Source organism: Danio rerio, chromosome 1, assembly GCF_052040795.2.
Source record: "Danio rerio strain M-AB ecotype USA chromosome 1, GRCz13ab, whole genome shotgun sequence".
NCBI classification, from domain to species: Eukaryota; Metazoa; Chordata; class Actinopteri; order Cypriniformes; family Danionidae; genus Danio; species Danio rerio.
In genome coordinates, this window is record NC_141021.1 from 24879332 (window position 1) to 24949758 (window position 70427).

General features: G+C 38.4%; 2 protein-coding genes across 6 annotated transcripts; one reads left to right on the top strand and one right to left on the bottom strand.

Annotated features, from left to right (window-relative positions):
• Positions 1–831: 831 nt before the first annotated feature.
• Positions 832–14278, top strand: ncapg (non-SMC condensin I complex, subunit G). 4 transcript variants are annotated; one of them, XM_087235612.1, is made up of 22 exons: positions 832–1004; positions 1804–1921; positions 2365–2580; positions 2671–2899; positions 3054–3199; positions 3355–3439; positions 3545–3740; positions 4008–4157; positions 4247–4387; positions 4684–4807; positions 5049–5138; positions 5220–5405; positions 5931–6041; positions 6182–6301; positions 6384–6608; positions 7965–8146; positions 10248–10410; positions 10519–10689; positions 13174–13300; positions 13408–13452; positions 13554–13623; positions 13744–14275. In XM_087235612.1, exons 2-22 carry the CDS (start codon positions 1814–1816, stop codon positions 13868–13870), a joined length of 3012 nt encoding a protein of 1003 aa, XP_087091738.1. In that variant the 5' UTR covers positions 832–1004; positions 1804–1813; the 3' UTR covers positions 13871–14275. The 4 variants fall into 4 exon arrangements, with proteins under 4 accessions (XP_087091738.1, NP_001243134.2, XP_087091741.1 ...); NM_001256205.2 differs by having other exon boundaries at positions 839–884; positions 13744–14278; XM_087235615.1 differs by lacking the exon at positions 832–1004 and adding an exon at positions 1041–1209.
• Positions 14265–36985, bottom strand: lcorl (ligand dependent nuclear receptor corepressor-like). 2 transcript variants are annotated; one of them, XM_087237180.1, is made up of 8 exons: positions 36858–36985; positions 35738–35803; positions 35557–35636; positions 34766–34889; positions 30058–30270; positions 28673–28745; positions 19143–23494; positions 14265–16051 (listed from the first exon to the last, which is right to left on the bottom strand). In XM_087237180.1, exons 1-8 carry the CDS (start codon positions 36955–36957, stop codon positions 16038–16040), a joined length of 5022 nt encoding a protein of 1673 aa, XP_087093306.1. In that variant the 5' UTR covers positions 36958–36985; the 3' UTR covers positions 14265–16037. The 2 variants fall into 2 exon arrangements, with proteins under 2 accessions (XP_087093306.1, XP_087093307.1); XM_087237181.1 differs by lacking the exon at positions 14265–16051 and having other exon boundaries at positions 22145–27970.
• Positions 36986–70427: the final 33442 nt, after the last annotated feature.

A 70427-nucleotide genomic window follows, 5' to 3' on the forward strand; every position in this document is an offset into this window, starting at 1 on the left:
AATGGACTTAAAAACAAGTCATTTTAATAAATAAACAAATTTTAGCATAAAAGAAACTAACAAATGAATGAAAGTAATCTTAATATAATAATTCTACAATAATAAATCAAATATTATTAAATATTCAAGTCAAATTAAATAATTAAATTATATTAAAAATAAATAATGAAATAAATACAAACTAAATTTAAACAAACAATTTATTTATTAATAATTAATTAAAAAATAATAAAACACAATTAAATCAATACTATTTTAGTCTAAGATATAGAAAAGTCTAATTACATAAGTTAAATGCACTATAATGGGTATAAAACTTATTAACATAGATTAATAGAATCAATATTTTCGAAATATCATTTTATACCCTTTTTAAATTTAAATTTTCTTGATATTTTTTGGTTTGTAAAAATTCAATACAAAAAAAAAACGAGATTTCTTTTACAACTTTGGGCGGTGGTCTCTCATACGAGTGTGATCATATTTGGTGGTCTGCATCTAAAAAAATCACAACGATGTGGTATTCTGGTTGTTATTAAAAAATAGTACACAAATACATCTATTGTGGGCGGTTCATTCCACTGTGGCGACCCCGGATTAATAAAGGGACTAATCCGACAAGAAAGGGAATCCATTGTGAAAAAAGTCCTGAGAATTGGACCTAGGAGGATTTCAACAGTGCCCTATAAACCTATAAACCCGTGTAGCAAGCCTATGAACGCCCTCTGGAGGAAACTCTGAGGTATTGTTTAGAAGGAGGAAACCTTCTGTTCATTGGATACAGCTTCCAGGCGGTTTTCCCCTAACGTCTCGCGAGAGCACGTTTTGAAAAGTGGCGCTTTCGTCGTTTTTCAACAGAGAAGTTTTCCAAGCCTTTTATGCAGGTATGACACGGTTTAAAGAGTTTTTCCTCCATTAAAACTTTTTGATAAGGATTTAATTGTTTCGCAGAGACACTGACGACGACGACGTTATTGACGGTTTTTCAATGTGTTAACATTTAGGTGATGATTTAGCTTTCTTGTTTTTATGTTGTTGCTAACGTTAACTGTCGGAGCTCGGGGTGGAGTCGCTCATTTTATGCGTACAAACTGATATAGTGTGGGTTCACATATATCGTGTTCTGTCATAAATGCTGCCCCGTTTAATGAACAATTCTTTATTTAGATCAATAAAACTTTCACACGGGTCAAGGAAATATCAGGTAACGTAAGTATGTTGTTCTGCCGAGCTAACGTTAACGGTATTTGACGTCTGCTGTGACCACAAAACTTTAACTTGTAAAGCGTGTTATTAACAGCCAACGCCAAAACAACTAACGTTAAACGTTAACGTTAAATAAATGTTTAAACAGATGCCGTTCTTTGTGTTCCAGTTAAGTGTCTGTCTGAAATTGATGGTTGTTTTGGATGTGTACGCATAAGTTACGAAATATCACTGAGTCACACTATAGTTGATAAAAATTGAGGTAAAGTTGGTTTTATATTGGGGCATTCGATTATTTCTGTACAGTGACATCTTTTGATACGGTCCCCATGTTGTTAACCACACTACTTTGGATATTCGCTCTGAAATCACATGTAAATATGACTTCAAAACAACATTAACACTATTTGATTGACTGAACAATGTTTTACTTAACGTTAGAGAGTCATTGGCTGCTTACCTGATTTACCTGTATTTATAATTTGCAAAGAATACTTTTCTGAAATGATATTATTAAGGAGAAAGTCTAAATGTGTGGATATAAAATCAATTGTACCCTATTGATATATTGCTGATGTATTTGTTTTTGTGTGTTAGTAATAACATCATGCCTGGAGACGCGGATCTGCAGATTGAAGAGGCTTTTCGGCGTGCACAGAAAGCTCATAACAATAAGGCCAAACTTGTTGCAAGTTTAAAGAACGGATATAATAAGGTACAGATTCATTTAGAAAAAAAAACGGGAACACTAAATTTATGTATGAATATGATAGAAACACATAAATTTAATTCAAAGACGATGCTGTAAGTTGACAGTGATTTAAAACTTTTAAAAATTACAATAAATTAGTATAAATAATTGTTCTATGTACCTGCAATGTTTTGTTTGAACACAAAATCAGTATATTATTTTTTAAGAGCAATAGAAAACTGAAGAGTGGAGTAATGAAACACAATCCATTATTTAAAAAAATAATTGATTTAATATTGTCCTGTTTTTATATCATTTAAGCTATAACTGTATAAAATAAATGCATCTTTAATGAGATTTTACCAAACCAAAATATTTGAATGGGCTCACAGAATATTTTTAAGCATGCTGTCTAGCACTTTAAGCAATCCTCTGAATGCTAAATTTGAATTCTGTCTTGTGTTTAGCTGGAAGACAAAACCCAATTCCATGAGGAGTTTATACGTTGCCTGAAGTATGCCATGATTATTTACACTCGAGAGCCAGCAGTAGAGAATGTCATTGATTTTGTTACTAAGTTTGCTGCGAGTTTTGAAATCCCCGTTAATGAGGAGGCTGAGGAAGAGGAGGAAGAAGAAGAGGACAATGAGTTTTTGAACTTTTTGTTCAATTTCCTTTTGGAGGTAATGTCACTAAACTGCATAATGTCATTAAAATGCAAAATGTTTGTCCACCTAACGTTTCCTTTTTATCTTCATATATTTCTCTCTCAGTCTCATGGTGCAAACAGCCATGCCGTGCGATTTCGAGTTTGTCAGCTGGTGAATAAATTGCTGGGCAGTCTGAGTGAAAACGCTCAGATCGACGATGATCTGTGTGATAGGATCCATGAGGCCATGCTGGTCAGGGTCACAGACAAATACCCTAATGTCAGAATTCAGGCAGCACTGGCCATGGCCAGACTCCAGGACCCCACTAATTCGGATTGCCCAACTATTAAAGGTACTCAGAAATGTCTTACTAGAGCTCTTTTTTTAAAAGGATATTGAGGTGCATCTTTCCCTGGCAAACATTTTAATACAATTGATTTAAGAATTTTGTAATATAAATAAATAAATAAATGTAAGTGAATGTGATTCATTCTGTTTGTGTATAGCTTATGTTCTGCTTTTGGAAAATGACTCAAACCCTGAGGTTCGTCGTGCTGTGCTGTCCTGCATTGCACCTTCCGCCGTCACACTTCCTAAAATTTATAAGCGCACAAGGGACGTCAAGGAGAAAGTCAGGAAACTTGCTTATGAGGTAATTTTATTTGACAGAGTAATAAGTAAGGAAAGTTACCAAATAATAATCATTCATAATCAAAAACGCACATTGTCTAAATTAGAATCTAACTGACCCTAAATGTTTAAACATTAGTATGCATTACATACAGTAAGTTTATATATTTCCCACAGGTACTTGCAGAGAAAGTGCATATTCGAGCTTTGAGCATTGCTCAGAGAGTAAGTCTGTTACATGAAGGCCTCAGTGACTCTTCAGGTAAGAAAATGGATTGTTAATTAAGCTGTCAATATATATACACAACTGTATGAAATTTCCATAACATGTTTGCAGACAAGTCAGTAAATCATGTTTTTCTCTCAGATTCAGTGAAGGAGGTTGTCAGGGCCCATTTGCTGCCTGCTTGGCTTCGCTTGCTCCAAGGAGATGTTTTGCAGTTGCTTCACAGACTAGATGTAGAGAACTGTGCAGACACTGCAGTGACTGCCTTGCATGCCATCTTTTCAATGGCAACAAGCCCTGATGACCTTATGCAAAATGGTGTCAGGTTGGATGAAAGGTCAGTTGCTTTAATCAAAACACTGAAACCAGGATATTTCAGTCACTGCAGCAGAATTCAGTCCACCAATATAAAAATATTTTTTTATTGTAGACAAAACCTATAAAAAATGCTTTTTAAAAACTGATTATTTACAAGTTTATTTTAAAATGTTAAACTAGCTACACATGCTGTTGTTACTATTATCATTATCATTCTTATTCTTTATAATGTTGAGTTGGTGCCAGTATATTTGTCTTATGCAGGTTTAATTCTGTCTCTGTACAGGAAACTGATTCCTGTCAACTCCCTCACATGTGAAAATGTGTTGTACTGGAGAGCACTGTGTGAATTTGTCAAGAGTAAGGGAAATGAGGGTGAAGAATTACTGGAGCAGTTACTCCCCGAGGCAGCAATCTATGCCGAATATCTATACAGGTGAATGTGCCCTACGCTTGTGTTTACTGTCTTGCTTTTAAATGGATAATAAACTGATATTCAGCTTAACAAGAGCCTTTTTGTTTCAGTTTTCTAAAGAGCATTACTCAGCTGTCTGAGGCGCAAAGAACTGATATGACACAGCTTGAGATGGTGATGACCCAAGAGTTTGTTGGGCAGCAGTTGATTCTGCTTGTTGGATGTCTGGACACTTCCGAGGAAGGCGGCAGGTCTGATTTATCAATATATCTGAGGCTGGTTGCATAAACTGTGGAGACATTTAGCTGTGATAATTCAGCAGAGGCTTTTTTTGAGCAGAGTTGCAGTTATCTAAATTTAGTTGCATGAATCTGTAATGTAGAGGTGCAAGTGGACGTAAATCTTTTGTTGCTCATTGTAGAAAAAATGTTTTTGTTCAACATTCAATTCTTTAGGGTTTGATCATTTTATTTTCTGAAGACAATATTGATATTTAATTAATTGCATCTAAAGGTAAAATGTTTTAACCTTCTCAACTACTGTTTAGGAAGCGCATGGTAGCAGTGCTGCAGGAGATACTTGTGATGCCCAACACACCTGTTTCTCTGATTGGTCTGCTAGTGGAGAAACTTGTCAACATTTTGCGAGATGATGCCCAGAAAATTCAGATGGTGAGTCCTTGTTGAACAACATATTACTTCTGAAAAATCTTCTGTTTGTGAAAGACTGAGGTTTAATCAGTATATTTCTTTGAGATTGACCATGTAGTTTTTCTTGAATGTGCCGTCATATTCAAAATTGACCCTAATTGGGTGCTAAAAAGCTGAATAAATAGTTTTTCATGCTTAAAATAAGTTTAATCATTGGCTGACAAATAAATGTAATTGGTTGACTGTGCTATGTTTTCTTCAGGTTGCTGAAATAATCTCTGATGTGAGGGAGCCTATTTTCCCTATCTCTGAGCCAGTGGATGAGAATGAGAAACGCAGAAAACAAGTCAGAGTGAGTTATATTTATAAATCACTGGTGCCTAATGTCATTAATCGATTGTATTCGTCTTGATTTAAAAATGTTTTTTGATAGCTGGCTGAGGTGCGAGTGCAGATAATGGAGGCCAAACAGACTCTAGAAGACTGCATCAGCTGTCAGGACTTTAGCCGTGCAGCTGAGCTGAAAGACTCCATCTCTCAACTGGAGGAGCTCAAGAACCAGCTTACCCTGGAGGTTTCACAGCCAGCTGAAAATGTCAAGGAACAGCGTATAGAGAAGGTACAAAATTTACAAGCACATATACGTGCATGTGTGTATATGTAGGTACATTAATTTCATCAACTACTTTTTTAATTGAGTAATATTTAAACTAATGGCAACAGATAATTACATTTCTGAATGGTCATGCAGTGCTGAAGGCTAGCTTTTACCTTTGTCACAATGGGAGTAAAGTACATAACAAAAAAATTGATGTTTTAATAAGTGTTTATAATTTTCATAACTGTTTTTGATCAAATAAATGTAGTTTAGGTAAGAAAAAGGGGCTTTCTAAACATTCAAAATGTATATAATCGGTCCCAAATACTTAAACATCAGTTTATAAACAGGGAACTTTCCTCCAGCAAATATCTGGTTAATTAACTGATTTGTTAATTGGTTGAATTATTTTGTTTTTATTTTTGTGGATGGGAGTGTTGAGTTAAATGATTTGCTTGTTTCTATGAGGATGAGGTAATTAACGTTTAAGCACTAACATTGCTTGTTTCATAAATCAACATTATAAGATGTGTGTCTTTTCCACAGAGTGATCCTGAGACCTTGTTGAAATGTCTGACAATGTGTGCCGAGTTGTTCAAGCAAATGAGCATAAAGAGAGGAGTCTGCCCTACCATGATTGCTCTGATAGAATCATTGGTACAATACTCATACATAAATACACTCACATAAACATAAAATCTGCTTTTCTCATTTGTGTAACTCTCAAAATAGTCTGTTCAGTGCTTAACTGCTTAAAGAGCTTCAAATATAGCTTCAAAGTGATCTCTTATTTTTAGATACTGCCAAGTGTTTCCAACCCTAATCCTGCTGTGCGCAACATGGCTGTCATATGTTTGGGAACTGCTGCTCTCCACAGTAAAGACCTTGCCAACACACACCTTGTGCTGCTCTTGCAGGTATTTTTATGCTTTAAAAACACTGAATTCGTTTTTTTGTTGATAAATAAGAGGTAAAATTTTATTGTTTTATTTATTTTAGATCACACAGCTGGATGAGCCTAAAATCAGAATCAGCGCCCTTCGATCTCTTATTGACCAGCTCCTGCTCAATGGTCTTGATATTCTACAAGACAAGCCTGTTCCCCCTACCTCCCAGACACCCGACTCTCCAGACATCAGTGACCGACAACCAGAAAAACAAGCAGAGGAGGAGAGCCCTGTGCAGAGCATTCTGAAGATGCTCTCAGAATTCCTTGATAGTGAGGTACTGCATACATTACATGACATTTTGTTAAAGGCACACTATAGGAACTAAGGACATAATCTGACATTTCCTGCCTAAACCCAACAAACAGCTCAAATGGAACTAATTACTGTAAATCTGTTGTAATAGATTGATGTAACAAGAATTTAAAAAAAAAAAAGTTTTGTAAGTCCTCAAAAATGGAATAATAAGAGAGCGTGAAATACCAGTGGCTGTTGTCTTGTCTTTACCATTGATGTAAAGACCAGAATGACTTTTTGAAGAAAAAAATGTAGGAAAGGACATGAAATTTGCCCATCAGAAGTTGACGGGCTTGTCTTCTTGTAAAAGTTGTTTGAATATAGCCAATAAACTGGTGTGTTTAAACAATACACATTTTATTATATTAATATAATAAATATAAGTTTACTATAGTTTGTGAGGTATTGCAAAAAACAATCCATTTTACAAATTACAAAATTAACAAAAATATTTTTTTCTTGGTTAAAAATTGTAAATATTATTTTTTTTTATATTAATTTGGGTGTACTATTTTAGGATCATTTCCATGATCTCTAGTTAGTTTTGTTACATTAGCTCTAGTTTTGGCTTTGGTACTGACTAATTTAATGTGTGTAGTCATTTATTCTGGCCACAGTTCATATAATACATACTTGTGATATTTATTTTTTTTTTATATTTCCCAAGCAATTTTTAACAAAGAAAAGTTGTACCCTATCCCCTTTTATGTTTTCTACTAAAGAAAGTCTTCCTTGTTTTATTTTGGCTGGATTAAAACAGTTTTTTTTAATTATTATTGGTTCCCTTCAGATATTAATTTATTCGATTGGCTAGTGTTTGAGCCATGTCTATCAACAGAACCGTGCAGATATATGAGCAATGTGCTGACTTATCAGTTCATTGATATGGCTTTCAAACAATCCTACAACCAATTGCATTTGACACTGCCCTGAATGCCATTCAATGTCAAATGCTCAAATATCAGAATGTTGAAAAATCATATCACTATTATTGAAATGTTCTATCGCGATTTATAAATTGATATTTACTGTTCAATGAATGTGTATCTATTTTTGGATGTATTGTTTAGCACTTGTATGCCCAGCTTTGCATAGGTGTATGCTTTATTGAGAAAGATGTCCTTGTGAGCATGTTAACTCTACACTACAAATCGCTGTGAAGATTATTAAAATAACTGTTATGGTTTTCTAATGTTACAACAATGAGTCAGTGTAGAGCTTTATTTCACAATTCATTAATGTGGAAAGTCCTGTAGCCGATTGGCTAGCATTTTGACAATTTGCCCTAAATGTTCTGCAAATGCTGCATTAAATGATATTAACTGATATTTTTCAGGTCTGCGAGCTTCGCACAGAGACAGCAGAGGGTCTGGCCAAGCTGATGTATTGTGGAAGAATCTTAAGCCCAAAGCTGTTGTCCCGCCTGGTGTTACTGTGGTACAATCCTGTAACTGAGGATGACCAAAGACTGCGCCATTGTCTGGGAGTTTTCTTACAACTGTATGCTCGAGCAAGCAGGTATGCATCTGGTCAGGTACTTTTGAACAGAAATATGATGGCAAATTCAAATGCCAAAATGAATTGAGTGCACTGGTAATGTTTACTTGCTAGGTCAAGTGAACTGCGAGAAGATAACAGACCTACACACGCGGAAACTGGCGGCCGTTCGTGTATTATATAAAAATGGACTTTTATTTAACATTCATTTAATCTATCTAAAAAATGTTATTTTGTAAGTGACGTTTAAAGTAGTGGTTCTAGATTTCATCAGTGTGTGTGTGTGTGTGTCCCACAAAAGATGAAATCTTAGAACCACCCCTGTAAACAGATTAAAATCAAAAATTGTTTACGTATTGTATTTTATATACTTTAAGTCTCATTGATTCAATGACTTTCTTCATAAAGACTTCATGTTTCAATAATTTTTAAAGAATATTATAGTGACAGACATTTAGATGGGTGTTTGTCGACACCTATTGGCACAAAAATGTAATTCCTACATCTTCATTTGAATAGCTACTCAGTATGTATGGCAATATACATTACATTTCCCTTCAGAGGCACAAAAATACCAATTCTCTAAGTACACCTCATGGCCACATCTTATAGGACACATATATAGTGGAGTAGCAGAATAATGGCAATATATTTATGTATTTTGTGCATTTAATGCATGTATAGCTTATTTTGAATAACAATATTTATTGAAAATATATAGAAAATTAATCAGAATTTTTTTTTTGATAAATTTGATCACATTTAGGTTGAGCACAGTTTAGGCGTAGCTGCTAAACTTAATCAAAACAAAAAAGTGATAGCTGGTGACATTATGATATTAGTATACAACACCTATTATTAGCTGTTTGTTTTCAACACAGACAATCAACGAAATACAACTGTCAAAGGCAGCGCATCTGTAAAAAGTAAATCTATTTGGACTATAGCTTGGCATTACTCACTGTCCCTTTAGTCAAAAATAATACATTTTGTGTGAGCAGAGAGATGGGGATCTCACCAGTGCGCTCGATTCTTTTTGCCATCATACAGAAATCCTGAAAGTAGTTTAAAGTTCAGCCACAAATAAAATTCTGCTATTTACTTTTCTTCAGGTTCCAAACCCACAGTAATTTTTATTTGAGTAAAGTATAGGTTTTGTTAATAATGAGACCTGAAACCCCATTTCCACTTGGTAATAACATGCATTTTCAGTCATCCAATTACAAGTCGTCATCCCAGATGCATTTTTTTAAAATCTAGTATTATTATGCATTCAAGTGAGGCACGACCACTTCTGTTTAGATTTCTGAGACTTTTATTGTTTTCGTGAGCAAAAAGGCAAGCAAATGCAATATATTATTACATTCTTGTGTTTTGGTACATAAGTGAAGTATAGATATTTTGTTTTGATGTGCTTTCTCCAAATATGTCCCATAACCATCACATGTTAGGTCAGTTGGCATAAAGTATGTTGTCTGTACAAATGCACATTATCAAGTAAAATTGTGTGTGACAATTTTTTTTTATACTTAATGTGAGCGCACTAAAGGAGACTTGGTTTGGCGATTCTGGATCCTACTGGAAAAATACAAATTCTTAATTTTTTTTTTCTTTCGTTTGCTCCAGCATGGCATTGACCACACTTAAACTGACAGACAACAATTAAAGTAGTATGCAGATAGTTTATTGCGGATGAGACAAGATTTTGTAAAACAAACGCAACTACATCATATTATTCATGTGAAACTATCAAACGCTATCAAAACTGCCATTTCGTCAAGTTTAGTAGTTTGCTAACCATTAACAAAGTGATAACATTCATGAAGTCTAAAATTCATAATCATTTATATAAAATATTTGAATTTCACTCGTACACAAATTTTTGTTAATGAACAATACAGCAACATTTTACTGCTTCTATATGTGTTATGGGGTTTGGTCTAGGAAAATGTTTCAATTGATTTCTTTTTGCTTTAACATCAATGTAAATGTATAGAGCATCTAAAAAAACGTAATATTTGAGTAAACTAACCCAATAATGTTACTGGCATTTAAATGAAATGCATTGTTGTAAGTGCACAGCAAGATATTTACAGTTTCTCCTGAAATTGTTGTACACTAGAGCAAATCAAGAGTGTGTGGAGGAGAGTTTCCTACCAACCATGAGAACACTGTTCAATGCTCCTGTGACCTCTCCGTTGTCTGAGGTAGACGCGTCCAATGTGGCTGAATTGTTTGTTGAACTAACACGACCCAGTGCTCTCGTGCAACCTGCGGTCGTACAGGTACAGTGAAACTTGCATGTACACTTACAAAAGTTTCAGTAGTGCCTCTGTTTGAAGCACTTGAATCTGTTAATATATCATCTAAGTGATCAAACATCTCTTTTGCAGGCTGTGTCAGTTCATGATTCGCTGGCGTTGCGTGTTTGTAATGAGATCTTGAGAGATGTTTCTGCTCCTGAAGTGCGCCTCTACTGCAAAACTCTCAGCTGGCTGGAGATTAACACTGAACCTGGACCTGCCAACAATGAACTGCAGCTCCTGTTAAAAGACATATTACAGGTACTGCCATGTCTTTTGTAAAAGTGCATAAAAGAAAAGATTGTCAGATTAAGGCAGAAACACTTGACAATGAAATGGGCTGTCAAATTTGATTGGCATTAAAGGGCACCTATTTTAACCCTTTTACAAGATGTAAGATGAGCCTTTGGTTTCTCCAGAATGTGTCTGTCAAGTTTCTCCTCAAAATACCCATCAGATCATTTATTATAGCATTCACAATACCCCCATTTTGGTGTCCGAGTACAGTGTAGTCTTTTTAAGGTGCATTTACACTAGGCTATCCGAACTCTGCCCGGGTGCATTTCCAGAGTTGTTTGACGTGTAAGTGCTCTGAATCAGGCCCAGGCGAGATTCAGTTGGCAGTTTCTGGTGTTTAAATAAACACTTATTGTCATAGTTTATTAAAGATACAAACCCCCCACTGCATGTCAGCTGCCACCTTCAGCAGACTTCCTAATACCTGCAGCACAAAGACATTTATGAACATTTATTAGCATCAAAAGTGGTGGATCTGTTCGGCAGATTATTTGACTGTGTGCCTCTGCATATCAAACGACTTAAAATAATGAAAAAACGCTATAACTAAAGCAATCTACTGTGAGCAACAGCACTTTACTTCCCGTTAAACTGAACAGTCGCATCATCGATGACGTATGTGTGCTTCGGCTCGCAAGGTAAAGATGCAGTATGGGTGCAGGCCTAGGGGGACAAGTGTGCTTCAACACGGTTGACGGGGGGTTTCTATAGGCAATAGGAACAATAAGAGGTTAAGGAGAGAAAAATAAAAACTATTTATTGCAATACTCATTTTGTTTTACTTAAAAGCCAAGAAAAGTACACTAGTTCCCAGTGTATTGTATAAAAACAATTTACACTGAAATCTCACAGCTGCTGGTAGCCCATGTACAAACTGGGGAACACATAAAATCCTACACTTTGAAAATAAACATTCATGTGAAGATAAATTGGCCATTTCAGATAAACATATTTGTACTTAAGTAAACATAAATAAACCATCTTAATTATCTCGGTGCTGAAAAAATGTGAGACTGTAGTCTGTAATGTGGATCTAGTGCTTTTATAAAATGACAAAAGCCCACCTCTCCAATCACAAAAAACGGCTGCAAATCTTTAGCAATAAACACCCTTTGTTATTTTTATGTGTCTCTCTGAACCAGTTGGGTATGTTTGCTTGAAAGATTCAGTAAGGTATTGTTTTTATTTGGAGGACTTTATTACCTTCTCTGCTATCCTGCCTTCAGACAGTGATATTGCTGGGTAATGGCGCTGCAGATGTGTAGTCATGGTTATACGTGTAAAACAATGCTTGCACAGTTATGTAGTGTTCACCGTTTTTCTTTTATTGGCATTTTACTTACCGGCAAAACCGAAATGTCCTCACACCGCAAATTTGAAAGAGGTCGGCGCTTTCTCATACTGTTGCCTCACTTCGCCAGCGTTTCCTTGTACTGTTGCTTCAGCCTCACTTCATCGCCGCTCGCAATGTTAAAGTGTGGAATGATGGTCAAGCGCCCCCTAACTTTAGAGCATAGTGATTTGATATTCCTCATCTTAGCTAATGGATTTAGAGGCGCACACAGTCAATTCAGGGAGATATGGAACGCACAAATTATTTAAATGCAAAACCGGAAAAACTGCAATTCACAAGCGCATATTGAACTGTGGAGGTCGTACCGTACAGTTTAATATTATATTGAGAACCGTGGCATCCCTACTGTGGTGATTATAGCAGTTAAGAGTTACATAGCGATTTTATTGTCTTTATTACAAACATGATCTGTTGTAAACTTTAGAAGCTTTAAAAACTTTAAAAAAAACAAATCAGAGTTGGAACAGATAATTTAATACCAGTGTCCTTGCAAAAAGAAAACACAATAAGTCACACAATGTCATTACGAAGTACACACACACACGCACGCACGCACGCGCGTATAGTTTTGCACCGCTTTTGCATGTCCGGGATTGAAGCGTCTTCTTTTATAATTGTACTGATGTGGCTGTGGTGCTGAAGTAAATCGCTGTAATTAATTAAACATGCACTGTTTTAAAACATTTTAAACTGGTAAAACTCACTCTTGATCACATTTGATGATCCTAGCAAACTGAACAGATCCTTTTTTCCTGGTTGCTTTGCACACGTCCTGTTTTGTTGATATGATTATATGGGTTACTACAGAGACATGTTAATACGCAGCTGTCAATCAATTTGGTTGGCGTAGAAACCGCACTCCTACATCAAGTTGCAGTTGGTCTGTAAACCGCTCCAATTGGTCCACCATTTTTGTTGTTAAATTGAAAAAACTGACTGGTTGTGTTTAAATCGCCCCAATATGATGGTATATACACTATATCTACACACGTCTGTCCAAACAGCTTGAACAGTAAATTTTTTTCAACATAGGTGCCCTTTAAAGCAAGTGATTGATTGTGTAGTGACTACCACATCTTTGTCTTGTGTTACAGGAAGTGAAAGATAAGTACTGCACAAGGGTTATTGAAAAGCTTTGCAACCAGCTAATCGGAGATCATGGTTCCAAATCAGCCAGTAACCAGGACACAGCTTTGCTTAACTTGGATGAAAACAATGGAGGTACTAGCAAGCATAATGTAGTTTTGCATCCAATTTTTGATGAGATTATTACGATTCAAATTAAGACTGGTTTAGAATTGCTTTAACTAGACTGAACATTCTTGCAGAGTTGATGAACAAGGATGAGACGAAACCTAAACGAGCAAAAAGAGGTCATTGGCTTTTTCTTTTTGTCTTATGTTTGTGTTGGGTTGACAGGTAAATGTTTGATAGCTTGTATTCAGCTTCCACTCTTTTTTTTGTCTTTTTACAGGCCAGAAAAAAGCTGCCACTGCAAAGAATGGAAAAAAATCTTATAAAGCAGACATGTCTTCTGATGAAAGGTTGGACTGCGCTACAATTTGACTTTTTTCTCAAGCTGAGATGCTAACTTTTTTGCAGGTGGTTTATTTTAATTGCGCTATTGCTAAAATATCTTTCTTTCTTTATATATATATATATAGTGATGAAGAGAATATTCCTGAAGAGGCTCCATCAGTGCGACCAAGCCGACGTGCAAAAATTGCTGCTCTGGATAAAACCAAGCAGGATCTGACTGCCCTCATAAACCAGGAGGCCAATGGTTCATAAGAGTGGATTATTTGAGAGGGGCGTCTTTCAACCAATGATGTCCTCAGTTTTACCTGAGAAACTACTGGTGGATTTGAATACTAGCGTTCTCTCTCTTTAGTTTAAATACTGGTAAATATTGATGTATTCTAAGATTGTTGGTTAAAATGTGCCATCTGCAGTCCTTTTCATGTGTGTAGGAGGCATGCCAATTCATTTGCTTGTTTGAACCTGTAAACAAATGCACAAGGAAGTGGACTGAACTCACCCCCTTTTATAATTGGCTATTTTAAGAATGTTGGTCTGATTATGTGAATGTTCATACCTTTATATAATTAATATGTGAGAGCTGATAAAGAAGCTAACTCCTGTTTCAATTGAACTTTTGTATGCTTTTAACTGAAATAAAACAAAATCTGTTCACAAGAGCTTTTATTGTTTTAATGATTGAGACAGCATCTTTGAAGGCAAGTATAAAAAACACAGAGAAAACACAATACATGTACATAAGTTATACGATTATGTACAACTTGTAGCACCAGGTAACAAATATACAGTGGCCAAAAAAAACAATATACAGAAGACCTAACAGGTCTTATAACAAGCTTCAACTCCAGCTGTCGGTTGGCATAGGTGTACAGGCAAAATGTACCTTTCCCTTTTTTTTTTTTTTTTTAGCCTTGTCTGTTTGACACTGTAGTACTTCGAATGGTTGTGACCCTAAAAGCACTAGTTGGGATTGCTGAGGTTTGTGCAGACATTCATGTTGGCACTGCCACTGGTTATGTAAAGGGTAACTGAAAAGCATTTAGCAGCCTGGCCTACCAGTTAGAGAGTTGGACTTGTGTTCCTAAAGGTCAGTGGTTCAGTTCCTGGCAAAGGTTTTAGGTGAGGGGGTAATGAATAACCGGCACTCTTTTCCTCCCACGATTGAAGTTGAGTCCCCACTAAACCCGCAGCTGCTCCAGGTGTAAGACACTCCACAGTGTTAGAGTGAGTGAATGTCTAAACATGCTAAATTGTTTAATTTCTGCCGTTTTAGAACAAACACTAGCTGACATTCCCCAGACACAAAGGTTTAAATCCAGTAGAACATATTAGATAATGTCAAAGACCAGTTTCTCAAAGCTTAGATTATCAATCTGACTACATTTTAAATGCACAGATGCAAGCCAGTCTTGTTAAAAGGAACCTAAATTAATTTTGGTGACCAACAGAAGCTAAAGTAGCAGTAGGACTAACAACAAATGTTAAATAAATAACTAAACATGGCCTAAATCAAGGACAAGGTCACAACAATACATAATCATTTCAGGCTGAACTACCATGACTTACCAGTACAGTTTAGGAGGTAGGTGTCATACTGCAAGATCACAATTTAAGATTTTCACAAGGTATGCTTTTCTTCCCCAAGAAACGATATGTGGAGCACATTTGCTTCAGGATAATCTTAAAAGCTTTTAATTTAAGAGAAAGTAAAATAGACTTTTACATCTTTCTAAAAGTAAAACATTGCACTAAAATACACTGTACGTTACAACTTTTGTTGTAGTTAGAAATAAAATGAAATGAGAAGCAGGAGGGGTTTGGTAGTGCAATAAGAACAAGGATGTAGATTAATGCTTAAATGATTTCCCACAAAACAGTCAAACAATCTAAATTCCAGTCAAATATTTCTGTAAAGTAATGATAATAATAAAGTGACTGAACTTAAAGTAAAAACACTACACTCACTTTCAAATTTAAAAGTTCTATTTGAATGGCCAGTTTTTGTCTTAGTGGCAACATTTATAGCACATAAGACTCCTATCAAACATTGGCAAATCTAAAAATAAGATCATTTGTATCCTTTAAAAATGTAAATGTGAAAAAAGTTGTCTTCAGAAAGTTTTAAAATCACAGGCTGACACCCAGACAACATACTGCTCATGTAACCTTTCATACTCCTTCATGCAAACAGATCTTCTGGTCTGCACCAAAAATAAAGCCAAGTAAAAAAATGAAACGTTTTACAAATAAAATATTTAAATAGTGCAACAAGTGTCAAATGAATTTTTACGTTGTTTTTGCTACACGACGCTTGCTGAGGTTGTGTGTCGTAATGCTTTTGATACTCAGCCAGACCACTGTTGAAAGGCACCTTGTGTTAAGAGTTCAAGAAAATGTCTTGCCCGAAACTGGTCCCAAGTTACTTTAATGATCCTGTAAAACACAAAACAGAGACACTTATATTTGATTGCAGCCTACAATATTTACAACACATCACAAACAAAGTTTAACAACACAAAGTTAAATCTATACAAAAGATAAAATAATCGTAACTGATATTATGAATCAAACATTCTTTATAGCAAGTGTCACCAATCTCATTCCTGGAGGTCCGGTGCCCGGCAGGGTTTAGCTCCAACTTGTCTCATCACACCTGCCTGGGTAATTCAAATGCACCTAGTAAGACCTTGATTAGCTTGTTCTGGTGTTTTTGATTAGGGATGGAGCTAAAATCTGCAGAACACCGGATCTCCAGGAAAACGTTTGGTGATCCCGGCTTTATAGAGACCAGAAACATACTTTAAGCCCATTTGCAGACGAGTTATTAAAACACATTCCGGTTGAACACACTTGAGTTATGTTACACTTTCTAGCAGACCTCAGAAGTTTAGGGGTAGTTGACCAAAAACAAATAAAAAAAGTTTGCTGTACTATTTAAAATAGTAAAAACAAAACAGCAAAAATAAATAAATGAAGCCATGCACACCAAGCGATTTATAATAAGACATCGAAGAGAAGTCAAACCAGGGGTTTTCAAACTGTGGGGCGCACCAGCATCTATTAAGGGGGCGTGCACTTGAGTAAATTATGACAGTTTTTGTGTGCTCACTAGAGTAATTCCGATTAACCTTAGCTCCACATATAACTATCAGGCACATATAAAGTTCATGCGTTCCAGTAAAATATATGCAAATAAAATGGAGCGGGTGCTTTTTAAAATGAATGACGGTGAATGAAAGTCAAACCGGTGAGCGTCTAACAAAAAAGTGCACTTCTGCATCAAATCAGCAGAATGCCCTTCTGGATCTTTCACTATCTTTGAAGACACACTGACTATGTTTACATAGATATCAGTAATGTAGTTATTTGCCTTAATAGACAATAATATAATTAAGGTGTTTACTTGAAGTGCTTTTATGTAAGAGTTTCCTGTAATTTTGGGGGACTTTAACTACAGTTGGGCACACTGCACAAAAAGATTTTCTTACTTAGATTTTTTTTTGTCTTGTTTCTAGTCCAAATATCTAAATGGTCTCAAATCAAGAAGCATTTTCTAGACAAGCAAAACATATTGTCTTGTTTTAAGAAATAATATGCCAAAATGAAGTGAGTTTTTTCTTAAGCAAAATAATCTGCCAATGGGGTAAGCAAAATAATCTTATCACAAATCGAACGACAAGATTATTTTGCTTGGGGGTGTCCTAAAAGTTTGAAAACCCCTGGTCTAAACATAGAGGGCTTGGCTTAACCAAATGTAATTTTGGGTTATCAGTGGAAAATCTAAGGATCCAGAGAGGATCAAATAAATAAATGAGTTTATCTAACTGACAGGGCATCAACAAACTGCCGCAAGAAAACCGTTCCAGATATGATTTTCTTCATTATTTGTAGTGCTGATGAGCTTTTATTTTGATGATAAGTGTATATATGTATATATATATATATATATATATATATATATATATATATATATATATATATATATATATATATATATATATAAGGGTGTAACAATACGCGTATTTGTATTGAAGCGTTTGGTACGAGACTTTCGGTTCGGTAAGCATTGCAAACCGAACGATTCAGACTAAAATAAAAAAAGACAAAAAAGAGAATAAATACAAAAAAGCCCGCAATGCTTGCCCCGCCTTCAAGCTCTTCTTATTGGCCCACTGCGATAGAACAGAACGCAAATGGATTGATTAATATCAGCTGTCAATCACTCAGTTCCAATGACAGGGTGCCACAGCCTATGAAAATGTAAAGATCTGGATCCGAGAAAATAAAAATAACACTGACAGATTTAGCTTTAGAAACCAGCTAGAGTTACAACTAATGGCACATCTGATTAGTGATCATGTGCTGAATGTCAATCCAGCATTCACACTTTTCAAAGAGTGCATAAAAGATTTCCATTGTTTAAAGTCTGCTATGACTAAAGCATTGACCGTAAAGCCGGTGGGACGGAGTTTTCAGGTAGTGTTTGTCTCATCTACACATTTTAAGCACGAGATGTTGTAACGTTATTTAATCCTTCATTTAATTGTCACGATGCATGATGCACGAGCATGCATTCACTGAGATGAAACTAATATTGCAGCTCATGCAAAGACAGTTGCTATTAAGTTGACTTATGCAAATAATATGTTATAATATCATCTGTGTAATATCAGACACCACCCGAAAAGTATAGGTCATGATTATTGTTAATTCGGTTAATTACATTCACGTCAAGAGGTGTGTGCAGGGCCGGTGAGAGCATGCAGATTTTTTATTTGATAGTTGTGATTAGAGTGTTAATATATAATAGAAATCTGTTAATGTAGAAACGGTGCTCATAATTCTTGGTGGGTGCGCCTAAATTTTTTAAGTTAGGAGAACCGGTGCTACCAAGAAAAAAAGGTTCATTTTGAGCCATTAATCGGTAGTGGAAATTTTGGGTTTTAAGAAAATGTTAATTGTAATAGAGCCCCGTTACATTATTGCTTCATAAGTTTCAGTCAGATAATTCTTGCTTTCAGATCCACTAAAATGGCAGGTGACATTCAAATAAAGCAGATCTGTGATGTCTGAAGAAAAGGTGGACACTCATATCTGAAAATAAAAAATTACTTAAAAATTTATTAAAACTAAGTTCCATATAAAATCTTAAATTATATAAAAAAAAGAACAATTTAATTACTACAATATTACATTTATTTTTATACACAAAAAGAGAGAGAGAGAGAGATCAATGGGAATCAGGCTCCCTTGTCCTAAATACCTAGAATGCATTGTGTTTGTTGCGACACATTCCCGTTCTCTATTTTGGATTGTGAAAGCAAAATTCTCCTACCAGAGTGATTATGTACTATAGTTGTGGCAGGTACTATTTGTCCAGTTAGTAAAAAAAACTGGTGTTGCATTTGGGATGACTTTGTCGTGATGCTTGAAATTGGGCTCGTGTAGCAAGCTCAAAACATCTGCATTTGCATAAAGTATGTTTCAGGCATAGTGAGAGGTATATTCTATAAAGATGACTTACCGAGCACAAAGTCACACCACCTTGCTCCCAGAACACCCCTGCAGCTTCTTGATTGTCTGAGCATTTTTGTTGAAGGAGAGGGATTTTTTAGTTTCCTTTTTTTTCTTCCTACTTTTCTCGGGCTTTTCGAGGACAAGGGTAGCTGTACTGGAGAGTTGTGTGTCCCTTTCACCGTAATATCCTCACTCTCCTCATGCTCTGAGACATCATAAAGCTTTACGGTGCAAACATTACATTCCTCTGTCGTTGACTTGGTGTTTGGAGAGTTGATCTTTTTCAGAAACACTCTGCACTCTTTTAGCGACTCGGGACTCCAAGCTTCGGAGCTGATTCTATTTTGCTTTGAAATGTTGGAAAGCCCAATCATTTTTGGAGGAGTTTTGACTAAAAGCTTTAATGCATTTTGAACTTTCATGATTGGTTTGGATGACTTGTCTACCAACTTAGGCATTTTTTTCGGTAACTTTAGAGTCTTAGCACCTGAAGTCCTCATTTGGTCACAAACTTCATCTCGTAATGCTATCTTATGCCTGGTTTTAAATTTTTGTCTTGCTCTAATCAGAGCTTTTCGGTAGTCAACCCATATGCCTCTAGACATTGAAATATTCTGTTTAAATGATGATGATGTGTCAAAGAGCTTTCTCTTTGCTATTGGCCTTGCGGACTTGGACAACATTTCTTGTGCTTTTTTGTGCATTGATGGACTCTTTGGAACGATTTTAGCAAATTTTTTTACATGTTTCCTGAGTCGCTCTGCTTGTGGACTTGGGCAAGCATTCACTTTGCAATTGGGTCTGCTGAGGCTGTAATGAAAGACATCCTTGGGATTCCTTGCAATGGCCTTCTTTACAATTGCTAGGGACTGAGTTTCCGTGGACTGCATAAACCAAGAGCAGAGCTTCTCCATATTATAATTTTTCTCAAAAAGCATTTTAATGGCAGAAGTAGACTTCTTGGGAGCATCAAGAAGCTCCTTACAAGTTTTTGGTTTAAGATCCGGTTTGATCTCTCCTGACTGGTTTGCCTCAAGGACATCTGATACCCAAGTATTGGACATCAGCTTGATCCTCCTAGCTAACTCTTCATTCAAGGTCTCAGGTGATGCTGATGTGGGCCACCACCTGAAACCCTCATGTGGTGAGAAAATTGAGTTGACTGAAATAGCAGAAAAACGAACAATGTCTTGTACACTACTGACATTCTTGGTCTTAATGGAAAGTGCATTGTTTGGGGGTTCCTCTTTTATGTTCTTTACATGCTGGCTTGCCTCGCAGCTAGCCTTATTCAGCAGTAGTTTTCTCGACCTGCGAACCAATGCGCAGGATCTGGCAGTAGCAACAGAGTGAAGCAAATGAATCGAGGGTTTCCGTTCTCTAATAGAATGTCTCACTGGTATGAGCTGCCTTCTAGTATTCGGATTATATTCTTTCTGCGCATCCACTCTATCTTTGTTAATGTCAGTAGGAATGCAGATCGTCTTCTGCTCTTTGGAAGGTTGAAGTTCAAGAGTCCTTCTGAGCAGATGTGAATCGTTTGTGTCTCTTTTTAAATGTATCTTTCTTTGTCTTGGTGACCCTGATGTGACTGTGACAGAAATGCCAGAAATCTTTTGGACTTTTGGAGGTCGCCCTGGTTTCCTTGACAATATAATGTTGCTCTGTCGTTGACATTTGATGTTACTGCTAGAGTGGATACATTTCCTGTCCTCTATAGGCATAACAAGATGTAGATCTTTAAACTGATCTTTGGTTGTTTGATCATTAGTACTTGTTTTACTGTACATGCAACCATTGTATTCTTCATAAGCAGGTTGCTGTGTTAAGAAACTACCCAGATCTTCAGAAACTACTCTCCTCACTCTTCTTGATCTTCCATACAATATAGTGATTTTCAATTTTTTGTTATCATCCTCTTTAGAAGATATTTCATGTGTTCCCTGATTGACTGCATTTGAACTGGGTGTACTTGAACTTAAGTCTGTTGTTTTAGGTTTTGGAGGTCTCCCAATGGGACGTTTCACAGACTTCACAATTTGTGGTCCAATTTTTTTGGGACGCCCAGGCCGCCTTTTTATTGGAGTTGTTTGATGTATAAATGGTAGTGGTTCTTGGCTTTCACTTGAAAAACTGGACAATGGAGAACCAGCTGAAACCATATTTGGCGAAGTGCACTTGTTCTCAACATGCTCAACAGTTTTGCTTGGATTAGATTCAAAGACTGAATCCTGGTTATTGTCGTCTATGGCACTGCCTGCCCATGATGATTCCACACATGGATCAAACATCTCACAATGTGATTCTGAGCCAGAGGCAGCTGCTTTGAGTGTGTATTTTATTCCATCGTCACCTTTCACAGAGGAAACAAACATGAGCTTTATTGGACTGTCATATTTCAGTCTAGACGGGCTTGCTTCAGCCTGTGATGTGCTCTCAGTGGTAGTAAAGTTAGATATAGTAGGACTGTGTGGTTCAGTGTTCAGACTGTTGGCTCTGCTACATTTAGATCTCTTTGATGGCAAGGTAGAATTTTGGAATGATTTCCTTTTTCTCTCCTTATGAGGACTTCTTTCATTATTCTTGCACTCACTAAGGGGCTCTTTTTTTGATAAATTGTCATGTTTCGGTAAACTATTGTTCTGTGGTACTCCACAGTCTTCTTGTTCATGCTCCATCTTGCCACATTTATCACTAGGCAAGAAAATTTCTTCTGTGGATCCTAGCGCTGTTAAGGTGCCATCTCTAGAGGAATGCTTTGTGAATATACTTTCTGAAAAACAGGCTGCAAAATACATCTTTCGTGGCTCAGTAACATAAGAAGAGAAACGCTGAGGTGGAACAATATTTCTTCTGGTTCTTTCAACTTGAACAGCCAGACATTTTTCTTTATGGATTTTTGCCTTCATCTTCTGGTCACTATCTGTGTTTTGTGGCTGTGCTCTTTCATTAGGAGGCAGTTGTTCTTTAACAACATGCTGGATGTGAGTTTCTTGGTTACATTCTATCTTTTCTTTTTCTGCATGTGTGGTCATATGTCCAGTGTTCAAGTTATCATTTACAGGTTCTGTGTACACTGTCCTGTTCAACTTTCTGCACTGAGGTTGTTCAATAAGCGAGTATGTTAGCTCCAAAGGTTTAACCTTTTTTGTGCCTCTATTCCAATCCAATCTTGTATTTCTCTTGGAAAATGCCGGACTAAGTCTAGCCAGGTCTCTTTTGATTTGTAAGCTCTGTCTTCGTGATGATGGAAGGTCAGATGATTTGCTCATGGCAACTAAAGTTTCAAATCTCTTACGGGAACGTGTTTGAGGTGATCGCTGTTCTGTGGCTACATGCTGTTGTAAAAGATCATTAAGGTTATAATCTTTATCACTACTGTTATGCAACACAGTTGTTATAATCTCGGTCAAATGTGTGTCGTCTCTTATCCTGGAGATTTGACTGGCATGTGCAGGAATGTTTTGTTCCTTCTCAGAGGGTTGGATACTCTTGAGCTGTTCAGTGACTCTGTCCATAAGATCTCCTATAAAAGATCCACATTGGTGGTCATCTTTCTCTGCTTGTGTTTGCAATGTTACAACCTTTTCACAACATCCATCAGAAGATCCCACATGAAGAGGAGTGCTGGAGCATAAAGTTGTTTCTTTATTCTCGCTTCTGTGAGGTAGGAGAGAGGGAGGTGCTATGTTCGGGGCCTTGAATTCCTGAATGGGAAAGATACTGGGCTTGACTGCTATTTTATAATCCAGGTCAACAGGTTTTGGCGAGAGTGGTGGTGGAGAGGGGCTACGGCTTCCTTTATGTCTGTTCTGAGAGTTACTATCACCTGGAGGAATGATTAGAGAACCCCTTGCATGAGAAATGTAGGTATGATCACCATTGTGTTGATGCTGGCATGAGAGTTGTTTTGAACTAGTACAACAATCACTGGGGTTACAACAGATGGCTTGACCAACACATGCAATTGCTGTATTTTGGCAGGAATGGCCATGAACATTCCTCAGAGAGACACATGGAGGAGAAAATGCACATGTTGGATGCTCACAAGCTGTTCTGCAACAAATGCCAGCAGTTACTGAGCAGTCACTTAATGCAAGTGTCGGGGCTTCATTAAGCAGTTTTTTATGAAGATGGCAACAAAGGGATCCAGCCTGTTTTCCATGAGCATCCCTTAGAGATAATGAGATGTTGTAATCTTCCTGCACATCCTTTAAAATATGAGTGAGTAGTAATCTATGACGGGAACAAAGTGAAGACAGGACCTTCTCCAACACAGTGATTTTCCCAACCTCAGGAACTATAGAACCATCTTCAGTCTCCAGACTGGACTTGTCTTCCACACTTGATCCTAAGGAACTACATAAATAAACTGGGTTAAGTCATTACATAAACAATCAGCTCTTCAAAATTGAGCTGAGCTACCACCTCACCATTTCTCCCTAAATGTAAGCAAAAAAACAAAATACAACAACTCCATACATGGAACTATTTTTTATTGGTAACTTGAAGGCAAAGGATGGCGATTGTAGTAACGCTTACACTCAGGAAAACTAAAGGTACAGAATTATTATTTTAATCAAACCTGAATAATTTTGTTTCCTGATTAATCAACATGTCTTGACAAAAACCAATCACAAATATTTCCAGGCAATATGCTGACTTAAAATTAAAAGAAATTCCCAAAGTCTCCCAAGTTCCATATTTTTAAATACCACATAGCTAAAAACACACTGGATTAATATGCCTTCAGTATTCCATCTTATTACAATTAATTTAATTCTTTCTTTTAACATTACCCTATTCCTTAAATGTAAAAAATAAAAAAAAGACCACACCAAATATAAATATTTCAGACACAAATAAATGTTTGAAAAAAGGGACTGATTAGCTTTCTTTAGTTGTTTTCTTGCATTTTAAGTTGATTAAAAAGTCATAAAGAATAACATATTAACTTGCCTGGGGTAAATTAATTACATGTGAAGGAACATTACAAGACAAGGAACTCACTTATGCATGCAAGTGCAGTAAAGCATTTCACATATCAATGTGCAAGAGCAACAAAGTGCTTAAACACAAAACCAACACAACATTTAAACTTCATTTTCTGATTACATTAAAGAAATAACAGAAATACAACTACATTACAGAACAAGGGAATAGTACATAAAAAATAAATCAACCTTAGTGCAACGAATATATGCATAAATAACTGATTGCAAAATGATTCATATCCTGCATCCGTCATGACAATGAAATTATACATACTTAGAAAGGCCTAAACTGGTGATATTTATCCATCTTAATGATCCATATATAAATCAAGCCAAACTGTAAAATGTTATGTTTTTCTTGTGAACCAGACCAGCCCTGAACACATGCTGGTCTCAAAATATGAAAGAAAACATGTTTGCTTTGAATCAACCATATTTGGCTCTAACTAAATTCTAAGGGCCTTATTTTGATATAAAAAAGTTCAAATCATGCTATTTGTATTTATAAGACTGCTATTAACCTGAGCATACTATGTTTTTACATGTAAAAAGTTTTTTGGACTGAAATTAAATAGGACACTAATATTATGATGCTAGAAGAGCATTGAAATAAAAGCGAATAACATTCTCCAAAGTGAGCCTATGAGTATCCCATGTAATATAAGTACAAGAGTGCAGCACTGACCATGTATATGATTTAAAAAGAAATGTGCATGGTATTAATGCTTACATGACCACCGTTTAAATTAAAAGTGAAACTGTGCCTGTGACAGCTATCCCCGAGATAAAAACTGAAAAAAAAGAGAAGTTGCATTGGAAATCAAATTAAAATTATACAGATTTTATACAAGATCCACACAAGTAGTACATAAATACCTGATTTTTTTTCTTCCAGAAGATTTCATTTGTAAAATTGCTACTGGCCTGCAGAACGACTTAGCAGTAGCTATAAGAGCAGGCACTGTGTTGTTAATTTTAAGAGCTATAAGCAACATTCAGGGTGATTTGATAAATGCTTCTAAGCAGTTAAATTTAGGAATAAATAAGTAAATCTGTTTGTTTTAGTGTGGAGAGAAATTTCACCTTTGAGAAACAACAAGAGGTAAGCCATTAAAGAACATTCACAACACAAATCAACATTAAAATTGCATATGGAAATGTTTACGTTTCCAAAGCTGTAAATCACAAAATTCACATATTGCTTCAGCTACACTTTGCAAAGCATTACAATTATACTTGTGAATGAGATAACAGAACTATTCTAAAGAGAGATGTCAGTCAAGGAAGAAAATGGCTATATCCTTCATCACCTGTATCACAAATATATGTGCATATTTTGTAAAGTGCAACTGAATCTTGCAAGCTTCTAAACTGAGAAATAGAAACGGGTACATGCTATAAAGGAGTTGAATTACAAGTGTCATAAAATAAAACAGGTCATTAAAAGCTATAGTAATTAGTATTCATTGACAAAAGAACAACAACAACAACAAAGCAAGAGCAGCAAAACCACAGAAACCTAAACAAAACGAGGCAGTTCAGAGCAGCACTTGAATCAGGCTTAATATCTGCCCCATGATAAGTGCATCATGGAATATGGACAAGAAACATTCTGATCCAAATCAGCTGCACCCTACTCTGAACTGCTTTGCTCATGGAGTGTGTCAATGGAGTGGCAAAATGACCCTCAACTGTTCAGTTACAGTGGAAAGATAATGCAAGGATGTCTTTAGTGTGAGGAACAACAAAACTGTACACAGAGTTCTAAATCAGCAAAGAAAATATGGAGATTTTTCAGTAGTTCAGATAATATTAACAATAATACAAAATAAATATTAATATAGTACTGAGTGTAAAACAAACATTTACTGAGACTGCTGTCGAGCATTTCCCCTGTGCATTATTACGACATGCATTACACTGCATTTCCAAGTTAGCCCATATGATCTGTTGAGATTAGCAGAGCTAAAATTTAAAAGGGGCCAGACAAAAACAAAACAGTGTGTACAGAATTAGGCATATATGAACAAAAATAAATTAAAAATTCCCAATCGGTGAAAATGTGGCAAGTATCATCCACAAAAAGCCTGAGCTGGTCCAAGCTTTCACTCCAAGGATCTGGCAACAGTCCTGATTTCATTAATACTTTATGAAACTGATATTATTAACCTTGTTATACAACAACAACAAAAATAGTCATAAGCATTAATAGTCCTTAAAAACATATTTACAGTGTTGTTCCTTTGCTGGAGTGGAAACTTGTACCTATATCTACTCACTGCATAAAGGATGAGCATTTCCCACTGGGGATTTAAACTAATTACAGTCATGCTGTCACCAGGTCGCCACACAGACACCATAAAATACTGTAGCTAGACTTGAAATGAAATGATCAGTCACTACACAGACTAATCACTGTGAAAGCTGCATACAACAATCATTAAGCTGAGTTTAGCTTATGTATGAACAAAACCTGAATATTTCTTAGTTTTAAACTGTAATTAACTTAAAAATCAACAGTGCTTCACAATATTTTAAATATATATATTCATATAGATATCCACAGTGAATAACCCCTGAATAGATTTTTAAAGGCATGTTTTGTGACTTGAAAAAAGGTACCATTTAATCTGTGGTTGAGGATTCAAGTGTATCTTTCAAGTCTAAATGAGGTCCTGACTGCAAGTTAGAAAAAAAAAAAAAGAGATAACTTCTGTTGGCTGTAGTATAGGCGATGTTTTCGTTAAAACCATCTCTAGAAAATAGCTGAAGTTTTGGTTTGAGTTAAGACTGTTTGTAGGCAGTAGATGAGGCATTGGTTGTTGTCCCTGACTTTCCGGAGCCTGAAGCTGCAGCTTCAGAAAGGCGGAGCTTCTTTTTTGGTGGGGTCTTGAGCATGCCGGTTCGCTCTTTGACCTTGTACTCAAGGGTGCTGTGTGGAACCCCATAGACGCCCTGAGCTTTCGACACACTCATCTTTCCACCAATCACCATGGCTATTGCCTCTTCTAGGATATCATGGTCATATTGGCGATAGCGCCCCCTCTTTTTCCTTGGCTGCTTGTCTCGACGATCATCATCTCCACAGTCAACCAGACTTCCGGTCACGCTCCCGCCAACACTCCCATTTTTTATGTTCAGACACAGTGGAGGCAAATCACCCTGCAGCAGACGTGACTCAAGGCCTGAGTGGCTTTCAACCAAGCCCTGTTTAGGGAGAATAGTCTTCAACTTGTGGAAAGCAGTGGGGCCTTCAGAGGCTTTGTTGGTCTGGTACACAGCATCCACTAGGCCAACTAGATCCAGCTGGGCTTTGGGTTGAGCACTGAAGCGTACCTGAGGGATTCGAATGTGTGCAACCGGCCCTGAAGCAGGACTGTGAGGAGATGTGGCTGGCTCTGCAGTGACAAGTGACCCGTCGCTCTGTTCCCGTAGCTGTGAGACCATCCTCTGCAAGGTTAAGTGGTGAAGGTATGACGAGGCAGTCACGGCTGCCGGGAACTTCAGCTCTGTGTGCTCTAGTGATGTAAATTTTAATTTTCTTACTTCAGATTGCTCAGACTGCGAGCGAGCCCATGCTGCTACCTTCTGTAGGACAAGTCGTGTGTCACTGGTGGGCCACACTGCCTCTGTGCTCCTGCCGTTCTCACGTGGTTCTCCTGCCCTTCTCTCTGGTAATAAGGCCTCTGTCTGAAGCTGTAAGGTTTTCTGAGGTATCCTGTAAAGTATGGCTGCTTTGTTTATGTCCAGTGATCCAGACCGAATATCTTTCAAGGCTTTCGAGAGTAAGCCCTCTGCAAACTCAGAGCTGCGATCCAAATAGTCCTCACTGATTGGTCTCCTAAGGGGAGGTGGGTGGGAGGATGAGAAACGAACGGGTGAGTGGACCAATGACAGGACGCCCTCAGGGTCCACTCCTTTACTGCCTTGTCTTTTGGTAACATCACTCGCTTCTCAATTGTCTGCATAACACAAAGCCTTTGAGTTGTTTGGGGGTAAACAGTGATTGTTTTTGGCCTTAGGTTGCAAACGATACTTCTTGGAAGGACAGTCTCTTGTCAATTGTGTGAAGAAAGACAAGCATCTATGGGAGTACTTCCAGTATCTTTGCAATGCAGATGCATTTTGTAAAACTCATGTATTTATGTCTCATGAAAATAATACTGCATAAATCAATTAATAGATAAATAAACAAATGAATAAATAACGGTAGCACAAAGGAACAAGTAAAGCCCCTGACTGCTGGCAAATGTGACGTTACCTTCCAACAAGTTAGAAAAGAGTCAACCCTTTGGCAGTGCAACAAAACAACCACTAATTCAAGTTTGAGGAGTACGTTTTGTTCACACAACATCATCAGATAATCAAATAACATAGAACTGAAACGAAGACAAAATTATTACATTTTACTGATTCAAAAAAGAGAGAAAAGAAATCACCTGTTAAAACACACGGAACTAACCTCTCCTTTGGTTTTATGACTAAATACAAACACAAAAACACTCAATTTAATAAACATGACAGATGAGGCAGAAGTACTTACCCTGAACTTATCTGTAGTGTCGTTTCATTCTCAGAAGGTGTGTTTTTCTTAGAGAGGTCAAGTACTCCATCAACTGTATAAAAAAAAAAAAAAAAAAAACAATATCAAGTTTAAATTAATGCTTATATATTATAACAACTAATGGAGTGTACATTATGTTTATTCAGAGTTGGCTGACTTTCAGAGTTAGATATAATAAATCAAAATGTAACATTTGTTTCTCTGAAAACTACAACAAAAAAGAATTTCTAGACCTTTTTCTTGGAACGCAAAACTACCCATTATGCTTTGCGTGTATGCGCAAGGAGAGTGCGAAGAACTTCCGGTCGGTAGCTGATGCGTGTAAACAGTCACATTTGGACAGCTTTGAAACGATAGTTTTAATCTATTTTACTTGCTTTTATCCTCTTTGAACAAATACTGTTGTCCATCAGGACCATCTCCTGGACTGATCATTTAAAGAAATGCGATCTAATAGGATGGAAAACAGCTGCTGTGAGGCATTTTCCCCTCGTTGTCAGACGGCATCTTCTGCAGTTTAAATGAAGCCTTGTCATCGCTAAAGTCAACATTTTCTCTTTATTTCAAATATATAACCAGCCCAAACAAATGTAATTCACCAAAATGTTTGACACACACACGTAGCCTGTACTGTGCCACTGACACACTGATTTAATAACTGTGACAAAGTGAAAATATAGGCTAGTGTCATTTCGAAATGACAGAAAAACACAAACCGTGGTAAAAACAACACACAAAATAAAACACAAACGGCTCGCGATTAGAATGAACAGTAAATCAGCCAGCAGAGTATAAATAACAGACTTTTATTGGTCATTTTTGTAAATTGCACGACTTTCATACCTGTTAATTTTCATGCCAGTACTCTGGTTAGCTCTCTCTCTCTATCTGTGGTGTGTGTGTGTGTGTGTGTGTGTGTGTGTGTGTGTGTGTGTGTGTGTTAGCCGCTGAGCTAACAGCTGACAGGCCGGGAACCCACACACACACTATTTCTGACGGCAGACACGTGACCTAGGAGAAACGTTTTTCTCGTATTTCTGATGCGCTTGAACCACGTGACAGATTATAACGGCTTTAACAGACACATTTCTAAGTTTTGTGTCACGAAAACACTCTGTTATCCATTAAAAACGTTATTGAAACCCATTTTCAGAGCGCAAATTACCAGTTGTACACGCTGTAAACTGAAGTTTTTAGCATTCTACCGGAAGACGCTGGTCGCTATGGTGCCCTCCATGCAGCAGCCATGAAAAAGGTCTATACAGAGCTACAAACTATTGAATCTTTATCCACAATGTAGTGTGCCGATCTTCTAAAATAATCTGGTTTCCTCTAAAGTAATGGTGATTTGTTGTGGTGCATACCTTGAAGGGCTGGAGAAGCTCTGCTGACAGTGAGGTCCAGAGGCCCATCAGGATCTGGTTGGCTAAGGAGACGTTCAGAATTGTCACTCAGGCCATTCAGGTCTCCATTAGTCTGACTTTTACATGCATACTCTAAGGCAAATCGCCGAATCATTCTGCGCATCAACTCCTGTGCAACCAGTGGTATACTTGAATCGCAGCTCTGAGGAAATTCTGAAAAATGAAACACCACAGAATCAGTTTAAGTTTTCATCCTGTGTACTTAGAGTAAAAATTCATAATTCATGGCTTTAACGTGAGTTTTAACAGATTTTCTGGATTTAGAGCTGATAAACATAATTACTTGCTATCAAACACAAGATTATGTACACATTTCTATACAATGTTTTATAAATATAACAAAATATGATTTAACAAAACCATTTTGCTCAAAATCAACCTTTAGAATGCATGTAAATGGGATTATAAAGCTAACTGTATTGTTAGGACTTATAAAATCAGTAGTCTGACATCCAGGAGTTCTTTAGTCCTCCAGTTGTGTTCACTTAACTCGAGTCCCAATATCTATGTAGAACAATCTTTCATGTGTACAAAAAGGTAATGGGCAGCATGATCATGCAAGTTGTACAACTGACCACATGAATTTATTCATGTAACTCTTTGACTATATTTTACATTAAAGATGAACAGGCTGCAATGTGAAGTTAGCATTGTTAAAAGTTGTATGTGCATGTTTACAAATTTTAAATAATGGTTCAGTTTCAAATCTGGATTATTTCAGATAATCTCAACTGTCAGGAGGGCAGTGGTACACTGGTCAACTTGCAAAGATCAAGTTACACAGATTAACAGTTCACTGCAGGAACAGCAATGTCAGCTAACAAAGTAAACGGTGTAATTTCACTACCCAAATCTAAACATTACTTGCAACTTGACAGTTAAATATTTCACTAGAGTAGAATTGTTCTGTAAAGCAGTGGCTCACAGTCACAATGTCCAGTACTGCACATTTTCTATGTCTCCTTTGCCTGAGGTCCCGTCCACACGAACATGGGTATTTTCAAACCTGCAGCTTTTTATACACCGTTTTTAAGTGCAGTATTGGGTCACTAAAACCAAAACTTTGAAAACTTTTATCAGGATGAAGATAGTTAAAGGGTCACAAAACCCTAAAACACATTTTTTTTAAATGATAACAGTCATCTATATGTGCCATACTGCTTAAAAAACACAATTAGTACACAGTTCACTAACAAGTGGAATTTGGTTGTTTTGGCATTGTTTAGAGGAAATTTGTTTATCCACTTTAAAAACAAATTTTAAATCAACATTATGATGATGAGGCCATTGTGTAAATTCCAGCATGGTGATTGGTCGGCAGCACCGGGAAGTGCATAGTGACCTTATTGAGTTTTTAGCATGTCTGTGCATTAATTCACCAGAAAGAGTTGGTTTGAACCAATTAGTGCACTCTTTCGTGAATGAGATGCAATTTCATTATTCACCTTTAAGTTGTGTTGCCAACTGCATTTAAACCCGATGGAAAATTTGTTTACAGATCCGTCATGCTACATTTTAAGCAGGCCTGGATTGGCTAATCGGGAGGACCGGGAGAATTCCCGGTGGGTCGGTCCGTTTTTTGGCCACGAGGGCCGGTGTCCCTAGCTCCAGAATCTGTTGCTCTCAGCAGTCACACTTTTTTTAATTAATTTATTTATTGACTTGACCAGAGCCTTTTTATTCATTATTTTACTGCAGCTCTACACTTTTTATATATTTTCTCGCCGCTCAGTGAGCAAGATGCAGCCTGCAGGTTAATGATGATATAACTTAGATGTAATGAATGGCTTTATGTAATGAATAGGTGTTGTGGTTCAGTGGATAGCACGTTAGTTTATGACGCCGCAGACCCGGGTTCGATTCTCGTCTGAGTAATGTTTTTTTTTAATTATATATACATATAATACTGTTTATATATACATATAATACTGTTAAGGTTGTTGAACATTTGAAGTTCTAAAGCAGCTGTTTTCTCAAAAAAAGACGTGATTTAGAGTGTCATTAGAAACTGATTTGGAAATGACCTTATTTTAAGATAGTCAGTCGTGAACTGAGGTGGGCCGGTCTGAGGCTTGAAACTCCAGTGCTGAAATGGAGTCCCACTCCGGCCCTGATTTTAAGTGTGCCAAAACAAAAGTGTTGTTTCTATTTCCCCACGATGGGAGCACCCCATGGGTAGGTGCAAGCAGTTGTCTTACTGATAACACACTCGGAAACTTTGTTCTTTAGAAACATTTTTTACCAGAGATTTCTGTCTCTGCAAATGTGGTGTGTGATTAATATTTTTGTTTATGTATATTCAAATGAAAAGTTAGTTAGTATCGTCAACAGTCCTCTTTCAGTTTTTGAAGACATACCTCGGCTCTTTCATGCATTACCTCTAAATACTCCAGCTGACTGACTGTGAGTTTTTTTTTTTTTTTTTTATAGTAACCATTATTTATAACACTTCTCTTACATTTCCTATACAATTCCTTTAAGATTGTTAGGCAACACAGCCCCAGTGACCCTCGCTTATATTGTTTTTTGTTTCTTTTTTACCCTGTTCTGCAAATATTGACAAATGTCAGAATTAGATTGTGAAATATTTAATATTACGATTTCCAAAAATGTGTAAGAACACGTATTTGGTCTTAAAAACATTTTTAAAAAGATCATATTTTTTGATACATGATGACTGATGGAACATGTTTAGCCTACACTGAATAGAAGATCAGACAGAGCTGCTGGATTTACATGTGTATTCATCATTTTCTTCCAAAGACATGAAAGTGACTACTTAAGCGGGAGAGGAGTAGCGTACATGTTACAGTAAAATATACTAGAAGTAATAGTTCTAGCAAAAATATACTATATACTATACTATATACTAAGAGTCATAGTGTGTAGCAAACTGTCCAGTTATATTTAAAAATAAATAATAATGCCATCTCTGACATCTGTGTGTATTTTACAAACCTTTAATGTTATATTTTGATAGTAGTTATGTCTTTGAATTATTGAAAACATTGATTAATTGTGATTTATGATAAGCAGCATAATCCTCTTTCTGTGCCTCAGCACGTGCCATCAGATTTGAATATGAGCAGTTAATGACGTGCTCTCTAATATTTTAATAACACTGGTGTGATCGAGTGAAAAGGTTAGTCAAAATTGATGAAGTTACAAAGTTTACAGTAGTATAACTACAATATTCAAATAGCAACATTATATAGTATCGTCAACAGTCACTTCCACACAGCCCTCAGATTCACTGTAAATGCTGCTCTACTGTACAACTCCCCAGCGCCTGTGTTGACAGTGTACAAATTATTATTATTTTTTTTATGCACATAATGAAAGTCTTTTTATGCAAACCCTTCCCTCTTTACCCACTCCACATTCCCACCTAAACAAAGGTGCATTCCCACCTAAACAAAAAACAGATTTCTATCTTTTCTGTTGGAGATACTGTTGCCCTAAAAAACAAACTAAAAAAATACAAATAAAAAAAATACAATTTTACATATGCCTTAGGAACGGTATCACAGAAAATTTTGGCAGTTTTAAAACCTTGACTTTTCCAAACCGTGGTATACTTTGAACACTGTTATCCTGTCATGCCTAGTCCACACTAGCGTTTCACCCAGTATTTCTGAACAACTCTCCGTCTACTTTACACCTCTTATGGCCCATTTCCACTGAGTGGTACGGTAGAGTATGGTTCGGTTTGGTACGGTTTTATAGCCATTTCCACTGTCAAAAGGCGTACCGAACCAAACCGTACCGTACCGTACCACTTTTTCGGCACCCTTTCGAAAGGGTTCCAAACACAAGAAAACGTACCAAAAGGCGGAGCTAGATGCGCAGCTGAATGCTATTGGTTTACAGAGATACGTCATTCGCTTACGCAACAAGCCAGAATGTAAACAAAGGACCTGCCATGTTTGAAATACACAGCGAGAGATTACTTGCGCTCGCCGCGCGTCTATATTTGAAATAACTAACTTTTTGAGCTGATGATAATAACGTGCACATGATTATTGACAAGCTTTGGAAACCGAATCCTGTGAGAAGCTGACAAACATGAGTGGTCACATGATGTGCGTTTTCAGCAGTATAGTGTAAATGGAGATCTTTTCTGAAACGCTAGGTGAAACACCAGTGTGGACATGGATCATTTTCATTCTAAAACGCAATTTTATGAATAAAATGTATTAGTGTAAACGGGGCCTAAAAGTGCTGGGGGTCTGTGTAGTTGGCAAAACCAGAGCGTTTGTTCCTGCCATAATTTGCTTTGTGTGATGACAGATTTTGTGCCACAATCTCAATTGTTTTCAAGATGCGCATCTGTGCAATGGCTTGGTGAAAATTTGAGAGGAAGAAAAATCATATTCTTTCAGGACCATGAGTCTCTGTTGATGGGCTGAATTATGCGTGTAAAATTAAACTGTGCAGTATAAAGGAGCTGCAGAAAAGTGGCTGTGAGTCACTGCTTTACAGAACAACTTTACTACATCCTTTTGAATGCCAATAAAGAAATTGTTTTGCAGCCCACAGCATGACCTTCCAGCTGAGAGTAAATGACAGATGTAGATCAGTAGAACTATAAGCAATAGCTGTCACAATGAACTCACTTCCTATGAACACAGAAAAAAACATGTCTCACCCTTTTTGCGAAATATAGCATAGAGGAATCGGTCTGCTTGGCACTGGACTTTATCAGAGGTGGACAGGCCCTGAGGTGGGGGGGTTTCAGCAGGGGGTGGCGACCCGGGCACAGCAGGATGCTCCTATGTGACAACAAGTGTGACAAACTGTTAAAACTAGGGGTTACTCAAGTTGTGATCTATTAAAATCATTTAAAAATTATTTGCTTTCAATTTGTTTACCCATATATTACAAATAAAAAGACATTCACAAAAATTGTAAAGAGTTCTATACTAATGTCAATGCAAGCCTTTTCAAGGAACAGTCCAGTATTTGCACAATTTCTTTGATGTTAAACTGTGCATTACGTATTAAACCAAGTATTCACACTAAAGGCGGCAAGAGTGTTAACTGGGAGCCAGTGGTGATAAGCTGCGCAGTTATATATTATATATATTATATATATATATTTTTTTTTTTAAAAGCTGAACTATAATGACAGTACAGAACAGTATTGCTGCTTCAGAATATTTCAGACATATGGACACTGAATTAGTGAAGCAAAGCCTCACCACACACAATAACCTAATCTTCCATTGTAAAATGAATTTGCTAAAAGGTGCACAACATTTTCACACTAGAAAGCACATTTTGTTAGGCTTCATTTAAGTGATTGGCTGACATGTTGCAACGGCCCCTTTAAATACGAGATCAATATAGCTGTGAGGACAGACAGCGTTCTCTGAGGTGGCTAGAGAAAACTTTGCGCTTTTGATGGTGGCAGTGTGAACGCACAGTAAAATTACTTACATTCAGTTTCTCTAACTGCAGATTGCAAAAGGAGCAGTTTGCATCAATGGACCAATCATCCAAATCCTCTGGTTCACACTCTGAGGGAGAAGCAGTGTCAATCAGCTATAATTCTCAACTATGCTATGAGAAACAAAAGGGGTACAAAAGAATAGATCCAACACATACAAGCACAACTCACCATCAAATATATTGAGGTCTTGCAGCAGTCTTGGTCCATATATTCCCTCCAGTATACTTTCAAATCCTGCAAACAAACAATTATCATTTCATCTGTACCAAATCTCAAAAAGAAAACAATGTCATAGAAATGATACATAATGGTAAAAACATTCACATTTTAGGCCTACCCATATATTACGAATAAAAGGCCTTTTCTTTCAACCTACAAAGACAAATTACAATATACTAAACTGACATTCTAACCATAAACATAATATTACTCTAGCAAACTGCTTCAAATTTATTTAACAGCTTGCTTTGAACCCTGTTACTGTATGATCAGACCATACAGACTAGCGTTTAATATTATGTTCCTAAAAGCCTGCACACAAGTAATTGCCATGTAGAATGTACTTTTTACTGAAATGTTTCAAGTGTATAGTGACAGTTTTACATAAACCCGAGTTATTTAATGTTCAGTTTATGCTATAAACACAAGTAGATTTATGCTGACCACTGTATATTCGACCAAACCACTGTTAACACCACTGTTTAACCGCATTCTCAAAGAGTAACAACTACCCGCTTTAAAACCACACGAAGAACGTCCATTATTTCAGTAAACAAGCATTCTCCAAAAACTGCCGTACTTTTACTTTTGATGCTCTCATCAAGAACCAGTGGGTAATATGGAAATCTACTGTATAATTCACACAACAGATTCAAAGCCGATGTTCTATTATTACAAAACAATCACACGGTCATCTGTACATCGGCATTCAATGCAGAAAGGGTCAGTGAGTGCAAAGCTAACCCGGTTATCGAGGAATCAAGAAGTAACTAGGGACAAAGAAAATGGAGCCGTCAGAGCCCGCTTGGTCTTTGGCCGTTTTTTATTAGCAACAAAAGCTAGACAGGACTCCCGCGGACGACGGCTTTACGCTTATGTTATTTTTGAACTTGACAGAAGCTCGCTTAGCCACTCCGCAGGCTAACAGCGGCTGGGGGAGGGAGCTCCGCGAGACCCAAGCAAGAAAGAAACCGTGCGCAACACGGAGTGCAATACACCGGAGTGCAATACATCCGTTAACGGAGCTATGCAACTTTGGCTTTCCCGAACACGGCAATTTTAATCTTACCGACACACTGAATGAGCTTGTGTCGCCATGAGTCGAGTTCCCGCCGGAATCCTTTTCTTTCGGCCGTGCATTTGGAGCTCCGGCACTGGGTCGCCGCCATTCTGTCCGTCCACCTTCCCCCCGGCTCTAACCGTGACGTCACTGTACGTCATCCAAATGACGGTTCCGATTGATTGACAAGTGTCAGAACGGGCATGGGGCGGGCCTTAGAAATGTAAACAACATTTCCCCCAATCCGGAAATCTCATTTATTCAGAATATCTGATGGATAAACGTATCGTATAGTGCCAAAAGTATGCTGTTGAAAGAATGCTCTTAATGCTGCTTTAGTCGAGCTAACAGAGCTCGGTAGCTACATGGTGAACTGAATGCACCTCGAATACTTCTTTCACCTGTGAAGGTTTAAGTTGATGTTTTTCAGCTGTCATCCAGGAAATCAAATTGTTCTTAACAATTCTTAATTGTTCTTAAATTACAGAATTCAGAAGGTCCGTGCTTTATTTTCACACCCTGTATGAATTTGTCATCATTGCTTGCAGTTTTTTCCAACTGCTTACACACTACCCAGCTAACATAAGACCAGCGGGCCACTGGCGGCCCGCCGGCAGCAAAGTCGGCGGTCCACTGGTGGGCGCCGCCCGCGGTCCACCGTCAATTTACTCATCGTTATTCCAGCGGCCCACCATCGGCTCCCGCCGCTTTTCCGACGGTGGTCCGCCATCGGACCGCTGGTTTTAAATAAGTGTCTGCTGGCGGCCCGCGGTCGGTCCACATGTCATTTTTAAATATTATATTAGCCTTTACAATTGTATTCAATATAAATATGTCCAATAATGAAATCGAGTACAAAATACTTAATCATTATAACATTTATTTATAATACTGCATAACGAACATACATTAAACACTTAATGAAATGTTTCAAAAACACATACGTTAACAAATATAACAAAATAAATATAAAATACATATAAAATACATACAAATATAATATAACAACATACATACAACAGTTACATTTTACAGTAGTTTTATAAGTAATGTTAATGGTTTAAATATGAACTAATATGAACAATACCTGTACAGCATAATTTATGTACAGCATTTACTAATGCATTAATAAAATCAGTCATGCTTGTTAACATTAGTAAATACATTGCGAGTTAACATGAATAAACAATTAACAACTTTTTACCATTTACCAACATTAGCAAAGATGAATAAATACTGTAATAAATGTATTGTTTATTATGTTAGTAAATACATTAACTAATACATACAACCTTATTGTAAAGTGGTAGCCATTCAACAATGAGTTTTCTATAATAAAGACAAACTTTGAGACTTCTCATTATAAAAATAAACTATTAAAAAAAATTGTATTATTTATATTTTAACATTATTATAATTATTTATTATAATATTATATTAAATTATAACATTCTTATGACATTTAACGTTATTATAAATAACATAAAAATAAATTACATTGCGAATAAATATTAACATATTACAGTAAATCTAAACGTGCATTATTTTTACAAAATTAAACTGTAAAACATCTGGAGGTTATTAATAACTACACTGGGGCAGCACAGTGGCTCAGACTGTCACCTCACAGCAAAAAGGTTGCTGGTATGAGTCCCGGCTGGGTCCGCTGGCATTTCTGTGTGTAGTTTGCATGTTCTCCCTGTTTTGGTGTGGGTTTCCACCACAGTCCAAACACTTGTGCTATAGGTGAATTTGAACATAGTGTAGAAGTGTCTGTGAATACGAGAGTGTATGGGTGTTTCACAGTGCTGGGTTGCAGCTGGAAGGCTGTGTAAAACATATGCCAAAGTAATATCCAGTTCCTTACGCTGTGGCGACCCCTGATATTAAGCTGAAGGAAAATGCAGGTTCTTTTGTCTGCCCCCTCATGATTAGCAGATCCTAATAAAAATGTCTTTGAGGCTCCCTTCCACTGTCTCTCTTGTAGCAGGCTTCTTTCTTATCCTGAAATAACTGAATCATCAGTCATTATTTTTGTCCATCATCAGTAACTAGATCATTATTGACATTAATGTTTGTATTTTTTATTGTCTTTTTATTGGACATCAAGACTGCATTGATTTGATCGATAACATTAATTTACAGTTTAAAAGTAACACTGAAATATTTTTACAGTTTAAAATAATGATTTTTAATTTCAATACATTGTAAATGGTCCATTTGAGTATTAATAGACTGTCTGCTTAATATCTGTTAATTCTGCTCCTTCAACAGACATTAACTGACCCTAACCCTAACCCTTAATTTACCAAGTACATGTCAAATTACACCAACCCTAACCGCAACCCTAACAGTCTACTTATAATCTAATGAGAATTAGATGGCATGTAGATGCAATGCAGCTTAAATTCAACAAACAGACCATCAAAATAAAATGTGACCATGTATTTTATTAATGTGAGGTCAAAGCTGATTTGTTAGCATCATTACTTTAGTGTCAGATGATCCTTCAGAAATCATTCTAATAGGCTAATTTGTTTGATGCAGTTGATATTAATATTAACATTAATAAAATTAATCACTGGGAACACTTTTAAGTGACACTATAATATTACTTACCTTGAATGAAGTCTGGCAAGGAAAAACAAAGTGGTAGAGTGAGTGGAGGACAATCCAAAATCTAGAAAGAAGTAATTAAAAAAAAAAAAAAAAAAAAAAAAAATATATATATATATATATATATATATATATATATATATATATATATATATATATATATATATATATATATATATATATATATATATTACTAACACATTTTAAGACATGGATACTTGTATTAAACAAGGGTGCATAAAACAGATCAGAAGAGAGTTAAGATTTCTGATTCAAATACTTTTCAATTTAAACTTTCTATTCAACAATGAATCCTGAAATAACAAAACATGATAAAAAATAAGAAATCTTGCTTGATCAGCAGCAAATTATGAATACAATATTACATTTTGGACTGGAGCACTGACGCTGTAAATTCAGCTTTGAGAAAAGCAATATAAAAAATTGTTTAAAACCACTCACTTATGTTTGGATGTCAAAACTAAAATAACTGCAATCAAGACATGTATCAGATGCATGATAATGTTGGGATTTCTTATAAAAATGCACATGAATCTATTTAACAGTTAATTATAGTCTTACCTGTGTTTCCTCCAGCTCTGTGATTAGCTCCCTTCATCTTGGCTCTTTTCTTCTGTTGAAGGGGTAATTTTGTGAAAACCTGAAACCACAGAGCACTTTTTAAAATTAATATTAGTTTACATTAACTGTGAAATATCAAAGTAACACATATGTACTAACTTTAACATTTTAATTTGCTCTTGTTGACAGTGCAGTGCTTATTTTAGGCTTAATAAAGTAGACTACCTCCAATAAAACATTGTCAAACCTCTCATCTACACATAAAATGTAATTAAAAGCCAACACTTTTATAAACAATAGCTAGCCTAATGCTAACGTTACCTCTGCTAAAACTCTAACAGACTTTTTCCAAAGACACAACAATCTCTATAAAAAACATGTTCAACAGAAATATGTCAATTACCAGTAAGAAAAGTGTCAGAAACAGTTATATGTAACATTTGCGTGATTTTAGCGACTAAACTTACCTGAAATTAGACTTTTAAACAGCTAAGGGACAGTCATTATGGCGACGGAGTATAGTGCTTCCGTTCCCCTCCTCGGGGAACGAAGGGTTACTTTAGTAACCTCGAACGTTCCCCTTCGGGGGGAACTCCAGCACTATAAGTGGATTGATGTACTAATCCACGTATGGGAGCCCATTGAAAGCGCCATAATGACCGCACCTTACCAACACCTATCATGAGAGAGCAGTCAGGCAAGCGTGACGCACCCAGATCATGAGAGGCGCGGTCCTCCAACGTGCCCTTGGCCCTAACTTATCCCACTTCAAAGAAGCGTTACGGAATAGGTATATTTTTTTGGGAGTCGCTAGCATCTAGATAATTCTAGGAATATACGACAGTACGTTGGGAAGCGTGCCATCCCAGTAGGGAGGACGCTGCGGAGACCATCCGCACCCAATAGGGGAAACAAATGGAATTACATATGGACTAACCCTGAGAAGGGGGAGTGCGCCTAAGAAGGTGGTTAGCGGATAGGGAAAGCATGGGTCCACCCAGGGGGGGGAACTTAACCGTGGCGGAAAAGCATATGGGGATCACCAGCGGGGATCGGCCATAGCAGGCACCTATACCCAAAACGCAGGCTGACCAGCGGGCAGATCTACAACGTAATGGGCCAGCAAGTGACTCCTCCGCTGAGTCAGTGCTTGGGGCCTCGGAGGAATATGCAGGGCTCACCGAATGGGGAACTTTACTGACAGACAGGAGGGTGCACATCTCTCCGTGTTAGGGAAAAAAGGCACCGCAAGCGTGTTACAACACCTACCGAGTTGTTTCCTCAATCACCAAAGGTCCTTAACACCCTTGAGGAAACCGGCTCCACTCGCAGATTATAAAACCTTGCAAATGTGTTGGGTGTCGCCCAGCCCGCAGCTCTACAAATGTCTGTTAAAGAAGCGCCGCGCGCACACGCCCAAGAGGATGCAACGCTCCGAGTGGAGTGCGCACGCACTCCCGGGGGGCGCGGCTGACCTCTGCTCAAATAAGCACATGAAATGGCCTCCACAATCCAGTGGGATAAATGTTGTTTAGACACGGCACTTCCCTGCTGCCGTCCGCCATAACAGACGAAGAGCTGCTCAGAAGATCTAAAGTTCTGAGTACGGTCCACATAAATGCGCAGGGCGCGAACTGGACAAAGTAAGGACAGGGCTGGGTCTGCCTCCTCCGGGGGCAGCGCTTGCAGGGTTACTACCTGATCTCTAAAGGGAGAGGTAGGAACTTTGGGCACATAACCCGGGCGGGGTCTCAGGATAACGTGAGAAAATCCGGCCCGAATTCCAGGCACGAGTCACTGACCGAAAATGCCTCCAGGTCCCCGACCCTCTTAATGGAGGCCAACGCGACCAGCAGAGCTGTCTTCAGGGACAGAAATCATAAAGATACTGTATCGAGTGGCTCGAAGGGATCAAATCGCAAGCTCGTGAGAACGAGGGCGAGATCCCAAGAGGGCGTGAGAGGGGGGCGAGTTGGATTAATTCGCCTAGCGCCTCTGAGGAACCGGATGATGAGGTTATGCTTTCCCACGGTGCCGCCAGTCACCGCGTCATGGTGAGCGGAGATGGCGGCAACGTACACCTTGAGAGTGGAGGGCGACAGCCTGCTGTCCACTTTCTCTTGAAGGAAAGAGAGCACAACACTGATCTGGCAAGATCGGGGGTCTTCTCTGCGAGAGACACACCATTCAGTGAATAGACTCCACTTCAGGGCGTATGCGCGCCTCGTGGAGGGGGCTCTAGCCTGAGTGATGGTATCAACTACCGCGGGCGGCAGGTTACCTAAGTCTTCCTCGCGTCTATGGACCACACGTGGAGGTTCCAGAGATCGGGGCGAGGGTGCCAGATGGTGCCTTGTCCCTGAGAAAGTAGGTCCTCTCTCAAAGGGATCTGCCATGGGAGGGCCGTTGCGAGGAGGGAGAGCTCTGATATCTAGGTTCGGTTGGGCCAGAGGGGCGCAACTAGCAGAACCTGCTCCTCGTCCTCCCTGACCTTGCACAGTAACTGCGCGATCAGGCTCACTGGGGGAAACGCATACTTGCGTATGCCCCGAGGCCAGCTGTGGGCCAGTGCATCCGTGCCGAGAGAGCCCTCGGTCAGGGAATAAAACAACTGGCAATGAGCGTACTCGGGGGAGCAACAGATCAATCTGGGTCTCCCCGAACCGCGCCCATATCAGCTGGACAGACTCGGGGTGGAGTCTCCATTCTCCAGAGTGAATCTGCTGCCGTGAGAGCACATCGGCTGCACGGTTGAGCATACCTGGGATGTGAATGGCGCGCAGCGACTACAGCCGCGGGTGACTCCAGAGGAGCAGACGGCAAGCGAGCTGATACATGCGGCGAGAGCGCATACCCCCCAAACGGTTTATTTACGCTGCTGCCGCCGTACTGTCCGTCCTGACCAGCACGTGTTGCTGCTCCAGCACCGGAGAAAAACGGCGGAGAGCAAGGAACTCCCAACAGCTCTAGGCGATTGATATGCCAACGCAGCTGGGCACCTACCCACAGGCCCGCAGCTGCATGCCCGCGACACACGGCTCCCCAGCCTGTGCTGGAAGCATCTGTTGAGACAACAATATGACTGGACGCCTGTACCAGAGGCACACCGGCTTGCAGGAACGAGGGGTCGTTCCAGGGGCTGAGGGTGCGGCGACACAGCGCAGTAACAGAGACTCGGTGTGTGCCCGCATGCCATGCGCGTCTTGGAACTCGATCTTGAGCCAGTGCTGAAGTGGTCTCATATGGAGCAATCCGAGCGGCGTGACAGCCGCAGCGGAAGCCATATGCCCCAGGAGCCTCTGAAAATATTTCAGTGGGACCACTAATTTGCTGTCGAGCTCCCTCAGACAGTTCAGCAGCAGGCGAGCGCGCTCTCCGAAGAGGCGCGCTACCATGGTGACCGAGTCCAGCTCCATTCCGAGAAAAGAGATCCTCTGCACTGGGGCGAGTTTGCTCTTTTCCCAGTTGACCTGCAACCCCAATAGGCGGAGATGCCGGAGCACCTCGTCTCTGTGCGCAGTCAATTGCTCCCGAGAGTGGGCTAAAATCAGCCAGTCGTCAAGATAATTGAGTACGCGGATGCCCGCGAGCCGCAGGGGCGCTAGGGCACCCTCCGCGAGTTTGGTGAAGACCCGCGAAGACAGAGAGAGCCCGAAGGGGAGGACCTTGTACTGCCATGCTCGACCTTTGAACGCAAACCGCAGAAACTGACGGTGGCATGGAAGAATGGAGACATGAAAATATGCGTCCTTCAGGTCTATGGCTGCAAACCAATCCTGAGGACGAACACATCGGAGGATGCGCCTCTGCGTAAGCATTCTGAACGACAGCTTGTGAAGGCAGCGATTCAAAACGCGCAGATCTAGGATTGGCCGTGACCCACCGCTCTTTTTGGGTACGATGAAGTACAGGCTGTAAAACCCGCTCTTCATCTCGGCTGGAGGTACCGGCTCGATTGCACCCTTCGCCAAGAGGGCAGCAATCTCCTCTCGCAAGACAGGTGCGGACAGGGACTACTGACCCTGGTGAAATACCCGCCCGTGAACTTGGGAGGCCATTTCGAGAACTGAAGTTCGTAGCCGAGTCTGATCGTGCGTATGAGCCACCGCAAGGGGCTGGGCCGCGCTAACCAGGCAGGCAGAGCCCTCGCTAATGACGTCATCGCAGCAATCGCTGACGTACCCGCGGAGGGGCAGCGCGGAGCGGGTGTGCTGATCCGGGGACCCACAGAAGAGCTGGAGGAGAGCGATTCGCTCTGGCTCCACACTTGGGGGCTGGGAGAAGGGAGACCGTCCCCTCAGCACCCGTGAGCCGCTGGCGGAGCATGTAGACCCTGCGAGCTGAGAGGCGGCGCGTCCCAGACTGGCAGGGCTTGCAGTGCTCGTGAGCCACTGGCGGAGCGCACCGAACCTGCGAGCTAGAGAGCACAGTGTCTCAGACTGGCAGATTTCGGGCTGTCACATCCGGGGAAGTGAAAAAGTGCCCTTTCATTTTATGGCAGTAAAAGGTGCCGTTGGAAATGGCGCCCCGCCCTCCAGCGAGGAAGAGCAAGTTCCCTCTTCTCCAGATGACCTGTCCCAGGGACACTTCGCGGTTCGTTGCCGGACTTAGTGGCGTTCTGGGCAGGGGGAGCTGCCTGCTTCCGAGGTGCTCGACGCGCTCGCTTCACCAGAGGCGTGTGCGGGGGCGGTGCAGCTCTCGTAGGCGGGCGCCTTCAGCGAGGAGCAGGTATGGATGGCACGGCGGGCGGAGCGGGCTACGGATCCGCCGATAAGACATCACCCATCAGACTGCTCTCTCACTGCCTCAAATTCCTGGGTGAATTCGCAGACAGTGTCGCCGACCAGCTTGGGATATGGGCGAGTCAAGAAAGCGGACTTTGTCGACTTCGCACATACCAGCCAAGTTCTAGTCAGGGGTGGCGCTCCTGGATCACTAGTGTGGACATCGTCCTCCCCAAAGCACACACAGCGGACTCAGTAGTCCGAAGAGCTTAGTCGGCTGCGGTGTGAAGTTCATAAGCCTGGGTTGGACCCACCCTCGTGCAGCTCGGCCAGCGCCTTCGCTTGGTAGCGCTGGTAGGTGGCTATCGCTTGCAAGGCGGAAGCAGCCTGGTCCGTAGCTTTGCAAGCTCTGACTCCGGGGAGCAGAAACTTACAGGCTTTGGATGGGAGACGAGGCGGACCCCACCAAGAAGAGGCGCCGCGCGGACTAACCGCCATCAACCTGAGGAATTGCCACATACCCCCTGGCCGCTCCACCACCAAGAGTGGTGAGGGTGGAGGGACACGCAGCACAAGCAGAAAAAGTGCTCTTTAAGACCGCGTGAGCCTACTGTGCGTCACCGGGAAGAAGCTTTTCTTACGAAAGCTAACCGCGATCTCAACTGCGCAACGGTCATGGCATCGCAGTGACGACATGAACCGCCCCCGAGCACCACATTAACATGCTGGACCCCCAAACATGTAATGCAGTGATCGTGCCCATCATCCGGAGCCAGGAAACCCCCGCAACCAGAAACGCACAGTCGGAGCGCCATCCTGAAAAGGACGTGCTGCACGACTGTGTTGCTCTTTTAGGATGCTTTGCAGCAATACGCACCGCTCTTGGAGGACCGGACCAAAAGGGACGCCAGGCAAGGGAGAAACCCAGCTCGACCGTCTGCCGCTGCGTGGACTCGCTCTGGACCGGGAGACACTCGTTCGCTCGAAGTGGCTGTAGATCAGCAGGAGGAACCCTCATGAACTCGATCAGAAAAGTCTCTGAAGCGAAAAGGATAGCGTCTGCTGGCGCCAGGTGTGCTTATATGCTCAGTTAATTGGCTATGCAGCACACCTGCGCAGGCTTGCGCTGCCAATTCGTTCTTAATTGGCCCGTTCAATACTCTTTCAGACGAGCGGCTTCTGAACCGAATCCTCCCATACGTGGATTAGTACATCAATCCACTTATAGTGCTGGAGTTCCCCCCGAAGGGGAACTGGGCTGTTCTAGCCCCCCCCCAAAAAAATAAATAAATGCCACCCATCCACAATTTGTAGTTTTGTACCTACCACATGTTTACTTTTTCTAAATGCCAGATTCTATATTGCTTTAGAAAAGAATAGAGGAATTCTTCTCAGCACGCTGGCATTCTTCTCATGAATTCCTCCCCACCACTTCAAGACCCCCACATACAATTGTGTTTTTTACTGTATTCTGGAGAATATGCTTTCGCTTTACATGTGTATTTTTTATTTATTTATTTATTTTTTTTTTTAACATTTGTCCATATAGTGTGTTTGGTTTTGTTGTGTGCTACTGTATAGACCAGTAATGTTTATTGGCCTAATACATATTTTCTGTTTCTTCATGTGATTGATGTTTACAGTGTACCTGTTCCCCCTCTCAGTAGAGTACTGTCACTGTAGAGCACTGTACTGAAATGTAAATATAAGCCTAAAGAGCAAAGAGCTTTAGATTTGTAACAACAGTGTTGACATGTACATTCAAATATTTATGAAAGAAGTGTTTGTCATTTGATGCAAATGCTTCATTCTGACATGTGTTTATGGCATTTTGAATGCAGTGTTACATTTTGAAAGAGCTGTGAGTCATTTTGCATTTTGTGTGTGCAGTTTTGAGAATTGTGTGTAGTTTTAGAAACAGTTGACACCGTTTTGAAAACGTGTAAGCAGTTTGAAAAAAAAACTGTAAATGCCCTAACAGGAAATAAGGCACACACTGCACTGTCTGCACATGACATTTGTTAAACAACATTCATTCATTCATTCATTCATTTTATTTTCGGCTTAGTCTCTATATTAATCTGGGGTGGCCACAGTGGAATGAACTGCCAACTTATCCAGCATATGTTTTACGCAGCAGATGCGCCCTTCCAGCTGCAACCCATCTTACACACTCATTGATGGAAACATCCATACACACTCATTCACACCCATACACTATGGACAATTTAGCCTACCCAATTCACCTATACCGCATGTCTTTGGACTGTGGGGGAAACCAGAGCACCCAGAGGAAAGTCACGCGAATGCAGTGAGAACATGCAAACTCCACAAAGAAACGCCAACTGACCCAGATAAGCTCAAACCAGCAACCTTCTTGCTGTGAGGTGACAGCACTACCTCTTGTGCCACAGCTTCACCTGTAATACATTTCTTTCATATTTTAAGGTACATTTACAAAGGTTATTGTCTGTGGAATTGATGTCCTTCAGCTGCAGCTACATTCACACCATGTCCTCAAAAACACAAAAGCATGCACATTCTGCAAATAGCCTACAAAATACATTGATGTTGCATGGCTTTCTTTTCAAAATAAATTAACTGCATATGTTGATTGGACTAATTATTCCTTTTAGTAATTAATAATCACAAAAAAATCATAAAAACAGTCATTTCGAAAACATTAAATGTCTGTATCTCACCTTAAACACTTTATCGAATTTCTAAATACACCATCGTTTTCCACTTACTCACCTTTATGTTTTCCCTTCTTTTGTCAGTGATCATCAAAGCTGAATAAACGGCCAATTACTCTGACCATTATGTTATACCAGCACTAACTCACGTAACCCCCAGTGCTGGGAAATGCCTAGACAGTTTTCCATTCCCTCTCTCTCACAGGCACACAGAGTGTAGAGGCTGTTCACCTGTACAGCTATTATCATTGGGACATCTCATAGCTGTAATGTTTGAAGTTTCTACTGTACTACGGACTGTGTTCTATCTCTATATGGTCAAACAAATATTACTTAGTAATTAAACCGTCCCATCAACCTCACCAATCATGTAATTGATATGGTGTACATAAACTATCAGCTCTTATGTAGAAGTTTGTACTGTTTAATCATCAACAAGAAAATTACGTTGTGTCTAAAATGACAGTCGTGTCAAAAATAACTGCCAAATTCAAACACCGATAGTCCCATAACTACACAGAATAGCAGTGTCACATGTTAACCAGATGGCCCATCACTTAAACATAAACTAAAACAATAAATAGTAAAAAATAGGTGTAGATAGATTTGGTCACTTAAATTTGTTTTATGTTTCTACTATGGCAAATTAGAATTTACAAATCACTGCACATGTCCATTTTTATGTACACACTCGCCCTCAATTTACTAAAGGGACTCTCTCTCTTTAAGTCCAACCGTCCAGAAAGAGAAAGCACTCAGAGAGAACAGATGGAGTTAATGCCCAGCTGAGCATCTGTCAGACACACACACACACACACACACACACACACACACACACACACACACACACACACACACACACACACACACACACACACACACACACACACACACAAAGAGAGAGAGAGAGAGAGCAAGCATGTCTGTTTTACAAATCATTATGCTGCTTCTATTTCAAAAAAGTTATTTTATAATTTGTATAGATTTTATATTTTGATATGTAGGTACAGTTGCAGTCTGAATTATTAGCCCCCCTGTTTATTTTCCCCCATTTCTGTTTAATGGAGAGAAGATTTTTTTCCAACACATTTCTAAACATTCATTCATTCATTTTCATTTTTCGGTTTAGTCCCTTTATTAATCTGGGGTCACCATAGGGGAATGAACCGCCGACTTATCCAGCATATGTTTTACGCAGCGGATGCCCTTCCAGCTGCAACCCACCTCTGGGAAACATCCATGCACACTTATTTACACAATCATTCACACACACACACACACACACACACACACACACACACACACTACAGATAATTTGGCCTTCCAAATTCACCTGTATTGCATGTCTTTGGAATTGTGGGGGAAAACGGAGCACCCAGAGGAAACCCACACGAACGCAGGGATAACATGCAAACTCCACACGGAAACGCCAACTGACCCAGCCAAGCTCGAACCAGCGACCTTCTTGCTGTGAGGCGACAACACTACCTACTGCACCACTGCGTCGCCCATTTCTAAACATGATAAACATGATAGTTAATAGTTAATAACTAATAACTGATTTATTTTTTATTTGCCATGATGACAGTAAATACAATTTTTCTAGATATTTTTCAAGGCACTTCTATACAGCCTAAAATGACATTTAAAGGCTTAACTGGATTAATTAGGTCAACTAGGCAGATTAGGGTAGTTCGGGAAGTAATTGTATAAAGATGGTTTATTCTTTAGACTATCGGGGAAAAAATAGCTTAAAGGGGCTAATAATTTTTAAAAAGTCTTTCTCAGAGATGTTTTGAATGTCAGAAAACCTTTTATGTTGCAGTTAAACAAACACTTAATTTAAAATCAGACAAACTTATTGTGCATTTTTTTTTTGTTGATGAGAACATTTACCTCTTCATGCGCAAAATGACGGGTAGGGGTAAGGGGAAGGGTAAAGGGGTAGAATAGGGATTGGGCCTTAGATGTGACTGCAATGTGTAACTTCTGCTGCTTTTGAAGACTGTATGAGGAGGTCCAATCTTAATTGCTCTTACTTTTAAGGAATGAGATAAAGTCAGCTGATTAATCTGAGCATAGTTACTATACACTCATTGTGCACGTCTGGATCATCTGTCATCTGGATCCCTATCCCTCCTCCACAGCTACAGTACTATAGCTGAAGGCTTACAAAATGAATGGACAACTTCATTGTTCCACTGTCAAGCACATTCAATTTTATAAACTGTTTGTGTAAACCTCTCTTGTTGGAAGATTTCAACAGTCCACCCCTTGCTTTAAAAAAAAATGCCATGGTGGCAAATTTGTCTTATTTGTTGGATGCACATGTTAATTAAACCCTCTGTGAGGCATGAAAAATTAATATAATGTTATGAACTCAATTTAAAAAAATTGCCACCAATTCACCAAAACGTACAATAATTATGATTTTCATACAGTTTTAACGGTTCTTCAATCTGACTGGCTGAGTTTTTTCCAGCCATGCAATATTTGAATGAAAACAGCACACCTCCATTGGCTTCACTTTTGTTACACTCCGGCCACATCACTTTCTAACTGCAAGTGTCCCAAAAACAAAACTTACTATATTTATGTCATAAAACTTTGATAACTTGCTGTTATTGTTATGGGTTACATGTTTTTTTTTTTTTTAGATAAAAATGTAGTTGTTTAGATTTTAAATACTGAATATCACCTAGGCTATTCGAAAATGTGTTTAGATGATTTTGGAGATGTGAGTTTCAGCCTATCAGCAGTTGATCATCACTCATGTCCTTCACAGACACTGTTCTTGTAGTTGTGATGTGACTCTATTGTAGTTAAGCACCAATATTTGGCCTCAGTCATCTGTTATTTGTTCTTGGATAAAATTATTTGACCGAGGACAATGTCAATTTAATATTTACTTTTTAATTCTACATCAAAATGTGGAATTAATTGAAATCATTTTATATTGCAAAATGGTATGTTTGGGAACTGACAGTTCACATTGTATTGTACTTCAGTAAGATAAGGAGTTGGGATGATTTTGCCTTGTAGACTATAGAAAGGGAGAAAAATCAATAATTGCAAAAGAAGAAATAGCTTTCTTTACTGATGCTTCTTAAACCAATGCTTTATTAAGATGGAATTAATCCGAAGATTAACTTGTTTGACTTTAATTCTTCAAGTTTGACTTCAAGAAAGAATACAAAAATAAAGCAAAATCATGGCCCCTTAGTCAATATCTTACCATTTCTTGCATTGTAATATAGCGTTTGCTTCGCTTTGGCATTTGTGGGGTAAATGTTGGTGAATTTCTGGATGCAGTAAAGTAATACAGACAGATGTTGAATCACCTGATTTGGTTTTGTGTCATTTAGTGTTATATCTCAGACTAAACACACCCATGAGCAAGGTCTTCCGTTTTGTCATCACTAATATAGTCCAATATATAATGCAATAAAAAATATTTGTTACTTACTAGTTCTACAGTGACATTTTTGAATTAGCAAAGGAGGTTATTGCTCAGCTGTTAAAAACACATTTTGTTATTAAATGTGGCTGAGATGGTTTCTGTGGGCAAACTTGCTTGAATTTGGTGTGAAAAAAAAAGGTTGGGCAACGCGGTGGTGCATTGGTTAGTGCTGTTGTCTCACAGCAAGAAGGTCAATGGTTCGAGCCTCGGCTGGGTTAGTTGGCATTTCTGTGTGGAGTTTGCATGTTCTCCCTGTGTTGGCGTGGGTTTCTCTGGGTGCTCCGGTTTCCCCCACAGTCCAAAGACATGTGATAAGGTGAATTGGGTGTGCTAAAATTGATCCTAGTTAATGAATATTTCCCAGTGCTGGGTTGCAGCTGGAAGGGGTATGCGCTGCATAAAACATATGCTAGTTGGTGGTTCATTCCACTGTGGAGACCCCAAAAGAAATTGAATGAATGTAAAGGGTGTTGTTTTTGCATGTGGGTGATGGAAAAGGTCTGAGGAAAGTGAAGGATTGAGAGTTCATAAGAACTTTGAACATAACAGTCTTTAAAAGAAATAAAGAAGACATGCACAGAATTGCATGTTAACGGTTGCCAGTAGTCTCCACCTTATCAGTGGAAAAACTGGCAAGGTCATCAACAGTGAAAGAGATGGGGTGGGGGAGGGGATGAAGGAGGAGTATGTTGTGAATAGCTGGCAAGTGTTGCCAATGATGTTGTAATAGAAAGTAACCTTGGCAGAGAAAAAATGATAAGAGAGACAGACATCTATACAGCTCAGATCTTTTTGTTTTTTAGATATCAGGAATTCCTTCCAATGGTCCATGGTTACAAAGTTCATCCAAATGTAGAACTGCTGACTTCAAGGGAGGTCTTAATAGGATTGTCACAATACAAGAATAATACAAAAATAATTAATAGATTTATTCATTCATCATTCATTCATTTTCTTTTCGGCTTAGTCCCTTTATTAATCAGGGGTCGCCACAGCGGAATAAACTGCCAACTTATCCAGCATACTGTCTGTTTTACACAGCGGATGCCCTTCCAGCTGCAACCCATCACTAGGAAACATCCATACACACTTCACACACATACACTACAGACAATTTAGCCTACACCACATGTTTTTTGGACTTGTGGGGGAAACCGGAGCACTACCCACTGCGCCACCGCTCTGCTGCCCTGGATATAATTCAAGACAATTGTGACTTCAGGAATTTTCTGACTTGTGTATTAAAACTTAAAGAGCAAACATTTATCCAAATGATAAGGGTAATTTGCCTATAAATTGCAGTTATATTAAACAAAGTAGGCTCACCTTCATGATGGCATTATGACATCCTATAGCTAGTAAAGTAGCAGATAAAATAACTCTTTAAGGATTATTGTTGTGATTGTGCTTTTTCAAATTAAGAACACCTGTAATCACAATAAATATGTAATCTGCTATGGGCTTCTGCTGTGCTCAGCAAAGATACAAACTAGAACACAGTCCAAAAGCCATTTGTCATCATGACACCTTTTTCCTCATATCGTGACTTACACCCTATCGAACTGGTCCTTTGAGAAGAAAATGAAGGGCTTATGTCCTTTGAGAACTGATCAGATTATTGGAAGATGGGAGTTGCTAACTAAATGAAGGAAGATTGACCAATGAGTGAAGGCATACGACACACGCCCTGATTGCCTGAATGTATACAAAAGGATGAAGTGCTCAGAAACACCATTTACAACAAGCATTCATTAATTTTCTTGTCGGCTAAGTCCCTTTATTAATCTGGGGTCGCCACAGCAGAATGAACCGGCAACTTATCCAGCAAGTTTTTACACAGCAGATGCCCTTCCAGCTGCAACCCATCTCTGGGAAACATCCACACACATGCACTACGGACAATTTAGCCTACCCAATTCACCTGTACCGCATGTCTTTGGACTGTGGGGGAAACCAGAGCACCCGGAGGAAACCCACGCAAAGGCAGGGAGAACATGCAAACTCCACACAGAAACGCCAACTGAGCCGAGGTTCGAACCAGCGACCCAGTGAGCTCTTTGCTGTGAGGCGACAGCACTACCCACTGCGCCACTGCCTCACCTTACTACAAGCACTACTATCTAAATTTAAGGAAGCAAATTTAAATTTCATAGTGACTTCTTGTTAAACTGTACACTAAGCTCACTGTATTGTCTCTGTAGACCTGAAAAAAAGATTATTCTGCTTACATTTTAATTTTCTCTTCAGACAAGTAATGTTTTCTACGTTTTCATATTAATCCAAAAAACAATGGGTCACATTCATTAACCATGCATATACACAAGATTGTGTAAATTGTGTGTATAGATGTTTTCATGAAAAAAAATAATGATTCATCAAAACTTACATAAAATATTCTAGAACAACTTATACTACATACAATTCTCATGTTGGCCCAAGGCCATATAAAGAACCCAACATATAATTAGATATGATAAAAAGTAGCTAGACATTAAAATGTATATATAGACCTATATATGATTAGAGGTCCAAACAACAATCTCCTGCTCTATCAAAGGATGAGTATTAAATATTATCTCACCTTGTGTTTGGCCTGGCAACTGTGACTGCTTCCTTAGACAGTGGACTGATATGCTTCCTAAGAGTGATGAATGGCTGTTCAGGACCAATCACACTGAATTAGTTATTTTGCGGTGAGAGGTGCCTTTTTAAATGGTTCTCTATTGGCATCAAGTGTTTCGCAAAATGTTTATGTAGCATGCTCACATCTCGTGTTTGCCTGTTCGCTGTTTTGACAGAGCACTTTCTGCACCTGGAGTAATAAAAAATCAACTCCGCAGAAAAAGTGCCTGAGCATCAAGACTGTTGATACAGTGTGGTTGCCTAGGTTAGCATATTAAAAACGTGCAGCACTCTGCTCTTGAAAACAGTCTTTTCTAAAGTCAACAAAAATGCAGTGTATTTTATCTCATGTTTTTAGAACTGAAAGCATGCTTCACATACAAAATTAATAAATTTTTTTTCTGCTTAGTCTCTATTTCAGATGTCAAACCCATGTGAACATGGGTAGAACAAGGAAAATCCACACAAAAATGTCCAGACTCACACCACTGACCTTCTTGCTGTGAGGTGCTGAATTTTCTTTTCTCAATTTATAATTTGACCTCTTATCATTTTCACAGGAATATTGCCCCTTTGCGGAAAGACCTTAGATGGAGTTGGTGTATTATGCAAATTACTAATCACATACAGTAGGATGCTTCCTGAGAACTATTCAAATTCTTTACCAGGAGAAAAAGTTAATGAACAAACTCATGTGCATAAGCACATTTTGTGAATTAGAATAAAAGTTTTCGTGAGAATTTTAAATGTGCATGCAAAAAACGTAAGCAATTGTTACTGAATAAGACCCAGTGATTTTTTTTTTTTATTATCAGGAATTGATCTTTAAAAAGTCTTACTATTATTTTTTTCTTTAAAAATAATGGGATATTCAAGTTCATTGACTCTGAGCTTGAACAGAAACACTAGGACAGAAAATGGTTGTATTCATTTATAATTTAATGCAGTGGTCACCAAACTTGTTCCGGGAGGGCCGGTGTCGTGCAGATTTTAGCTCCAACCCTAATCAAACACACCTGAACAAGCTAATCAAGGTCTTGCTAGGTGTACTTGAAACATCCAGGCAGGTGTGTTGAGGCAAGTTGGAGCTAAAACCTGCAGGGACACCGGCCCTCTAGGATCGAGATTGGTGACCCCTGATCTAATGCATATTCAATGAATGATATGGATGCGATATTCCATTGTGTGTGCAAAGCATGGACATACTCCTGATTATTATTCAAGAAAAATTGTACTTTTAAAAATAATAAATACAAAGTTCTGTCATATGACTATGTGTGCACAGGCTGACAGGTCCTATAATATCCAATCTGCTTTCTACCACGTAGAGCAGGTGAGTGTTGGCTGTCACCTCAGCAGCCAATGAGTTTGCTTCTGAACATTTAAATAACAATGCTGTTTGTGCTAATCTGCAGAGCATTTTCAGAAATTCTGCTCCATGTGTATGATCCAATATGCTATGTTTGCAGCAGCAGTGTGTAATTGTCAGACAGCATATGGTATTTGTCTGTAAACAGCTAGTCTTCATACTTACTCTGCTCCAATAACAAAAAGTAGGAGCGTAGCAGGTCTATACCACAAAGACTAATCACATCAACATTGCCAGATAGATATTCATTACATACTAGAGGGTTGTCATGATTAAAATAAAAGTTTTTTTTCATTCCCTTTAGAATGCTTCATTTATGCAGTAACTTACACATCAGCAAAAACATTAGCCCTTCTAAAAAAGGCACCGGTGGACAAAAAGAAAACCAAAACCAAGGTTGGGTGTTCATGCCACAGTTCAAGTACAGGGTACCAAAATAAATTATTAAATAGAATAAAAGTAAATAAATGTAGAAATATCAGTGAAATAACATTGAATGCATTATTTTAGTGTCTTTTCTCTGCTTACTATCACTAACATATACAGAGAAATATGGTTTGTGTATATCTTATACAGACAACAACAGTTCCTCCCTCTGGACGAGTTCTTTTGATCTCCAGTGCTTCATCTCCTTGGAAACCACATCTGCAGCAATTAAGAGGTCTCTTTAGAGCTGCCCTAGTGTGTGTTTACTTTAGATTACTGGGTTAAGCAAAAAATGGGAATATATATTGCAACTGATTATTCAACCACCTACTTATATGGTACATTCAAGAAGATTTGGGTGATGTAAAGAAAGAAAAAAGAAAGAGAATAAAGTGACACTGTGGATAAAATCTTTCATTTACATATTTATTAAAATATTAGAGAAAAAATGAAACCAGTGTGAAAGACTGACTGAATTTTTTAAATTACGTACACATCCATCATTTGGTATAATTTGTGTTTAAAATAAATTATATGCATCCATAACTGTGATGACCTTTTAAGCGTATGCTGAATGAAACAGACAGAATTTTGTCTAATCAACACTTCACTTGAGTCGACACAAAGTGCATAAATGTACGACTCTGTCACTGAGTTTGTCAGCGACACCTCATCCAACCAACTATAATTTTAACAATACCTTAACCAGATACTGTTTAAAATGATTGACAATCATTCATCGTTGATGTAAGTACAGTTAATATTAAGTTAAGAAAAAGTAGATGGACATTTTCTGAATGTTAAAAACAAGTTATGTGCCATTAAATGATGCATTACATGAAAATGCATTTACATTAGCATACCTGCTACAATAGCTAGCTTATATGGCCCTCCAAGGTGAATTTCAACAATCCTTTAACAAAATACAAAATCATTTTGCTATATTATTTTTTGAGGTAAGAACAGATTTGAAGCCAAGAGTCAACGTACTCTGAAATCTTCTGAATGTTAAAAATTAAAATGAAATATAAACAATATCTGCATATGGAGAGAGTTAGAATTAGCATGCTGTTCATGTTCACAAACTGTAAAATTAAAGCAAGGACACTCTCATTTATTTAGTAAAAAAAAAAAAGATGTTTATCATATGCTGGTATATCTGAATGTTTCTGTGTGGAGTATCGGAGTGTTAACCATGCACAAATGTGAGGCCTTTTTTCTTTGTGATGCGGTGCATTATGACAGGTCTTACTGCTGCGCCATCTGCTGACCTGACCAAGGACGTGCAGAATCTACGATCTAAGATTTTATCATTTTATTTGAGATAAATTGTATGTGTTTGTTGATAAAAACAGTAATTACCACCTAGTATAACATTAATTTCATAACAGTTAGTCATATTTGGCCTATGAAAGGTTTATATGTGGGTCACTTCAGCTAAAGGCTTTTTCCAAACTGAAACCATTTGCATGTTGGTTCTGGGCAGCTCCATTAGGATATATGTAAACATGAATGAGGAGTATGGAATCAGATTAGTCTCAAAAGAAATTCACGCAAAAGACATGATGTACACATGCGTAGCCAAATTCACGTGTATAAAACCAAATTCACGTGCGTAAAATATTTATTTATATTCACAAAAAACTTTCACGTGCACAAAATAAAAATACATTTTCATAAAATACGTTTCACAAATGCAAAACACGATTTGCAAATGTATAAGAGTGTACAAAAAGTTTTGAATGTTTAAAACTTGCGAGTTCATCCTGAATGAGAATGTGCAAATCCTCTTTCACGTACGACTCCCCCCGGATACGTGTGTGTGTATTTTTGAGACTTTCCTGCTAGAGGCAGGGTAACTCGTACCTTTCAGCCAATCAGATGAGAGCTGTAGTCAATGACACCAACTCTACGCTTCATTTGCGCAGACTGTTTCTCTCCAGCATAGTGAACGGAGAAAGCAGCAGTCGCAGTCACACTTTTTTTTTCATTTATTTAATTATTTGACCATAGCCTCACTCTTTTTATCTATTATTTTGCCGCAGCTCCGCTCTTCTTATTTATTGTCTTGCGGCCTCATGAGCAGAATGTAGCCTGCAGAATGATGAAATATCATTCCGGCAACTCAAGCATAGCAGTACCATTGTGGTCTAGCAGTCAGCACGTTGCATTATCAAACTGCCGACCCGTGTTCGATCCTCACCAGTGATTAACTTTTTTTTTTTTTCATTTTTATTGTTAAGACATATAAAACTGTAAAGTTGTTGAACATTTGAAGTTCTAAAGCAGCTGTTTTCTTTAAAAAGATTTAATTAGTCTAATTAGAAACTGAATTGGAAATAATCTTATTTTAATATAGTCAGTCGTGAACAGGTGGGCCGGTCGAAGGCTTGAAACTCCAGGGCTGAAAAGGAGTCCCACTCTGGCCCTGATTATATGAATGTAAACAAGCTGCTTACAATTTCCTTGATTGGCGGTTCATTGCAATATGATGATCCCTGATGAAGCAGTGAATAAATTGAAGGAAAGTGAATGAACTTTCATCATTCAGTCATTTTTCTGTGGCTTAGTCTTTATTTCAGAGGTCACCACAGTAGAATGAACCGCCAACTATTCCAGCATATATTTTAAGCAGTGGATGCCCTTCCAACCACAACCCAGTATTGGGAAACATCCATACACAGTCATTCACACACACCACAGCCAATTTAGTTTATTCAATTCACCTATGGTGCATGTCTTTGGACTGAGAGGGAATCCGGAGCACAAGGAGGAAACCCACCCAAACACGAGGAAAACATGCAAACTCCACACAAAAATGCCAATGGACCCAGCTGGTTCTCAAATAAGCGACCTTCTTGCTGTGAGGTGACAGTGCTAACCACTGAGCCAACTTAAACCCTGTGAGTGAACTTAAAAAAAAAATGAAAAGTATAATAAAAGTATACATTTTAACATTGACATTTTGTTTGCAAAAGCTTTTTGGAAATATAAAGTAGAAACTTTACTTGCAAGTATACATATAACAAAATCAACTCTGTAAAGTTCTTTTAAGACAGACTGCAAGAAAGGTCTGCTACAGGGGAGTTCTTTTTCATTGAAAATAACTTTACAAAAATGCTTCAGTGGACCCTCAGCCCATTCTTATGTTCTGGTAATTGCAATGATGTTACTATTTCCTCAAGCATATTCAGCATGTACTGTACCGGATTGGAGTAGTGGGGATTTTTTGTGAGGTTGGATGGTCAGACTGCGCACTGCCTGTTGTTGTTTGGGCTGCCTTCTTTAGCGCAGTGTCAGATAACATTACATATCACATATTTTATTAAATGTTAAGTTCACTCACTTTCCTTCAGCTTATTCTTTGCTTTATACCCGGAGACTCTTCTGACAGCTAATAATTCAGGAGTATGCGGGATAGGAGTTTATTGTGAAATGTCTATAAAAGCAATATGGTCAGTCATCTGTTATTTACTCCTGAGCAAATAGATTTGACGGCAATGTTATGTTTACAGGTTAATATCTATTATGCTAAATGAAAACTCGGTCCCTATTGTTTTATTAAATCCATTTCATCTTTTTTTCTATTGCACTTTTTAAGATTGTGTAAAAGTGTCAAATGGGTCTTAATATTTTCAAATTGTGGAACATTCCTGTAAGTCAGGCAGAATGAGAGAACTGTAGAATGCTGGTGTCATTCTAGTTATATTAAAACTAATTCAGTTAAGCTCAGTATAAATTTCACTGTTCAGTTTATTCAGATCAGTGTAATTCAAATGTTATTGTTGAACAACATTTTTATATTGTTTTTGACAATAGTTGTAGTAACTAAAGCTACTTTGAAGCAATAATTATTGTGAAAAGCACTATACAGATAACCTTGAACTGAAACTGGAATTTATTTGTTTGTGAAAACACAAATATAATCCTCAATTTCACAATTTCGCTTCAATATAGTTTAATATGCAGTGATGTGACAAAAACAGCACATTGCATATCGAAAATGTAAAAACAGAAAATCTCTCGAGACTTGAGTATTCAACATAGTGGATGGATAAATGATTGTGTCACAAATCAACAATCTGATCTCCGTGCTGTGCACTGTCTGTGTTTGCTTCTGTCAGCCTGCATTCTGATAGAATATTGTTCTGTTTCACATGTAAATCTCCGTCTTGTATGCACATCTGTTCTCGGGGTTCTCTCCATCGGAATTGCTGATTATAAATTTTCAAAATACACATTCATTCAATCATTTCCCTTTGGCTTAGTCTCTATTTCAGAGGTCACCACAGCGGACTGAACCGACAACTTATCCAGCATATGTTTTACGCAGCAGATGCCCTTCCAGCTGCAACCCAGCACTGGGAAACACCCATACACACTCATTTACACACAATCATACACTAAGGCCAATTTAGTGTATTTAATTCACCTATAGCGCATGTCTTTAGACTGTGGGGGGAACCAGAGTGTCTGGAGGAAACCAATGCATACACGGGGAGAACATGCAAACTCCACAAAGAAATAACAACTGACCCAGCCAGGCTTGAACCAATGACCTTCTTTCTGTGAAGAGACAGTGCTTACCACTGAGTCACTGTGCCGCCCTAATAAACAACATGTTAGGGCTAAATATAGGTGAATATTCATTCGTGTTAGTTCATGTCACAATACGATCTGCAGTTGGAACACCTCTGAGATTCTTCCTAGCAGATCACATCTCACATCGCTGGAAAAGCTGATTAGATAAACTGTAGACCCACCAAGGTAATCAGGACATTCTCTAGGATCGTGGAAAGAGGAGAATCAGCTAAATTAACTTGTATTGTGTGCCTATAACAGCAAATTATAATTATTGGGTGAATTAAAATGCTATTGTCCTTTGTGTATTGTCTTCCTAATTGTATGTGCCAAAACTTTCTTCAGTTAAACAAAGAGAAAACTGAAGTGATTGCATTTGGGAACAGAGATAAGGTTCTCAAGGTGAATGCTTATCTTGGCACTAAGGGTCAAACTACAAAAAATAAGGTCAAGAATCTTATGACTCTGGAATCAGATCTGAGTTTTAATAGTCATGTCAAAGCAGTTAGTAAATCAGCATACTATCATCTCAAAAACATTGCAAGAATTAGATGCTTAGTTTCCAGTGAAGACTTAGAGAAACTTGTTCATGCTTTTATCAGCTGCAGGGTGGGTTACTGTAACGACCTTCTCACAGGCCTTCCCAAAATGACAGTCAAACAGTTACAACTCATCCAGAATGCTGCGGCTAGGATTCTGACCTGTACCAGAAAATCAAAGCACTTCACACCTGTCCTCAGGTCTTTATACCGGCTCCCAGTTACATTCAGAATAGATTTTAAAGCATCATTACTGGTCTATAAATCACTAAATGGCTCAGGACTTCAATGCATTACAGATATGCTGACTGAATACAAACCTAACAGATCACTCAGATCTTTAGGATCATATAAACTAGACATTCCAAGAGTTCAGTCAAAGCAGGGTGAATCAGCTTTCAGCAACCATGCCCCTCACTGCTGGAATCAGCTTCCAGAAATGATCAGATGTGCTCCAACATTAGGCACGTTCAAGTCAAGACTGAAAACCTGAAAACACATCTGTTTAGCTGTGCCTTTACTGAATGAGCACTGTGCTACGTCCGACAGATCACACTATTATGTTTTCTCTTCTTTTGAATTCTTTTATAACCTGTTTTAACACATTTTATCTGTTTTTATTAGTTTTTATTTTCATTTTTATTATTTTTTTTTTTTTCTTATACTTGTCTCTTTTATTCCTGTTTATGTAAAGCACATTGAATTGCCACAGTGTATGAAATGTGCTATATAAATAAACTTGCCTTGCCTTGCCTATAGCCACCATGTTGTGATCGCAGCTTACAGACTTATAGCTTATATATTTTAAAATGCTTATTTGTATGCTGAAAGACAAGAGAAGTGTGTATTTAGCATAACACCACACAATGTAATCCAATGCAAATGCTTTTCTTTCTTTCATTTTTCCTTTTTTTACAAATCTGATTGACACATTATTGCATGTATTTGAAGGCAACACAAAGTACAGTAAGTTTGAATGCTGACCTACAATACAAATAACAACAACATAGCGACAAAAGTCAGCTTGCTGTTTTCTCATCTTTTAACCTTGGTTGCTAATGTATGTTAAAATATAACCACAATCTTGGACTCTTGCTAGCAGGTTTTAACCATTAACTCTGGCAGTTAATCCATTAACACTTTCTTTTTTTACAAAGCTAAGTGGTTTTTAAAAGTGTCTGGCAAACACACAAGGACTCTTGAGCTCTCTGCACAACAGGCTCATTTCCATGAAGGAACTGAACGCTTTCCAAAAGCATTGTGATAATTTTCACAAAAAAAACAAAAAACAAAAACAAAAAACAAAAAACACTTAAAACAGAAGACATTTGTACTATATAATTTCTGTTGTTGAATTTTATAATAGTAATAATTTGCTGTGGTTGTATTTGGCATGATGGTGAGGTGGTTTTGGTACATTGCTATAAATCAGTCAATGGCTCTCCTGTTGATAGATAAAATGTTTGGCAGTGAAGAAGATCTTTGTGGTGTGTGAAGGAACGTGCAAACTGCTGCTGGAATAAACCTTTTAATCTCTTCTGTTCCATTTCCTGTAGAAGATCAATGTTTTCTCATTTGGTCCCCCAGGTGCTGGCATTCAATTTTCCAGAAATTTCAGAAAAATGGGGAACGTTGGCTCAATTACGAAAGTTAGAGTCTAAAAGATCAGATTAAAAAGTGATAATTCAAAGTGCAAGGTTATTTTTAAGGCTGTTAATTTTTTTCACTTGATTTTCTGCTCTCTCTCTTTTTTAGCTTATATCTGACTGCAGTTTAAGTCTTATATGAGACAGCAAACAGATGTTTTGGATTAAAGGCACCAATAAAGGAGAGAGAATGTGAGACACAGGCACCTGGTTTTTGTTATGTTGTTTGGTGAGTCAATCAAAACCAGTAGCCTTGTGAATGTCTTTATTATTTTTCTGGTCTGGTTTGAATCCCAAATAAACATGTATACATGGGTCAAAGAAGAAACTTCCTGTTTTGGTGTCTGCTTCAAAAGTACTTTACAGAATTGATTTTGCTTTTAAATTTCAAATCACTTTTGTGGACAAAATATCAGGATTTGAATTTTATTTTGCTTTTTAAATTAAAAGTTAATTTATAAAAAAAAAACTGCTGAAAAATCAGTGTCTTGAGAGATAGAGGCAAAGTGTAAAGATTTAAATTACAATCAGTTAGTCTTAAGGGCTGCATGGTGATATGTTTATAGAATGATTTAATGTGTCATCAGATATATATTCATTAACCTATTGTGTATAATACATTGCAATTCATGTGCTCTACTATGACCCTACACATGCTCAATATATGTCATGTGACAGTAATCTGTCACTTTCTCTGCAATTCAAAATATCCTATAGAGCAGGGACTCAAGACACAGCTGTTATGAGAAAAGTAACTGTTATAACAGAACTGTAATTTTTGTAAGAAGCATTGCTTAAACACAACATAAACTTTTTCAGCAGATATCTAAAAAATAATGTTCATTAAACTGCATGCTCTGCTTTAAAATTCACACATTTTATCACAAGATCAGGCTAAGATGTATATTTTTTTCTTTGTTACTAGTTTCAAAACGTGATTTATTTAGAATATTTCATCTCAATTCAATAAACTCTATTGTCTATCTCACAGGGGTTAGAAAATTGTCTTTAGACATAGCCTCACACACAACAACAATTATTAAATCAAAACCTATTTAAAAACCAATGACAGTGAGAATAAATGTCTTTTTGTGCCTAGTCTTTTTTTTGGTAAAGGGACTTCATGCCATCTACCAGACAGAAGTAATTTAAAGGAACCATGTAAAGGATGGGAACCACAAGGTTTTTCTTTTTGTTGCTGCTATAAATAAATCAGTGAGAGGTGTTTGTCTCTCACCAATTATTTTACTCACTCATTTACCAACCTTAAAAGTTTATTTTTGCTTATAACAAAGAGGGAGTTAAACTACAATATTAAAAGTAAGGACATGCTCCATAAGTGATTTATATACGACAATCAAAATGTCCTTCTCAATATCAAAACTTCTCAGTTCCTCAACAAACTCAACTGCTGCTGAGTCTTTTTACTGAGTTTTACTGAGTTGTTATCAAAGGAGAATTGAAAGTCAATTTCCAAACCTAAATATTTAAAAGAACTTACCTGTTCAACTTCCTCCCCATTAATTAGCAAAGGGTCACAAAATGTTCATATTTTGATGGTCCCACAACTTCTTACCAATTTTAAGCTGCACTGAATTCATAAATGATATCACTGCACAAAAGAAGAGCATATTTTCACTATTCAGCTTTGGTTCATATGGGCTGTGTTTGCTTAATGCCTTGACTAAACTTTAGCCAACTTATTATAACATGACCTGGATGTTAGCGTGACTAATTGACAGTAATGATATTTGATTTTGTTTTGTTTATTTGGATAATTTGGAAACTGTACATTTGAGCCACATGTGTTTTAGTCTTTTGATAATCACTCAACTACACACTTTAAAGACCGGGAATGGGCAAAAATACATTGAAATATATTTTAAAATAAAAGACAAAATAGAGCAGTTTTAAGTGTATTAAACTGCAAAATACAGCAGGCCCAAATGTATCAAAATAAAATTCTGTATTTGTGTAATTAAAAAATACTTCAAAATACTTTTAAAATGGAGCATGACATTTCTTCACAAAGCTTTGCTGAAAACTACTAAACATTTAACATAAAAGTATCAAAAAAAATTAGAAAAATGTATACATTTTTGTAAATAAACTCTTCATAATATCATGCAGGCGATGCAGTGGCGTAGTAATTAGTGCTGTAACCTCACAGCAAGATGGTCGCTGGTTCGAGCCTCGGCTGGGTCAGTTGGCATTTCTGTGTGGAGTTTCCATGTTCTCCCCACGTTCGCGTGGGTTTTCTCCAGTTTTCTGTTCTGATCTCAAGCTTGAAAATTCACCAGAGAACTCATTTTTATCTCATATGTCATCATGCACTGTAGACATCTTGCAAAGTATTTTACAGTATTTTGAAACAGCAATCCAAAACACTAAAGTATTTGGTACAAAAATGAAGCTATTTTTTATCAATACAAAATACAAAGCACAAAATACTATTCTAAGTTTGAGACATGTGCATCATAAATATGGCCCATCTCTATATTGGTGTATATCAGCACAGATTTTATACTGCAGTTTATCATGTATCAGTAACAACCAGTCAGCTTTTATTATCAAATAACATGAACATTATTACCTTTAACCCACAGCCCAATTATTACCTTTAACCTATATATATATATATATATATATATATATATATATATATATATATATATATATATATATATATATATATATATATATATATATATATATATATATATATTTTTTTTTTTTTTTTGATTATGATTAATTTTAAATGCATATAATTAAATGTTAGGTTGACGTTGAGCTTCAGTTGTCCACTAGATGGCAACAACTATCCAAACATCTCATAGCCTAAACAAAATCATCCAACAGGATACAGTGCTCAGCATAAATGACTACAGCCCCTTTTAAAAATGAATATCTAAATTATTTCTCTGTGTATATAGCCAATGTATTTTGGTTCATTTGAAACAAACACTTTAAATAGTTATATCTTTTACAATAAGTTTGGTCACCAAAAATCTTTAGGAATCATTAATTTTCTTGTCGGCTTAGTCCCTTTATTAATCCGGGGTCACCACAGCAGAATGAACCGACCAAACTTATCCAGCACGTTTTTTATGCAGCGGATGCCCTTCCAGCTGCAACACATCTCTGGGAAACATATACACACACAGGGCCGCTTCTGGCCACAAGGGTGCCCTAAGCGAAATTTTACTGTGGTGCCCCCACAGAGGAACAAAATAACACAAACATTCAAACATGTATTTATTTATTCATTTATATACATAAATATGCATATAAACCCTCAAATTATACTTGAAGGTTCAAATGTTTACATTACAAAATAATAGCTTACATCAAAATAAACACACTGTCATATCTTCTGCAGAAACATAATTTCAAACATTTACAAAGGGTAAGGAATAAAACCCTCTCTGTACCTGTAGAGATAGACGGTCCTCAGTGCTGCATCCTGTTCCTGTGCAGCTGCTGGTGTCTCCATACCTCATCTTCTTTTGTGACAAATTTCAGCATTGACCTCCATGAACAATACAGAAGAAATTAGTCGTTTAAAGAAGAAAGCTCATGACATATCATTAAAACAATAGGCTAGTCCAGCAATCTTCATAATGTGTCTAAACTACAACTAACATGTGGATTTAATTTGCACTGTAATATGGTGACAAAAGCTGACCCTTCCTTTCAGTATAAATCAAAGACATTTGTGTTTTTTAAGAATAAATTGGTGTATTTTTAAACAAAAAACTTTGTTAACATTTAGAAAAAAATAATCATTAATGAATTCATGTAATAAAAATGGTTTCTGGCCCGTGATTTAAAGTAATTTGACTCATTTTATATAATTGATCTTCCAGAAATCACAGAATATAAATCGGTTTTGTTATTTCATACTATAATGCACAAAAAAGACTAAAGAGACTTTATTGTCATTTTAGTGATACAAGCAAAAACATCAATAAGAAATGTATAAAAATAGACAAAGCTATAAACAATAATAACTGCTGTCTGCAAAGAATTGTGCAGTGTATGTGTATGTACAGTAGCTGGTGTGCAAACAGAATTGTAAAGTATTGCACAAGTTAATAACACTAATTGAGTTTGTGTAATTAGCAGCAACATGGGAAAGAGGGGCAAACGCGAAAAGTCATAGAACATGTCCTGTCTTAGTTTAAACATTAGCCTCACTAATTTATTTGAACAAACAAAAATATGTTTTCGAGATTCATGGAAGTTACCTGAAATGCACACGATTCATTTACATTTACATTTAATCATTTAGCAGACGCTTTTATCCAAAGTGACTTACAAATGAGGACAAGGAAGCAATTTACACAACTATAAGAGCAACAATGAAGTGCTATAGGCAAGTTTCAGGTCTGTAAAGTCTAAGAAGGAAAGCATTAGTAAATTTTTTTTTTTTTTGAGTACAGTTAGTGGTATATCTAGAGAGGCAATTGCAGATTAGGAAGTGAAGTGGAGACTAAATATTTGAGTTTTTAGTCGTTTCTTGAAAACAGCGAGTGACTCTGCCGTTCTGATGCAGTTAGGGAGTTCATTCCACCAACTGGGCAGATTGAACGTGAGCGTTCGGGAAAGTGATTTCTTCCCTCTTTGGGATGGAACCACGAGGCGACGTTCATTCACAGAAAGCAAGTTTCTGGAGGGCACATAGATCTGCAGAAGTGAGAGCAGATAAGAAGGAGCAAAGCCAGAAGTCGCTTTGTAGCAAACATCAGAGCTTTGAATTTGATGCGAGCAGCAACTGGCAGCCAGTGCAAACAGATGAGCAGCGGAGTGACATGTGCTCTTTTAAGTTCATTAAAGACCACTCGTGCTGCTGCGTTCTGGAGCAGCTGAAAAGGCTTGATAGTAGGGATGTAACGGTATTGTAAATACCGTCATACCGCAATATTAATTTTTTTCGATATTACCGAAGTCGCATGACTCGGTAAAACTATAGGTCTTCTGAGAAAATTTGCTCAGGCGAATGAAGCGAACGGGAGGTAACGAAAACTACAATTGCCATCAGCCCATGCTTGACCATCATCCCTTGCGGTCTGTTGTTGCTACAGATCCAGTAATGCGGAAATGGAGTGTGCTGCTAGAGCGGGGATGAAAAGAGCTGGAAAACTCTAAAGCAGGTCGCACACCAGAAGCGCCACTCGGCGCCGCGACACGGCGCGTACATGACAGATTAAAGTATCGCACACCAGACGCGCACATTCGAATGATATTTAACATGAAACTAATCAGATGGCGCTCTGTGGCGCGGCTGAAAAATGAACTGCGTCCTGAAGCAGGTCGCACACCAGAAGCGACGCTCGGCGGCGCGCCGCGCAGCGCCACGTATTTTAGAATTCTAATTATAGGTTTCTATCAGGATACACACACCGGCGCCGCAAGTCGGCGGCTGTCGGCGGCGCCCGGCGACGGCTCAGGACGCAGTTCATTTTTCAGCCGCGCCACAGAGCGCCATCTGATTAGTTTCATGTTAAATATCATTCGAATGTGCGCGTCTGGTGTGCGATACTTTAATCTGTCATGTACGCGCCGTGTCGCGGCGCCGAGCGGCGCTTCTGGTGTGCGACCTGCTTGAGCCGTCGCCGGGCGCCGCCGACAGCCGCCGACTTGCGGCGCCGGTGTGTGTATCCTGATAGAAACCTATGATTAGAATTCTAAAATACATGGCGCTGCGTGGCGCTGCGCGGCGCGCCGCCGAGCGTCGCTTCTGGTGTGCGACCTGCTTTACACGCACAGTTCAGTCCTGCATTATCTCCGTGTAAGTTCAGACTTCGCAAGTTTGATCAAGGCTGCAGTCTCTTCTTCTCAGTTTGATATGGAAAAGCAGATTATACCGAGGACACGGGTAAATCTTCAAAGGGAACAGTGTACTTTATAACTTCATTCACATCACCCTGGCTTCGTTGTTTCACTTTCTCAACAATAAAATGTAAACATGATTTAAGGAACTGCCTATTTTCATTTTAATATTAGCAACTTAGACAGCAGAAATGTTGAGGCGTCGTGCTGCATATATGAGCGTCATCTTCACTGTGTGGATATTTGTGTGGAAAACGGAGCCGATAACAACTTCCTCCTTTCAATTTCAGTGAAAATACGAAACACAGCCTCTCTTTTGCTGAGTATCAGTTTTAAGAATCAATAATGGCCATTTTAAAAGTATAACATACAATAAGTTTATACATTATAGGAAATAAAGGCAAGCGATCAGTCAATATACAGAATGTACGTGGTTACATTAATCATTAACTTATCTTTGCGCTCAGCCAAAACACGTTACCTGAGAACAAGTAATAGATTCCAATGCCCAAAGTCAGGGAATATGTTGTTAGATAAAGACAACAAGATAAATGAAATATCCCGTTTAATAAATATAGTGAGATTAGATCCAGCGGGAGATGCTTGATGAGAAGTCCGACTAGCAGAGCTCTCATCTGGGTAGATGGGCTGAGTGTGATTAAATGTTGAATGTGATGAGTTTTCAACAATACTAAATTGAAACTTTATTTTTTTACATGGTTTAATAGTTTTTTGTTATTAAAATTGAAGTTCCTGTTTCAAAGCTTACAGATAGATGGCTAATTTGTATGTCATTGACACTTTTGGCACTTTTTTGGAGTATTTTCATAAGTTTTGTTTTTTCCTGTAAATGATTCAATAAATACCGTACCGTGACATTCATACCGAGGTATTACCGTACCGTGAAATTCTGATACCGTTACATCCCTACTTGATAGAGTTAGCTGGAAGCCCCGCTAGTAGAGAGTTGCAGTAATCCAGTTTGGAGAGAAAAAGAGCTTGAACAAGGAGTTGAGCTGCATGTTCAGATAAGAAGGGTCGGATCTTTCTGATGTTATAGAGTGCGAATCTGCACGATCGAGCAGTTCTAGAAATGTGGTCAGAGAAGTTTAGTTGGTCATCAATCGTTACTCCAAGGCTTTTCACCATTTTGGATGCAGTAATGTTTGCCCCATCCATCGGGATAGAAAAGTTATGGTGTAGTGTCAGGTTGGCAGAAACTACAAGCATTTCCGTTTTCGCAAGGTTTAGCGGAAGATGATGATCTTTCATCCTGTGTGAAATGTTCGACAGGCAGGCTGAGATGCGAGCTGGAACCGAGGGATCATCAGGATGAAAAGAGAGGTATAGCTTGGTATCATCAGCATAGCAGTGGTAGGAGAATCCATGTTTCTGGATGACTGGTCCTAGAGATGTCGTGTAGATGGAGAAGAGAAGTAGCCCAAGAACAGAGCCTTGAGGTACCCCAGTGTTTAGATGCTGTAGGTTGGACACCTCTCCCATCCAAGACACCCTGAATGACCTGTCAGAGAGGTAAGATCTGAACCATTGTATAACAGTGCCCGCAACGCCCAGTGACTCAAGCGTAGATAGCAGGATCTGGTGGTTTACAGTGTCAAAAGCAGCTAACAAATCCAGCAAGATATTCATCTTGTACTTTCTTCCTCTTCTCGGCTCCAGACTGCTGTTGTCTTTTTCCATGCATAGAGCTGCAACTTGCATCTATTATAATTATATGCAGCTAGCAGCCGCAAAGATAAGTGGACCAGGCCGCGCTACGCACACGCTGCTATGCGCGTGCATGTAAAATTACGTCACATGTTTGTTTATGCGTCCACCTTAAAATGATTTTTTGAATGTCTTTAACAACATATTATCAATAGATGTTTTATTTACACACAGTTTATGTTGATATTAGTAAATAAATATCAATATTTTTTTTTTTCGAGTAGCCGAGATGGTGCCCCCCTTCGGAGTTGAGGCCCTACGCAGCCTGCGTACTCTGCGTATAGGGAGCGGCGGTACTGCACAGACACACACTACAGACAGTTTAGCCTACCCAATTCCCAGTTTAACCTGTACCGCATGTCTTTGAACTGTGGAGGAAGTCAGAGATCCCGGAGGAAACCCACGCGAATGCAGGGAGAACATGCAAACTCCACAAAGAAACGCCAACTGAGCTGAGGTTCGAACCAGCGACCTTCTTGCTGTGAGGCGACAGCACTACCTACTGCGCCACTGCATCACCCATCTAATAGAATACATTTGAATTAATTTTTTAAAAAAGTTAATTGAATTAAAACCCCTCCCCACTTACTGTATTCATTTGGCCATTAAATCTTTTAAATCTCTGATCTTAAGTTTTTTTTTTTTTTTTTGGTTACATTAAATCCAGTTTTTAGTTCTGATTAATGTAAGTAATGTGTATTTATATAGCGCTTTTGTCATGTATGGCCATACACCCAAATTGCTTTCTCCCCACTCCA

Excerpts from the sequence above, each read along its gene's own strand:
- ncapg (XM_087235615.1), top strand. The coding sequence starts at position 1,133 with ATGCTGCCCCGTTTAATGAACAATTCTTTATTTAGATCAATAAAACTT. Across the intron at positions 1,922-2,364 it reads TAAAGAACGGATATAATAAG|CTGGAAGACAAAACCCAATT; the intron begins GTACAGATTCAT and ends TCTTGTGTTTAG. Across the intron at positions 8,147-10,247 it reads CTGTATGCTCGAGCAAGCAG|AGCAAATCAAGAGTGTGTGG; the intron begins GTATGCATCTGG and ends GTTGTACACTAG.
- lcorl (XM_087237180.1), bottom strand. The coding sequence starts at position 36,957 with ATGGCGGCGACCCAGTGCCGGAGCTCCAAATGCACGGCCGAAAGAAAA. Across the intron at positions 35,637-35,737 it reads AGACCTCAATATATTTGATG|AGTGTGAACCAGAGGATTTG; the intron begins GTGAGTTGTGCT and ends CTTCTCCCTCAG. Across the intron at positions 23,495-28,672 it reads ACACTACAGATAAGTTCAGG|TTCCTTAGGATCAAGTGTGG; the intron begins GTAAGTACTTCT and ends TTATTTATGTAG.